At 45.1% G+C, this 72,089-nt stretch overlaps 1 protein-coding gene and 1 pseudogene across 2 annotated transcripts; one reads left to right on the forward strand and one right to left on the reverse strand.

Moving 5' to 3' along the window:
• Nucleotides 1-26,822: 26,822 nt before the first annotated feature.
• Nucleotides 26,823-29,816, forward strand: GARIN6 (golgi associated RAB2 interactor family member 6; the record flags this gene model as incomplete). The annotated part of the gene is made up of 3 exons (XM_081036198.1): nucleotides 26,823-26,978; nucleotides 28,764-28,966; nucleotides 29,498-29,816. 3 exons carry the CDS (start codon nucleotides 26,823-26,825, stop codon nucleotides 29,814-29,816), a joined length of 678 nt encoding a protein of 225 aa, XP_080892324.1.
• A 9,411-nt stretch (nucleotides 29,817-39,227) lies between these two features.
• On the reverse strand, nucleotides 39,228-49,175 carry LOC308491972 (E3 ubiquitin-protein ligase TRIM58-like; annotated as a pseudogene). Its single transcript, XR_013995419.1, has 5 exons — nucleotides 49,154-49,175; nucleotides 48,731-48,830; nucleotides 45,567-45,594; nucleotides 42,528-42,757; nucleotides 39,228-40,746 (listed from the first exon to the last, which is right to left on the reverse strand). The product of XR_013995419.1 is annotated as an E3 ubiquitin-protein ligase TRIM58-like (transcript).
• Between the last annotated feature and the right edge of the window lie 22,914 nt (nucleotides 49,176-72,089).

Below are 72,089 nucleotides of genomic sequence, written 5' to 3' on the forward strand. Positions count from 1 at the left end.
TGGTTTGTAGTCCGGGGGCTACAACAGTGATTCCACTAAATTGAAAGATGATACCTTGCTGCCACTTTGGGCCTTTTATGCTACTGAACCAAAAACTAAAAATAGAAGAAGTTACTCGGAAAAAAAATGGCGGCAAGAGGTGAGCCTCTGTAACGCTCCCCTGGAATTTACAACGAATCGGACAACAATAACTCCACAAAGGACTCCCTGCACAGCAGACAGGCAAGACGAAGAGGCCCACTACTGAATTCACCTCCAGGTGGGTGAATCGCGCGAGCGGGGGAGGAGGGAGAGGAGAAGTGCGGAGACGGAGCCGCGCGGGCGTAGGACACAGACCTAGCTCAGTGCTCGGAGCCTGCTCCTCCCGGATCTTCCGCAACTGCGGGAGAGGGAAGGACTCGGACTGCTAGGGCTCCGCTTACGGCCCACAGGGCTGAGGGGGCAGCATACAAAACCGCTGAACCCAACGCTCGCTCACGGCAGACCTCGGAGCAAAGACTGAGGGAAGAGGGCTGAAATCGGTGGTTTAAGCCCTCACTGCCGAGCCGAGAACGGAAGCCTTAGGCACGGAGACTAGCCGCCCCCTCCCTACCCTCCCAGAGCTCGCCCCGCCCCCACCTGCCCGGTGCTAGAAGCGATAAAGTAGCAGTGTCGGATCAAAGGACAGAATATTTGCTGCTCTGAGAACTGTGGACCGCAGACACAGATTCGCAGCTCAACTAGTTCCGGCAAAGGGGAGGGAGCTGTGGAAGCAGGACTGGCTGTGGTGGTGGTCGCCGCCATTGCTCTGGGCCACCTCTCACAACTCACCCCGCCCCTGGCTTCACATATCTGGGCAGATCCCTGCAGGAGTAAACAGAACTGCTAAAACAAATGGGCTCTGAATCTGGTGCAGAAAGAGCTTTGGAACTCCAAAAGCTCTTTGCATCCCTATCAACCTGTTGCAGAAGACACTCCTGTAGATGTCTAGGAAGAGAAATAGTAAATCAGTGATTGCCATGAATAATCAAGGCAACAAGATAGCTCAGAAAGAAAGTGAAAAGTCTCCAGAAAAGGAACTTAGAGATATGGACCTTTGTGATTTAAATGACAGAGAATTCAAGATCGCAATTCTGAAAAAACTGAACGAGATGCAAGAAAACACAGAAAGGCAGTTTAATGAACTCAGAAACACAATCAAAGAACACCATGAGCATTTTACAAAAGAGATTGAAATTTTGAAAAAGAACCAAATAGAATTTCTGGAGATTAAGAACTCAATAGAAGAAATTAACAATAAAATATCCAGCTTAGGTAGTAGAGTTGACCTGATGGAGGAAAGAATCAGTGACATCGAAGATAGGAACCTTGAATTTACACAGATGGAAGAAGAAAGAGATTTGAGACTTAAAAGAAATGAAAGAACTCTACAAGAACTTTCTGACTCCATCAGAAAGAGCAATATAAGAATAATGGGCATACCTGAAGGAGAAGAAAGAGGGAAGGGAACAGAGAATATATTCAAACAAATTGTCAATGAGAACTTCCCAAACTTGTGGAAAGAACTGGATCCTCGAATCCAAGAAGCAAATAGAACACCTAATTACCTCAATCCCAACAGGCCTTCACCAAGGCACATTGTATTGAAGCTGTCTAAAATCAATGACAAAGAAAGAATCCTCAAGGCAGCCAGGGAAAAGAAGACGGTAACTTACAAAGGAAAGCCCATTAGATATCATCAGATTTTTCAGCAGAAACTCTACAAGTTAGGAGGGAATGGAACCAAATATTCAAACTATTGAAAGAGAGAAATCATGAGCCAAGAATAATATATCCAGAAAAGATATCCTTTAGATATGAAGGAGGAGTAAAGACCTTTCCAGACATACAGAAGCTGAGGGAATTTTCTAATACACGACCTGCACTACAAGAAATACTAAAGGAGGCTATTTGACCACCATCAACAGGGACAACTTGTGGCAACCGAAACATAAAAAGGGGGAGCGTAAAGGCCTGAACTGGAATATGGGAATAGAGAAAGTAAGCTTACTGAAGAAACTGGAACACTCTAAATATCAAACTTTCTTTTACATAAACTCAAGGGTAACCACTCAAAAAACATCCAAATCTGAAATATATACTGTAATAAAAGAAGAAACAGAGGGAAACATCATAGAATACCACCACACAGAAATAACAGACAACAACAAAAAGGCAAAAAAACAATGGAGACACAGCCTTAGCAGAAAACTAAAGACAGAATGACAGGAAATCCTCACATATCAATAATCACCCTAAATGTAAATGGACTGAACTCACCAATAAAGAGACACAGAGTAGCAGATTGGATCAAAAAACTAAACCCAACCATATGCTGTCTACAAGAGACACATCTCAGCTACAAGGACAAGCATAGACTCAAAGTGAAAGGGTGGAAATTGACACTCCAAGCAAATGGTACCCAGAGAAAATCACGTGTAGCCATAATGATTTTCGATGAAACAGACTTCAGGGTGAAAAAGATAACAAGAGACAAAAATGGACATTTCATAATGGTAAAGGGGACTATACAACAAGAAGACATAACAGTCATCAATATTTATGCCCCCAATCAGGGAGCACCGAAATATACCATGCAACTACTAACAGAACTAAAGGGAGAAATTGACCAAAACACAATTATACTAGGGGACTTAAATACATCATTGACAGCTATGGATAGATCATCCAAACAGAAGATAAATAACGAAATCGCAGCCCTAAATGACACATTAGATGAATTGGACATAATTGACATATATAGAGCACTTCATCCTAAAACATCAGACTATACATTCTTTTCTAGTGTACATGGAACATTCTCAAGGATAGACCATATATTGGGACACAAAACCAGCCTCAGCAAATTTAAGAAGATTGAAATCGTACCAAGCATATTCTCTGATCACAAAGCTTTGAAATTGGATATCAACTGCAAAAAGAAAGCAGGAAAAAACACAAATACATGGAGATTAAACAACATACTTTTAAAGAACGACTGGGTCAAAGAAGAAATTAGAGGAGAGCTCAAAAGATACATAGAAACAAATGACAATGAAAATACATCCTACCAAAATCTTTGGGATGCTGCGAAAGCAGTTTTAAGAGGGAAATTTATATCATTACAGGCCTATCTCAAGAAACAAGAAAAATGCCAAATAAATAACCTCATGTTACACCTTAAAAAACTAGAAAAAGAAGAACAAGCGAAACCCAAGGTCAGCAGAAGAAAGGAAATAACAAAAATCAGAGCAGAACTAAATGAAATAGAGAACAAAAAGACAATAGAAAAAATTAATGTGACAAAAAGCTGGTTCTTTGAAAAGATTAACAAAATCGACAAACCCTTGGCTAGACTCACTAAGATAAAAAGAGAGAAGACACTAATTAACAAAATCAGAAATGAAAAAGGGGAAGTTATCACGGACACCACAGAAATACAAAGGATTATCCAAGAATACTATGAAGGACTATATGCCACCAAATTTAACAACTTAGAAGAAATGCACAAGTTCTTAGAAACATATAGCCTTCTAAGGCTGAATCGTGAAGAACTGGAAAATCTTAACAGGCCGATCACCAGTAACGAAATTGAATCAGTCATCAAAAACCTTCCCAAAATCAAAAGTCCTGGACCAGATGGCTTCACCAGTGAATTCTACCAAACCTTCAAAGAGGATCTAATACCAATCCTGCTCAAACTCTTCCAAAAAATTGAAGAAGAGTCAGTACTCCCTAACTCATTTTATGAGGCCAACATTACCCTGATACCAAAACCTGGTAAGGACAACACAAAAAAAGAAAACTACAGACCTATATCTCTGATGAATACAGATGCTAAAATCCTAAACAAAATTCTAGCAAATCGAATACAACAATGCATTAAAAAGATTATTCATCAGGACCAAGTGGGGTTCATCCCCGGGGCACAAGGATGGTTCAACATTCGCAAATCCATCAATGTGATACATCACATAAACAAAATAAAGGACAAAAATCATATGATTCTATCAATTGATGCAGAAAAAAAATTTGATAAGATACAACATCCATTTATGATTAAAACACTTACTAAAATTGGTATAGAAGGAAAATACCTCAACATAATAAAGGCCATATACGACAAGCCCTCAGCTAATCTCATAATTAATGGTGAAAAGCTGAAGCCCTTTGCTCTACGTTCAGGAACACGACAAGGTTGTCCCCTATCACCTCTGCTTTTCAACATAGTGTTGGAAGTCCTCGCCAGAGCTATCAGGCAAGAGAAAGAAATAAAAGGCATCCAAATCGGGAATGAAGAAGTTAAATTGTCACTCTTTGCAGATGACATGATGCTATATATAGAAAACCCTAAAGACTCTACCAAAAAGCTATTAGAAACAATCAATGAATACAGTAAATTTGCTGGCTACAAAATCAACGTACAAAAGTCCATTGCTTTCCTATATACCAACAATGAAATCTCAGAAAAAGAGATAGAAAAAACAATTCCTTTTGCAATTAAAGCAAAAAGAATAAAATACCTAGGAAGAAACTTAACCAAGGATGTGAAGGATTTATATGCTGAAAACTATAAGACATTTTTGAAAGAAATTGAAGAAGACACAAAGAAATGGAAAGACATTCCGTGCTCATGGATTGGAAGAATCAACATAGTTAAAATGGCCATATTACCCAAAGCCATATACAGATTTAATGCAATCCCCATTAAAATCCCAATGGCATTTTTTAAAGAAATAGAACAAAAAATCATCAGATTTGTTTGGAACCACAAAAGACCCCGAATAGCCAAAGCAATATTAAAAAAAAAGAACAATACTGGAGGTATCACACTCCCTGATTTTTGCTTGTACTACAGGGCTACAATAATCAAAACAGCTTGGTATTGGCGGAAAAACAGACACATAGACCAATGGAATAGAATTGAGAACCCAGAAATAAAACCACATAAATATGGACAGATAATTTTTGACAAAGAAGCTAAAAACATACAATGGACGAAAGACAGCCTCTTCAATAAATGGTGCTGGCAGAATTGGATAGCTACGTGCAAAAGAATGAAACTGGACTGCTATCTGTCACCATGTACCAAAATTAATTCAAAATGGATCAAAGACTTAAGCATAAGACCTGACACAATAAACTGCATTGAAGAAAACATAGGTACTAAACTTATGGACCTTGGGTTCAAAGAGCATTTTATGAATTTGACTCCAAAGGCAATGGAAGTAAAAACTAAAATAAACAAATGGGATTATATGAAACTGAAAAGCTTCTGCACAGCAAAAGAAACTATTGACAAAATAGTGAGGCAAACAACTGAATGGGAGAAGATTTTCGCAAACAGTTCCTCTGATAAGGGGCTAATATTCAAAATATACAAGGAACTCATGAAACTCAACAACAAAAAAACAAACAACCCAATTGAAAAATGGACAGAGGACCTGAAGAGACATTTCTCCAAAGAGGATATACAAATGGCAAATAGACATATGAAAAAATGCTCAACATCGCTAATCATCAGAGAAATGCAAATGAAAGCCACAATGAGATATCACCTCACCCCAGTCAGAATGGCTTTCATCAACAAAACAAATAGTAACAAGTGTTGGAGAGGCTGTGGAGTAAAAGGAACTCTCATACACTGTTGGTGGGAATGCAGACTGGTGCAGCCGCTATGGAAGGCAGTGTGGAGGTTCCTCAAGAAATTACGAATAGAATTACCATATGACCCAGCAATCGCTCTCCTGGGTATCTACCCCAAAAATATAAAAGCATTTCTCTATAGAGACACGTGTACGCCAATGTTCATTGCAGCTTTGTTTATGGTGGCCAAGACATGGAAACAACCAAAATGTCCTTCGATAGATGAATGGATAAAGAAGTTGTGGTACATATACACAATGGAATACTATTCGGCGTTAAGGAAAGATGATATAGGAGCATTTGTGACAACATGGATGGATCTGGAGAGAATAATGCTAAGTGAAATAAGTCAGACAGAAAAAGCAGAGAACCCTATGATTTCACTGATATGTGGTATATAAACCAAAAAGAACAAGACAAACAAATGAGAAACAAAAACTCATAGACACAGACAATAATTTAGTGGTTACCAGAGGGTAAGGGGGTGGAGGGTGGGTGATGAGGGTAAAGGGGATCAAATATATGGTGATGGAAGGAGAACTGACTCTGGGTGGTGAACACACAATGGGATTTATAGACGATGTAATCCAGAATTGTACACCTGAAATCTATGTAAATTCACTAACAATTGTCACCCCAATAAAATTAATTTAAAAAAAAAAAAGAAGAAGTTACTGGCTGGAGTGATTGATTCTGATTACAAGAGGTAACTGGGCTGCAGCTACGCAATGGAGGAAAGGGAGAGTATTTCTGGGCTGCAGGGGATTCTCAGGGGAACCCATTTGTACGTCCATGCCCGGTAGTAGAGGCGTATTGAAACCTACAGCAACCGCAAACCAGGCAGGTGACTGAGGACTCAGACTCTTTAGCAATTAAGGTTTCAGTCACTTCACCAGGTAAAGAACCCCAGCCACCCGAGGCCCTGACTGAGCATGGGGCAGACAGAATGGTGAGTGGAGGAAAGCAGCCGTGCATTTCAATGATGACCTCAAAAGCAATTACATCAGAGAGGACTGTAGTAGCTCTGCGAGTTTCTCTCTTTCTTTTCTGTGTGTGTGTGTCTTTGTATTTGCTGACTGATTTCTTCTCCCTCCTTGCCGTTTTGGATTTCCTATAGAGTTGTTGAAAGTTAACTTTGCAGCTTAGCCTTCAGGTAACAATTATTCAGCGGTCTGTGATGGATTCGAGAAGTAATTCATATAGCTGCAGTAATAGATACAGTGACGGATAGGACTATGTGTCTCTTCATTTGGGATAGTGTGAGAAATTCTTCACTTAGAAGGAGGATAGCTGTATGTTATTAGGTGGAAACATAGCGTTGTTTCATTGTCACATAGAAGTTCCGATGTGTCTGAAATGTGTGTATGGAAACTGGGTGGCTACAGGAGTGGGCTGTGCTCATTATCACATGTATGGTTTGTCAGCCTCAAAGCCACCCCGCTTTGCTGGCTCTGTCGGCATGGAGGTAGGTGGGCATGGGCCTTGCCAATGCTTTTGCTTTTCCAGCTGGCATAATGTTAAGGCTGATGGCTAGAAAAGCTGCAGGGACATGGAGCAGGAAGAGCTTTCCTCTTCCTGCCTCCAGGGTCTGAGTTGCCAGGCTCCTGAAGAATGCTCCTTGTCCAGCACAGCCACTACAGAGGTTGCTTCTCAAGTGCCCGGTTCCTGCAGCGTGCTGCAGCCAGGCGTGCCCAGGGGCCAATATCTCCTGCAGCAGTGTCACCGTGGAAAGCTACCAGGAAGGCACTTTAGATGAACCGTCCTCCGGACAGCCTTCCAGATAACTTGGACGCAAGTTCTGAGGTGTGGCACCTCCCTGTGGATGGCACCCAAGAACATATCAAGTGAACAAATTGGAACGGGGAGACAAGGTACAAAGTCCCACCGTTAGGAGTGAAATGGAACAAAAGATTTATGAGACGGATGAAGAGCTAATGCAATTGTGGGAGCCGATGAAGAAGTTAATGGGAAACTATTTTCTCTGCATCTCACGGTGGGGTTGGAGCGATACGGCATAGAGCTGGCGGACAGGAAGAAAAGCCTGACATGAAGTGGGGAGAGCAAAGACAAATGAACCTGTGTGTGGTGGTTAATTTTGTACGTCACCTTGGCTATGCTACAGTCACCTGTTATTTAATCAGACACTAATCTAGTTGTGGCTGGCATCTACCATCAGTTGACTTGAAGTAAGAGGAGCTTATCCTTGATAATGTGGGTGGGCCTCGTCCATTCAGTTGAAAGCCATAGAGTAAAAACGCAGATTTCCCAGAGAAGAAGTCATTCGGCCATAAGACTGCACCATCCAATCCTGTCTGAGTTTCCAGTTCTCCCACATGGACTGCAGGAGCTCAGCCTGCCCCACTTCTGCGTGTGTTCCCAGCACACAGCTTGGCCCAGAGTGGATGCTCGATGAATATTTCCTGTCTGGAAATGACAGCCATCTGTCGGAGTCGATGTGAACGGAGCTGTGCCTTGGGGCAGGGGCAGAAGCTGAGGGACCTAGAAAGGGCCTTCCGGTCCTTAGATCCTACGACAGTGAGCGGGAAGCTCTCCAGGTTCAAAATAGGTTGTATGGAGACAAAGTGCAAGAGGGAATCTGAAATCTATAAAGTAAAAAATGAAAATCTAGGTGCTGGAAGAGCTGCAACTTAGGGGAGACATTCTGAAAAATCCGCTATCCTGGAGTGTTGGCTGCAGGTGAGGCCTGAAGTTGGCTGTTCCGCTGGCTCAGACACTTTCTAAGACCTTCTCTCTATTAATCGTATTACCCTAACAGCTAGCCCAAGAGATAAGTTCCATTATGATCCCCATCTCACAGACGGAAAAGGGAGGACAAAGAGGGAAAGTAGCTGGAAAAGGTTTCAGTTCGTCCTGTGGGTTCTCCTTCTCCAGGCATGGCCCAAAAGGCAAAGGGAAGTTCGCCCTTTGTCTAATTCCAGCCCAAATCTCCACTTGTATTTTCAGGAGTTTGCTAAGAAAACCCCACGAGGCTGAGTGAGTTCTCCATCCTCTCTGGGACCCGTGGTTTGCTCCTCGTCAGCCCTGGTGGTCTTCAGTGTGGGGACAGATTTCTGCAAATCTTTTCACTCACAGCTACAGAGCTGGCTTTGTGGCTACATGTGTAATGCATAAAGTTCGCATTTTCCACAGGACTTGGGTTGCAGAGCATTTTGGCCTAAGCACTACAAGCTTTCAAGAATTTCAGCCGAGAAATGCTGTCCACAGATTGCTCAGGTTCATACATCCTTCCCACGGCTGTGAAGTTTGGCATGGGTCTTCTATTATTGCTCCGGGATCGGATTTGGAGTTTTATTTTATTAATATTCTCTCACTCTTTCTTTCTTTCTTTCTTTTTTTTCTTTTTTTGGAATGCTTTGTGGGGGAGGAAATCTGGGCCCACACTGTTTTCTCCAGGTTCATCATTATTCCCCGCCGATATCCGCGTTTGGCCTCTTTCTGTCATTTTTGACCCCATTCGCCACGTTGACACCTGTCTTGTGTATACTGAGGGCTGGTCTTCGTGCAGTGCATGAAAACGAGTGTGACTGTGGGTGAAGGAATACGCTTATAGCCTATAAATTTGCAAATTTACCATACATTTGCAATCACTGTGTTAGTGGGATTTAAGAACGGTGTTTACAGTGATGTTTTTCCAAATCAAAATAATCTGGACTTTAAAGCTGGAGCTGGTGTTGGAGGATTTGCTCTCGGTCACGTTGGGGCTCCTGCTCTATCGGTGTCCTGCCCTGGGCTGTGAAAACTCTCAGGTCCTCACTGGCCAGTATTCCCGGGGAAGGCGTGCGGCTCCACAGCCTACGCTGGCCCCCTTGGCCAAGTTCAGGGGCTCCAGCGCAGGCAGTGTTGTACTCCTGCGTCCAGTGTGAGCAGTAGATTGCAGCTCAGGTTGACAGCGCTTGGGGCTGGGTCCTGCCTCCCCACGAAGCTGTCTCTCTCAGAGGTCTGCTCATTTCCTGCCATGCTCCCAGGATACTGAACCTTGCCAGCAGTAGCTCCGAGGACCACCCCCTCTCCGTTATGGGTTGTGTTGTGTCCCCTCCAAAATAGATATGTTGAAATTCAGGACCTCAGAACATGACTTATTTGCAAATAGAGTCATTGCAGATGTAGTTAGTTAAATTAAGATGGGGTTATACTGGAGTAGGGAGGGCCCCTAAAAGAGAAGGAGAGACCCAGAGACACGGGGAGGAACGCCAGGTGACGACACTGACAGACCTTGGAATTAGACAGCTAGCTGCAAGCCAAGGAATACCAAAGAGGGCCATTACCAGCAAACCACCAGAAGTTAGCAAGACGCTAGGGAGAATTTCCCTACAGAGGGAACATGGTCCTGTCGACACCTTGATTTCAGACTTCTGGCCTCCAGTATTGTGAGGCAGTACATTTCTGTGGCTTTTAAGCCACCCTGTTTGTGGTGCTTTGTAACAGTTTCCCTTGGAAAGTAGTCCACCCTCCCTCAGAGTGGTAAAATGTCGATTTTCCTGTCCCTCAAACTGCACCCCCCAGAGGGGCCTATGAGCATGACACCTCCTCTGTGGGCATGGGGACTCATTTTGGTGGTGGATGCCCTCTTCAGAGGGTCTGTTGTCAAGGTGACACTGAGACCAGACACTTCTGTTGTCCAATCCTGTTACTTATTTCTATCACCATTCAGTTTTAAGCAAAGGTACACTGTATGAGCAGGTGGCCAGGGCTAGTTAAAGTTAGGAGCCAACATCCAAACGCATGAATTTTCCTTTCAGTTTATTCTTCCACTGTAGAGACCAAGCAGAGGCCTAGGTTTGGTCAAAGATATTTCTCAGAACGCTGACAGAGCAGGGCTCTCTCTGTGGGAAATGTAAGACTTGTGAAAGTCAGATGTTTGTGAAACGCAAACTCTTTTGTATTTTTGTGGCACATAGCAGCCATAATCAGGGCATAAGCTATAAGATAAGGAAAACCACCAATTAGCTTCCTTGTCCTTTGTATATACAGAGAATAGTGTTGGGATATAATTTCACCTAACCTCGGGCTCTGTGGGTACTGGGTGTGTAGCTCTGAGTTTTGGCCTTTTACTCCCTGGTGCCCTTTTCAGAAAGTTTCAGCCTTGAATTTCTCACCCATGAGCTCTCAACCACTCTTAGCATTAGGGTTCTATGTCTGGCCACTCTCAAGGTCTTTAGCAGCTTGGTTCTCACCCAGGCCTTGGAGGGACGACTTTCAGACTGGCTTCAGCTCTTATGCACTTAGTCGTGTGCTGCATTATCTGCTCCTGCTCCATGACCTGGGGTGCACATGGGGAGGGCATATCCTGAGAAGAGATGAGGTCCTAGGGCTCTGAAGAAAGAGGAATTTCTCCAGAATGGCCAATGGGCCATACAAGTTATGGTCCAAGAGCGAAGCTACAAGTAAGAGAAGTAGGACCGAGCCTCAGTTCTGAGGTCCGTCTTGGTCTGTCAGGAACTGCTGATTGAATAGTACTCTGTGTCAGGGGCCATGTGCTGAGAAGAGTGATGAACACACCGGACTGAAATCATTCAAGTGGGCTGCAACAAGGGAATAAGCAGGAAGACAAGGCAGGAGGTCCTATGCTGGCAGGATTAGAAACGGATCGGGCCATGGGCTGCTCTGGATCCGGACAAGTTATGCAGGACAGCGGCTGCACGGTGCCCAGTGCGGGTGGCATGTGTTCCTGGAGGGCTGGGGTCAGGCCACTGGGGTAAAGTTAAAGTCCCCTGTGAAGGCTAGATGGTGGCTGTGGCAGATCTCCTCAGGAGCACATCGGTCAGTCTTCTGGATGTTTCCAGTGATGGGGATGGAATTAATAAAATCTTCAGCTAACCCACGTCTTCTTCTGAGATTGAAGAAATAGCGGACACATAAATAGAAAGAGAAGGGGTAGAAAGAAGAAAGGCTAATACTGGCCTCCTGGCTGCCGTTCCACAGAGATTGCAGTCCCCAGCACCGCAGAGCAGGGTCTCTCCCTGGTGCCTGCGGAATGAGCACACGCACAAACGCCTGTCTTTTCAGTTACCACACAGCATGAGGGCAACATGGTGGCTTCCTGAGGTCTCACACGCAGGTTTCTGTGTTGGAATGTCTGCGACAATCCAGGTGCTGCCTTCTGCCATTGGGCAGCATGGGAGACGTCCGTCACAGACTGCAAGTCCCCATGTGGGCAATCTTCACCCTCATTTTAGCGTTCCCTGTCGCCCAACAAGCCCTACTGTGCTCTGAATGAAGAGCTGCTGACTGTGTGTCCTAGGGAGGAGTGTCACAACACCAGCCTGCTGGGTTATGCCACAAGCGGGCTGCCATGGGCAATAGCCCGCTCGAGGAACGTGTTAGCCTGAAGAACCAGCCGGCAGGGAAGCCCTCTCTTCTCTATAACCTCCGGTCTTTCACAAATGCCTAATTCAGGTGACCTGAACCAACCATTGCCTTCAACCAGAGGTGTGAGCTAAGCCGCACCCATCACACACACACACACACACACACACACACACGCACACACACGTACGTACACAAACTTTGGGGTTCACCGTTGGCCATGTGTTTTTGCAGGCTGTTGACTGACATTTCTCTGTCTGCACTGTAGCAACCAGACAAGTCCCTTCCCAAGACACTCTGTGACTAGCAGGATTCTGCTTTGGCGCTTTGCTCGTAGAAGTCAACTCCAGCCAAGAGGATGCTCGTCTGCTGCAAGCCAGGAACGGGCCCCCCACTTTGGAGCCCTCAGGTTTTGTTCTTTTCCATCAATCCTGTTTTATTAGGTTATTTCCTCCTAAATGACCCACAGACAGGCTGTGTTTGTGGGAGGCATGCACGTGTGTGCGTGTATTAAGCCGGGATTCTGGAACTAGGGAGAATGAAGTGTTGAAGCACAAAAGGTTTTGGTACAGAGCTGCCCTTGGTATTGGTCCCATCCCTTCACGCCACAGGCCTTTAATTGTGCATTTTTAAATCAGAACACACTTCTGGGCCATATGCGTAAAATTTAACTCTGGCTCATTCAGCTGGGTCCTGAGCTTGGAAATTTGTAGCGATGGAGGAGGCTTCTTTTATTTTTTAATGGAAAACTTTTTGAGATTCCATGCAGTTGTAAGAAACAATACAGAGAAATCCTCTGCAAGCTTAACCCAGTTTCCCCCAGTGACAACCTCTTGCAAAACCATAGTGACATCTCCCAGTCAGGATATTGATGATGACACAATTGAGGTACAGAACAGCTCCATCACCACAGTGACCCCCACCCTCCACTCCACCCAACTCCATCCCTTGCCCCCGGCAACAAGTGCTGGAGTTTTGAAAAATGTGGGTTTTTTTCAGGCCAATCTTAGGGAAGTTGACTGTATACCTCACTTGTCCTAAGCCCTCTCCATTTGGCGAAATACAAAGTGAAAAGCTATTCTCTATGCTCTTCACACAGTCAGCATTGAGCTGACTGTGGTGGTAGCGGTGTGAGTGGTGTGAGTTCTACTGGCGGAATCCTATCTATAGGAATTACTAGCTGGGTGGCCTAAATCAGTTACTTAACCTTTGTGCACACAGTGGGGGTGATAATAATAGCACTCAGAGGGTTGTTGATTAACTGAGGGATTAACTGAGTTAATAGAGCTAAGTACTGAGGACAGTGCTTCTCAAACGTTACTGTCCCATAAGTCACCCGGGGCCTGTTATGGGGCCTAAGAGTCTGCATTTCTAACAAGCTCCCAGGTGATGCCACATTTTGTAGTCAGGACTCAGAAGAGTGCCTGGTACAGAGTAAGCGCTCAAGAATCGTTGGTTATGTGTTTCCAGTATGAGAATGAAGCCATGATGGAAAGTAGTCGGAGAAGTGAGCCTGAGAGCTTCAAGGGGCAGAGCCTGGAACGCCCCTAGATTTGCCAGTCCCAGGGCCAGACGGGACTCTGAGAATGAGGCTGATGGTCACGCTTAACTGTTAAGTGTGGGTGTGGCCCTGGCCCCAAATCCCCATTCCCTGTGCTGTTTCCTAGAGGAAGAGACACGCCCCGGGAGTCACTTCCCTCTGACTAGCCTCTCCTGCCTCCAGAAACGCAGCTCCTGCAGGCTGCCCTTCTTCACTTGGGCAGGCAGATGGGGGTGAGAGAAGCAAGACCACCTGTGCCTGGGTGGCTGTGAGCAGCTCTGAACTGCCAAAGACTGGCTTGCCCTTAATTTATCAGGGACGATAGTAGGAATGATAGCTATGTCCTGGGAGCAGCCCTACAATGTAGCCTCCCCAGTGCAGTCTCCATGCCATGGTCATGGTCACCAGTCCTGAGCTGGCAGCCTGGGGGAAGGTGAGCAGGCTGGGATGTTTCTGTCCAAGACAAGTTGGAATGTCGTCTTCCAGGCATTAAATCCCACAAGTGACACAGTGTGGTTGTGAAAATGCAAACAGCACAGAAATACACGAAGTTAAAAGTGTCACCCGTCTTTTCTTCCTTTCTCCCATGGTCCCCTCACGGATAACCACTGACAACCGATGGGTGCGTATCTTCCCATATACATATATACGTTTCTATGGGCACACACACACATATATTAATATAGAAATAGTATGAGTCATATTTTATATACTGTCTCACAACTTCACCGTGCTCCTTTCACTTCAAAATAAATCCTGACCCTCTTTTCCATATCAGCGTGGGGACGCCTCATTCCTCTCCACAGCTACATGCAACAGTACAGATAGGCCGCAGTACACTTAAGTCGTGCTCTACTGATGAACATTTAATTTGTCTCTAAATTCCTAACTTTAGACGTTGCAATGAACCTTCTCTGGGACAGATGCCTGGATATGGAATTACTAGAGCAAAGGTAAGTACATTTATATTTTTGATAGGTGGTGACCACTTAAAGGATTGTACCCTCCACTATTTGCCTTCTGCTTATAGCATAGGTGTGTCCACACCATGCATCCCTGCTATTTCAGGGTATTACCAAGCTTTTTCATTTTAGTCACCCCTGCTGGGGGAAAGATAACGTCGTGTGCTTGTTTCAAGTTGCATTTCTCTAATCACTAGAGAGGCTGGACATCCCATCCAATGTTCGTTTGCCATCTGCAGCTCATGAAATCGGGTTGCTAGCAGCCCCCGGCCACAAGCTCAGCTCACCACTGAGCAGGCACCGCTGAGAGCTTCGCTGGAGGAGGTGAGCAGTATTTATCTGTTTAACGTAAGACTCTGCTGCAGAAGCAGTCCTGCAGCTCATGTTGGAAGGGAGAAGAAAGCTTCCCTGCGACACCAGACTCCTTCTGTTCTGGTAACTGTTAATTGTCATTCTGTGTCTGCCATGGTGCAGCTGCAGCCAGCCGGTCTGTGTCCAGCTAGAGGGTCATTCATGGAGCCACTTGGTTTTGAGGCAGAGTGAAGTGGCCGGTGGGAAGAGCCCTGGGACTGGGGTCAGCAGACCCGAGTTCAAAGCCCAGCTCTCCTTGTGGAGGGCACGCACCACATTCCCTCAGCTCTCCTCCTCTTTGCCATCGTGCAGGTTTGACCGGCCTCACCCCGTCCCGAGGCCTCCCGGCACCCTGGGTCTCTGTGGCACTGTTTTTGGCACGGCCTCTGTGACCAGTCTTCTCCTCGGCCCTTGAAGGGTCCTCCTCTGGGAGTCCCGCATGCCCCTGTCTGTACATTCTGTTCCTCCCAGCAGCACGCGCTGCGGTGACTGCAGTGTGTCTGCACATTGCGGACCCCAGGCAGGAGGGCTGTCCTGAGACCCAGCTCACGTCCCCCGGCCTCTGCAGCAATGCCACTTAGTGCTCTGTTCCCAGGAGTGCTCAGTGTCCACACACGAGCGTGTTTCTCCCCAAACTGCCGCCTCCTGTGCTCCGTGTTCTCCATTCGAGTTCTGAAACGTTCGAAAACAGCCCACAGCTGGGACTCAAGATCTTGCACTCAGCAGAAGTCATGTGACATGTTGGACTTCCGAGGCATGTTCAAAAACCATAGCATTTACTTCCGGGTTTACGGCGTTTGTAAACTGAAATGTTCGTCAACAGAGACATTCGAAAACCGAGGTACTACAGTATTAGGAAAAGAAAAGGTGTTCCCCTATCCTCCCCTTGCTGATTTCAGAGGACCAAGGGCACAGAGGGTGAAGAGAGGAAGGGGTTTGGATGGAAATATAGCTGTCATAATGCCTTGCTCATCCAGAATTACAGAAAGAAGGTTTATCATGAGTGGATTTCCCAGAACATAGAATATGTTCAGCCTTGTGAGCAGATTTTGAAAAAGTAAAATCGTTCGGGAAGGAAATCTTTCTAATGGATGTTGCACCTTTTCCAGCTCCTTAAAGGGAATGTGTGGGACAGCATTTTGCTTCTCCCATATTTCAGCTTTGTGGCCCACCACGTGCAGCCAGAGCTTTAGCTGGTCTCGTCAGCTCTGAAACAGGCCCCCTGCTCTTCCATCTGGGAGCCCCAGCGCGCTGTCTCCGCTTGTCTGTATCCTGTGCGTCTTCAACTCTGTATCCTCCTAAAAGCGCTCTGCTTGGCATCTAGCACGCACAGTGAGAGCCAAATAAACATCTTTGAGTGAATGACTTAGGGCTGTCACGACCCTGGCCATTATAACGTTCTGTCCAGGTGGCACAGCACTGTCATTGTTGTTTTTCAAACAGCGATGTCCTCAGGGGCGTCCCCAAGTGGAAGTCCCGTTCATTCATCACTCACTCCACAAACATTTCCCTGCCTCTCCTTTTGTCCCAGCACAATGCCAGGCATCAGAGGCGTAAAACTGAATCAGACCTGGTTTCTTCCCTCAAGGAACTCATGATCTAAAATTAATATAAAGAAAAGGGGCACGGTTCAGTGTGGCAAGTGCTCAGCTGCAGTGTATCCCACGTGCCATGCAGCACGGAGAAGAGGGTGGTTCCCTATGCTGAATGGCCTAAGACAAAGGCATTTTTAAAATGCTCTCTGCTTTCCATCATTCTTCTCTTTTTTCTCACTGATATGCCTGGTACACCTACTTCCTTACAGCAGTGGGTTTCACATCAGCTTGGCGGCACATGACAGGCCCCCAGGAAGCCATTTCATCCCCATACTGTGTCCATGCTCAGAAATTCGGATCTAATGAGTCAGAGTAGGTCCCAAACTCCCAGCTGATGCTGCCATGCAGCCAGGGTTTAGGACTATTTTGTGGACAATTCTGAACCTATGGATTCTGACAAGGCTTGGGGAGGGCCCTCGTGTCACCTGTGCAATTAAGTGCAGGACTTTGTGACAGCTTTTTCCTAAGCACAGAATCTACTTTTCAATCACTGGGAGGTGAAGACCCAGTCCCAGCCTGTCTACAAGTTGCAGCAGCCAAGAGTCCAACAGCGGAGCAGCCCAGCACCTAGAAACAGCCCCTTCCACACTCCAAGGGGTCCTAACATGTCACAAGCAGTTGCGATAGTGGTTGAGGTTATTCCTGACCAGGTGTTTAAAATCTCAGCTAATCAATGTTCATACTAAGAAGGGACCAGAGATTTTATCATAACGGTCAAATCATCAAAACTCATGTCATGCGGGGGACGCTGCTCGCTGCGCCATTTGTAGTGCAGGGTCTCAGCTCCCACTCCCCGCCCAAGAACGCAGGACACGGTAAGGCCAAAAAGGAACACCCATGGAGCCATAAGTAGGGGAGTCAAACCAATATATTCTCGCTGGCGGCTGGGCTGGAGACACTGGAAGCAGGATCTACATAATCTGCCTAACAGCAGTCCGCACTTGCCAGCCACCATCTTCTTGCTAGCCCCCATTCTTCTGCTAGCGTAGCCACAGCCGTTATATTAGTGGCCAATGGCTCACGGGTTACAGCTGACGGCCAACTAGCCACAGCTGCTGGCCATCTGATGACAGTTGATGACCATTTACTACCCGAGCCAGCACCTTTGTATGTGAGGCCGAGAGCCTGGAAACTGCTTTTTGGGGCTTTGTCCCCACACTCAAAAGTTTATAAACTGAGAAGTTCTAAGACCTGTGGTTTGAAAAGTGAATGGGAGCTATTTATACACCCAGAAAAGTTAAATATACACTGACATCCATAAACTATATCTAGGAGGGCAAAGTTGCCAAAGCAGTGACGATCTGTCACCCTCTAATTTCTGACAGGTCTTCTCTCAACAATCGGCCTCATCAGGCTGTGGCTCCGTCCCGCTGGCAAGTGATGCGAGTCCCTGCAGCAGCCACCTGTGCTGTTTGGAGTGCTTGTATCAGGTGATTTCAGTCCATTCGCAGCCATTTATTGAGCACCTACTATATGCCTGGCACAGAGGGACAGGGACATGGATAAACAGACAATGTCCTAGAGGCACTTGCTGTCTCCTGGGAGACAGACTCACTTTTCTCACATACGAAGAATGAAATCATAACCCAGGAGATAAGTCACAGCTGCCTCCTCTAGCCCACGGCCTCACAGCCGAGCGGCCAACAAGCAAGGGCTGAAGACATCAGGGAGGCAGGAAGTGCTTTAGGGCTCTGTTCCCTGAGCCTGAGATGCAGGGGAATTAGCACACCTCTAGCAGGTGATGTGAGGATTAAACAAAGGGATTTAATGCCACAGGTATGTTGGGGCATCAACCCTGTGAGGACGGAGGCAGAGGTGAACAACTCAAGGAAGTCAAAGCTCTGACGGAGGGAAGATGAGTGCTTGGGTGATTCTAATATCAAGCGACAGGAATGATCGTGGCCCTACCCACTGGTGAGTCACAGTGCTACACGCTTGTCGTGCACGTGTATCGCACCCCTTCTGTGACATCAATGCACTCGTCATCATTTTACCTTTAAGTAAACGGAGGCTGAGAGGTCAGCTAGGGGAGAGGACACTTCTAGACGGGCTGAATTGGACTCTCCCAGAAACAGACCCTGCGACAAGGGTTAGAGCACAAGTAGTTTATTGGGAGGTGATCCCAGGAAGCACTGGTGGGGAGTAGTGACGGGAGACGGGGAAGGGAAGGACGCCGAGTGAGGGTCCATGTTCAAGAGGTTCCCCATATGCAACGGGATGTCTGTCCCTTGGCTCACGCAGTGAGCTAATGCGGACCGTGCCTCAGTTACCCTACCTGAGTGGTGAAGCTAGAGCTATTTGTTACCACCTGTCGTCAGTAAGGGGTATTAATTCTCCGGCACTCTGGCTGCTGGCAGAAAGGGCTGGACCAGAATCTAGGTGGGTGCCAGGCTCCAAGCCCCCCTCTGGCTGCATTCCCCAGAGGCCCAAGGATGCAGAACCATCATGCAGGCCCTCGCCCCACCTACTCTGGGGAGGCAGCGTGTTGTACTTGAACATGGAGACCCACACCACGACCTCCTCTTCACAATGAGATGCCTCTGGGCTCCACGGGGGCAAGTGGCAACCCAGCAGAGAGGAACCTCTTCCCCATACGGGGCATGGCTGCTTTGTAAGCCTTCCCTCCGTGACCAGATCACGTGCCAGCAATTCGGAGACCAACGATCTGAGAGTTTGTTAGTGAACTGGTGTGGACAAGTTTTCCAAGCTGTGCTGGACTTCAGGGCAGTGTGTTTGAGTGTCAGCTTTGAGAATGTCTACCAGGCCAGCCCTTCTGGGTTCCTGTTGACTGGCTAGCCTGCAGCACCCCATCTCATCCATCACAGATCTGGGGTGCTCTCTGCTGAACACGGGCCAAACGACCCATGTTTGAACTCTTCTGCATTTCATGAATAGAGCTGCTGCCTGGGGCCTCCCCCAGCTGGGTCCCAGGTGCGCCAGTGAAGCCTTTTCCAGGGATGGACAGCGTGGGAAAGGGGCATGGGCGTGGGAGCAGCCCGAGCCACGGAGAGTCCTGCCCTGCTGTTTACTGACTGTTAATTGCTCTAGGCTAGTCACTCAGTCATTTCGAGCCTCTGTTCCCCCGTTGGTAGGACGAGGACAAAAATACTCAGTTCTTCTTAGTGTTGTTGCGAGAATTAAGTGAGGGCAGGCGCAAGGCTCGGCACGGCGGGCAGCACTGAGTAGCAGGGACTCAGTAAATGTTAGCTGATTCTCATCACTGCCCCACAAGGATCCTACCTGGTGGGGCAGGAGGGAGCCCTGCTGTGCTTTGCCAGCCTCCTGGATGATGTCCTGACCTCATGGGAGCAGAGGCTCTTTGCCAGTCTCCTACTCTAGTTGTCAGGCTTTGTTCTCCTCCACAATCAGACATATTGGGTTCAAAGGAGACATTGTCTACAATAGTGAATAGATTAATAGCCTCCCTCCCCAGACCAGGAGACTTGATCAGCCTCTTGAAATGTCTCGAGAGGGAGCCTCGGGGAGCCACTCCTAAGGAATCATCCACCCCTGCCATACCCGAGCCCAACCCTGGGCTGAGAGCTGGGAGCCTGCAGCCCTGGCACAGTGGACTGGCTTGGGGGTCAGGCAGGGGGCATACGTGGTAAGTGCCACATGCTGGCCCCTAACCAGCTGTGGGGGCAAAAATGAAAAACCTGACTCTAATATCACAGGAGAGGATAACGGCCAGAGGAGCTAGAGAAGGAAAGCAGTGCCTTTCAAGCTTGGGCTCAAGCTTGCAACTCAAAGGTGTGCTCAGGCGGCCCTCGGGCCAGGCTAGAGGATGGCAGGCAGACCCAGCTCTGGAGTTGGAAGGCGGCGGTCACTGAGAAGCCCTGGACACTGTGCCCTCACCTTCCCTGTCTAGAAGGCCTGTTTGCCGACTGTGGTGCCCTTGGCTTAGTCTCTGCTGGCGTGCGGTCGGCGTCTAGGCTACGTTCCATCAGTCCCATTCCCGCCCTGGTTTGCGCTGCAGACAGCTTCAGTCAGTGTGTTCCGTGTGACAGGCTCCTCTGGTCTTCCCATGGAAAGCCAACCAATGATCTGCTTCCTTTATCCCGGAATGCATATTCCAGCTGTCTGATGGGGTCAGGGACAGACCTGTTAGCTGGCAGAGGATCCCTGCTCCCTTCTGGGGGGAGCCCTTCCTCATCAGCATTTGATGAGGCCCGACACTGTCTCTTTCCCTGCAGAGGGTCAGCAGACTAAGGAGGAAACAGAACTTATTTAGAAGGAACATGTTTCCAAAACATTGAGGCTATCAGAACCTTTTAACAGACACAACCGGATTTCATATTTATTCTTCTGCTTTCATAATAGAATTTGACCTATCCTGAAATGAACTGCTCTTTTGAATTATGTACCAGATCACACAACAGAAGACATTAGTGCCCCCCAACTCCCTCCATCCCCCCACCCTCCACTCCTGAACTAAGTTTAATTTTAAAATAGAGTTAAAAGAAAAATATTGAGACCGGGGTCTCTAGCATTTCAAGAGAAAATGGTGAGGTTTCATAAAGGAGGAAGTTTGCCGTGCCAGGACCCCATCCCTGGTTTGGTCAATTTGTAGGAACTGACCTTCTCAGAAGGACTGGAAGTCTGAGCAAAGCCAACCACTAGCTTCCAAATTGATTTTCAAACCAAAATTGGAATAGTTCTCAAATGCTCCTGGGATTTGGGGTTATTAATACTGTAGAACAATGAGAAGGAAAAAGTGAGTGTGTAAGAGGTGATTCATGACCCAAAGGAAGTTGCAAGCTCAGAAACTTGTATGCAACCCAATCACAGTCCCCTCTGGAGAAGTTCCAGGGAAGACATGGAGAATGTAAAGGGAGAGCGTTTCTGGGGGATATTAAAGCTTATAAAAGGAGGGGATGTGGGCTTTGGGCCTGAAATGAGCAAGCGAGGAGCTGACCCTGTTGAACTTCTCATAACCACAGCAGGTTTTTGTGCAGCTGTCATCGGCTCCTGAGACACCCTACAAGCCTTTCCTTGTATTCATTTCTTACCATTAGTCCGTCACCAGGCAGGTTAAATGGCAGGAAGAGAGACTCCCCACCAGAGTGTGGGACTGTGACCGCTGCTGCTCAAACCCACGGTCTCATCTCAGGTGTCACGTTCTCCGGTGTCAAGGCCAACTCCAGCTGCTAACCGGTAGGCAGCCACGGCCACATCGGAGTGCAGGTACACAGGACTGTGAAGCTGGGCGGTCAGAGCCTGGCCAGGTATTCTGGAATGGACACCTAACCTCACCCTTTTATTCGTAGTTCTTGGCAAAAGTTATTTATTCTTGTTTACAGCTTTATTGAGGTAGAATTGATACACAATAAATTGTACATAAAGTGTGCAACTTGCACACTTTGTATATACATGTATAGGTGCACAGATGTGCATGTATACGTATGTGCCTTTACTTGGAGGACTAAAGAGAATCAGCTAATCATACAGTGTTTGGGCTGCATGCAGGGCATTCTTGTGAGATTTAATGACATCCTTACTCTAGCTCCTTTGGCCTTTATCCCGCCCCCTGATGCCAGAGTCAGGTTTTTCATCTTGCCCCACCCCACAGCTGGTACAGCAATCACATTCCTTTGGGGTAACAAGAACAAGAGGAGGAAAGGCTGCTGAGATGGGCTTCAGCTAGCAATCTTTGAGAGACGGGAGGTGGGACCAGTGACAAATATAACCCAAGTTCCCCAAATGGCCAGGTCAATGTGTCTTTCAGAAAATGAACAGGGAAGCATCCAACCTAGGGAGTCAAAACAATACCTTACAAAGGTGCAGTCTTCTACAGGTTAAAAAATGTTACGCTACCTGGATTTCATTGGGGAGCTACAACACCTGGCTTGTTATGATTATTACCCGTCATCATTTACCAGTTCAGCCTCCTAGAAGGCATTCTGTGGCTCAATGGGAGAGGGTAGAAGGGACTCATCCCTGGAGGGCTGTGGCTGTTTCTAAGATCTGAAGTCCCTCCAGGGGAAGCTCTGAGGGGTTGACCAGAAGGACTTTCCATGGCTTACACAACCTCGAGTAGCAGCGTCTGTCTCAACCCTCCCCTGCCCAGACCATGCTGCCAACAGAATGAAGATTGAGGAAATACTGTGTTTCATCAGTATTGGCCAAGGAATGGGTAGGGGGACGGCAAGGGCTCAGAAAAGGTCTGGGAATGAGGAGAGATCTAGGGTCCAGAGAAGAGTCAAGCCTCATAAAGGCATTTTATGGTGTGGCTAGGAGCAGAATTGTTGGCACTGTGTGTTTACTGCTCCCCGAGGATCTTCAGGAGCCGGGAAATGCTTCCACTCCCAGTCTTCCTTTTTGCCAACTGGCATTCTTGCTGACTTAGCAATTCTGAAAAATTCACCTCTGATCTAACTTGGAATGTTTCAGTGCTGTATTCATAAATGGGATGAGGACGGGCTTGGCTGTTGCGGAGGCAGAACTTCTGTTTGGAGGGAGCATCTGGAAAAGCTCCACCACCAGTTGTGTTGAACAGCCTGGTGGCCAGCAGCGCCAAGGCTGGGTGAGGCCAGGCATTCCGCAGTCTTCCCAGAAACGGCCTGGTGGAAGGTCAGCCCTGTCATCTCCACTGCACCTGAGTGACGACATGGATGACCCTGCACTTTCCAGCCTCTGTAATGACGATTTGGGCCGGTACCAAAGGCTCAGGGGTCCTCAGTGTTGCCTGCACTTTGGAAAGGACCCCATGGAGCCCACAAGAAAGGAAGCCCTGCAAGAATCATTTCTCCTTCACATCTGGCTTAGACCTAGGATGTCTCTACGGGCTTTGAAATGGAAAAGAAGTCACATCCTCCCTGCAGTGTCTCAGGGCAGAGGATAACTTTGAACTCTCTGGTTTTGGTGCCAGTGATCTAGGATGGCAGGTGCTCCAAGCCCAATGCTGGAAGGTGTGAAGTGATCATTCAATGTGGTTTTGATTTGCATTTTCTTGATGATTAATGATGTTGAGTATCTTTTTATGTAACTGTTACCCTTTCGAGTGTATTTTTTGGAAATACATCTATATAGTTCCTCTGCCCTTTTTCTTTCAAAATCATTCTTAATTATTTTATTTTTTACATTTTTATTAAGTTTATTTGGGTGACGCAAATCTAGAGATTTCAGAACTGTGTGAATTAAACATTCTTCTTGTGTTGACCATAAAAATACAGCCATTAGTTATTTCGCCAGCAAGAAATGGATTAAGAATACCAATGAATAGCAATTCAGGGCATGCAAGTCAGCTGAACACTATAGGCAAATCTGGAGAGGAAAAAGGAAAAGAATATTGGGCGATAAAGAAGAATGAACTGTTACCCTTTGCAACGATATGGAAGGATCTAGAGAACATTATGCTAAGTGAAATAAGTCAGATGGAGAAAGACAAGTACGATATGAGCCCACTTGCATGTGGAATATAAAGAACTGAAAGAATGAGCAAACTAAACAGAAATAGTCTCAGAGATATAGAGGAAAAACTGTTGGTTGCTAGTTGGGAGAGCGGTGTGGATGAGGGAGAAGGTGAGGGGATGAGAAAGCAAAAATTGGTAATCACAATATTGCCGTGAGAATATGAAAGACAGTTTGTGGACTATAATCAATAATGTTGCAAAGATTTTGCAGGGTGTCAGATGGGCACTTGTCTTATTAGAGAGACTACTTCATGGATGTAGGTGCCTGCCCACTGCACTGTACACCTAAAGCTGAAGCTGAATAATATTGAATGACAACTGTAATTTAACATATGCAGGTAGTCATGGGATATGGAGTACAGCATAGGGAATAGAGTGAATTGAAATGCAACAGCTACATACGAAGTCAGAAGGGTAGTAGGTTGAGGGAGAGGGGCTATCACTTTGTGAGGGGTGAAATGTCCAGCTATTACATTGTTTTATACACCTGAAACTAATTTTAAAAAGACAAAAAAAGAGAGGAACATACTTTTATAGAGAAAAGGGGAGATTTGGGAGTAGCTATTATAAACAGAGTCATTTAGAGGAAACCGGCTATTAATGTAGTGGCATTTCCTTAGCTGAGCTGTGACAGTCTCTCATTGGCTAAGCTGTTTTCAGCGAAGGGCGAATCTCCCTTCCTCTCCTTGAGGAGTAAAGTGAAAAACATCTTCCTGTTGGAGACACAAGGCACATGTCTTCCTGTTTGGGACAACTGACCATGAGTGATATGACAGCTTCTCTTTCAGGCCACCCCAACTCCAATTTTACTTGACGCTTCCTATTTTAGTTTTCACACTTGTCACAGAGAGAGAAAGTCTAAGATGTTTTCAATTAAATGTCAGAAGCCGAGGAGTGAGAGAAAGAGACAGAGCACTGAACCAGTTTCTAGCTGTGAGTGACGGTCAAGAGACCACACAGACACCTGCCTGTGGGACTTCGCATCACCTTCCAGCCGTCTATCAGCCGGCCACTAGGCGCCACCAGGTCCTGCGCGGGAACTTTCAGAACTGTGGCCTGGAAGTGATCAGAAGTAGTGAATGTCTCTTCCTCACAGACCTGCTCCTATTACAGAAATGCCCCACCTTCACCTCATCCCGCCTCTTTCTCTGTAGCTGGTGTCATTTTATTCAAAACAACTTACATCTTTCTTCCCCAAAATATCACTTGTGCAAGCGCCCGTCAAATCCAGGATGGCAGACGAGTTGTCTTCTCCATCTAACCCTGTTGTTGGTGTTTCAGGGGTCATGACCTAGCCCCTGGTCCGTTTCTGGCCAGCATATGACTCAACAAAGGCTTGCTTTTAGAAAAGGCTTTCAGTAGGGCAAGTAAAGTGTTTTTGTTTCACACCTGCGAACAACCAATGAGTCAAAGAGGAAAATACAGAGAAAATAAGAAAATACTAGGGGTGCCCCAAAAATGTATACACATGATTTGTAGTTCAACGTTTTTATCAGTATATATTGAATGTAACATTTTTAATACAGTTTTTTCCTTTCTCAATGTGTATATACTCCCTGTAGATCGAGACAAGTGAAAAGCAAAACACAGCATGCCAAAACTTACTGGATGCAGCGTTAAGAACAAAATTTAGGGACGTAAAAGCTTAAATGAAAAAAGAAGATCTCAGATCAATGATTTAACTGTACACATTATGGGAGTAGAAAAACCAAAAAACTAAACCCTACGCAGAAGGAAGAAAATATGCAGATATAAACCAAGATAAATGAACTAGAGAATGGAAAATAGAGAAAATCAGGGAAACCAAAAGTGCAGTGGGTGTGCTGGGTACAGTTTCTAGGATGTCACCCCCCCTCCTCCACGCCAGCTACATATGCCTGTGAGCCAGGGTGACGGCGTGGGGTTCCCTTTGGCCTTCCCCGGTCGGTATTCCCAGCACTAAAGGGCCTGAAGAAGGTGTGAGTGGCCAGGATCTTAGCAGACACGGCCTGAGTCACTGCTACTTCTAGAGGCAAATGACATTCCTGGAGATGCTCTCCACGTTTCCCTGATTCATGACTTTTGTCCATGGAGGACTGTTGCTGGGACTGCCCTATAGGTCTCTGTCCTAAAGACCAGATCCCACTTGCCATCAGCCGGAAGGTGTCGGGAGACAGGCACAGGAGCAGCTATCCAACATGATCCTTGTTCCCTCCGTGTACGGGAAATTAGGAAGTGTGGCTATACCTGAGGGCTACCTGTAGCTCCACCAATTGCCTGTAGAGGCTGCACTTGGGCTCCAGCCCAGAAGCCCAAAAAACAGCCTCAAGGTGACATGCAGGTGTTGGTTGACCCTGAGCTCCTTTCTCCACTCCTAAGTCCCCAAAGTGAGCAGCCCCAACCTTCCAGGGTGGAGTCTGCACATGCGCTCTTGTAGGAAGATTAAAGCAGTGACTGTGCATTCTTACCGTGGACTCTGTGCAATCATGGAAAAGGCTGATTTCTGGTATCTGGTCTCCCTTCCTGTGGGGGCGGCTGTGGTGATGAGCACAAAGGGCTGTGTGATGGCTGCAGGTCACAATGGGCAGCAGGAGCTTAAAGGGGGCCGAGGTCAGACTCAGGTGGAGTTGAGGAGAGGACGTGCAGGTGAGGGGATCCCTTCAGGGTGGGGGCGCTGGGGCGGGTTGGAATGGCCCCTGGCCTGGGACTCAGGAGGGCAGAGGCTGAGGGCGGAGGGTGGGGTCCAGGGACTGGCTGTCTGCATCTCCAGCTGTGCGGGCAGTCGTCCCACTGCTGTCCCCTGGGGCCCGGAGAAGGGGGCACCTCCCTCTAGCTCACTCAGGGGCCCTGCCTGCAGGAAGCCAGGGGCCAGGGCCAGGTCTGCCCATCACTGCAGGGCGACAGGCCGGCCAGGTTTGTGCCGGGTCCCTGCTCTGTTTCGAAGGAGATAACGTGCCTTCCTTCTCTTTCCGCCGGTTAATGACAGGCAGCCATGGGCAGCAAGAGGACGCGGGAGAGTCTCAGCGCGTGGAGCAGCCCTATGTTGCACATGTTCAGGAACTCCTCGGGGAAGCTGCAGAGGCAGCTGCGCAAGGGAGAGTTTGCCATGTTCAAGCACATGCCGGTGTTTGAGAGCGACTTCATCCAGGTAAGAGGCGCCGCTCCCCTTTTGTCCCACCCCAAAAGTGGACCCGAGACCTATTAGGTGCTGAGTGCAAGGATGTCTTCACCGACATGTCCACCAGCTGAAGGAAACGAGGCCTCTGTTCCTCTTCTTCCCCATTTACTGATTTACACACCGCTTCCATCAGGTGACCGCTCTGCCACATTTGCTTTAGAGGGAATTGTTTTTAAAGGAAGAAAAGGAATGTGGTTTACTCTCCTTGAGCGCCCTTCCCTGGTGGCGTTTTCCTTTCTCCTCAGATACCACTGTCCCCAATGTCGTCATGATCGTCCCCATGCAGACTTTGTCCTTTGGCACGTATGTATCTATCTACTAAACGTGTTATGACTCTTGGAGTCGCAGTGGCATCTTGTTTCACGGAGTGGACTTCGCATGTGGTGTCTTTACACTGCACGTGCGCTGTGCAGCTTGCTCATGTCCCAGGCTGTGTTTTGTAGGAATTCAGGCCCCAGGTGTCCTGATGTGTGTGTGGAGCTCTCCGTGATGGGACGCACTTGTGTCCATTTCCTGGGAGCCTCACAACAACCTCGTTATGGAGTGAGGACAACATCCCCCTTCCAATGGGGAGCACACTGCGTTCCAGAGAGTGAAGTGACGGCCCCAGACTGCAGAGTGGCCGAGGCCTAGCTTCCAACTGCAGGCGTTGGCACTCGTACTGCTTTCTGCATGTGAATCAGACTGGGAGTGGGAAGAACCCCCTCATTGTGAGTGTGAGAGAGGGCAGAGTCAGGGAGCAGGACACCTGGGCATCACCAGGGACCTCCATGACGTTGTATCTGTCGCTGGTTCTCAGCCTGGGCTGCTCCTTGGAGTGACCTGGAGAGTTTAGGGATCAGTGTCGCCTGGGACCCACGTCCCAATGTTGTCGTGTGATGACTGGGAGCAGTGCGGGCAGCAGGCTTGTGATGTATTATGAGGTGTGAGGTGGACTGAGAAGCACACAGAGAACAAGCAGGACAGAGACTGGCCCTCTTGCTGAACCACAGGAGATATGGGGTGGTGGCTATCCCTACCCTTCGAGTCTTCCTGTGTCACCTAAGCACTTGGACATTTGTGTCTGTAACCAGGTCCCGGTGTCGGGGCATCTGCCACTGACACAATGCTGCAATGTACACTATGCGTTCCGATTTTCTCAGCTGCCCGTTCACGTTCTTAATAACTGTTCTTCCCAGCCCAGGGTCATGTATCACATTTAGATGGCACACCTCTCTCCTTCTGTAGTCTGGAATGATCCCGGCACGATTCATTGTGTCTTCCATCAGCCAACTTGAGGCCAAACAACTGTTTTTATTTTATAATAATGTCCATTTTCGGGAATTCTAAATGTTTGCCCGGATCCCTGCACTCGGCCCTTGGGTTGAGTCCAGCCCTGGCGGAGCCCTGTGGTGATGGTGGCCTCAGGGCCTGGTCTCTGCGAGCGCGGGGTACGTAGCTGCGCGTTCAGTCGCACCTGCTGGTGCTCAGGCTGTGCGGCCAGTCCTGCTGGGACCGTCATCACCAAGCCTCTGCCCAGGGGCGAAGCGCAGGGAGTGGATCTGGGCTCCTCTGCGAGCTCAGACAGGAGAGGAGACTGGAGAGGGCGCTGTCGCCGTGCTCCCCGCCTCTCGCGAGCCCCGGGGAACACGACCGCCCTTCGCGATTTGGCTGCACGCCCAGAGCCCTGCTGGACACTGGAGTTCCTTCCGCAGCGAGGGGGACCTACGAAATGGAATGGAAACCGATCCGCTCTCCTCCTTCTTCCAACCACAGGTCAGCAAAAGAGGGTACGTGGTGGACGTGCACAACAGTGTGCAAATGGTCACTGTGGGCATCACATTCAGCAGCCCCGGCCTGTCAATACCTGACGTCATGCTGCTGGCACGACCAGCTGACGGTCATGCAGTCAGTGGCAGACGTGACCGAGGCACCAACGGGAAGGGCCGCAAGTTGGCCGAGAGCCTGGAGGTGACCAGGTGAGACCCGTTGTCGTCCTTCCCTGTGACAAGGGTGCAGACGAGGGCAAGGCCTCGAGGCGCATGCTTTACCCTGCTGTCCGCTCTGGAACAAGAGGGGCTTCCACCCTGACCAGCGATTTTGTGCTGTGGGTTCAGGAGACGGGGCTTAAGACACAGTAGTGGGTGCAGCTAGCCTTGTGGGGAGAGTGGCCATTGGGTGTGTGAGGAGTCTGCCAAAATAGGGCAGAAAGAGAGCTGGGGCCAATACAGTAGGACGGTCTCATGTGACAGAGTGAAGGGTCTCACCTGCCATTTGTGGTAGGTGGTCCAGAGCCAGAGGTTTTATTTATCCAGAGGCAGGACGCGCTGCCGCATATACACCCGTGGAGGGCTACTGCAGTGGGTGAGGAGGGCCTAATGAGCCCTGAGGTCAGGGGTCAGGGTGTGGTAAATCCACCGGGAGGTAGAGCGGGCTCAGGCTGCCCAGGAGACCAGGGCCTTTTCTTCCTGATATGCCCACTGGACCTCCCTACGCTTTGCTGTCTGCAGGTTGCTCCCGCTGAAACTCGTGAAGATATCCATCCAAAATTCCGAGAAAAAACAGCTCCGCCTGCAGCTTGCCACTGGCAGGTCTTACTTCCTCCAGCTGTGCCCCCCTGCAGATGCAAAAGAGGAGGAGGTATTTGACCAGTGGGAGGACCTGGTTTTCCTCCTGAGACCGCCAGTGGAGGCGTACAGTGGATTGCAGGCAGAACCGGCCTGGGACATGAAGGACCTACCCGTGCTGCAGGCACAGGACAAGCGCAGCCCAGAGGTCAGCCCTTGCAGAGGCTCTCAGAGCCCGGAGCAGAGCCCTGAGGGAAAGTAGCTGCCGGCTCTGCGTGCTGCTCCCCTGGGCAGACCAGGGAACGCGTGGCATTCAGGAGCGCAGGCTACATGAGCACACTGGGGAGGTCCCGGGGGTTCCTGGAAGTCCCAGTTCCCATAGACGTCACCAACCCTCATCTCATCACCGGCGTTGCACCGTTTACATTAGGGCAATGACCGTGCAGTCTAGTCGGGAACACTTCCATATCACTCTGGACCTCAGGCGTCCTCGGGTGTTGAGGGATGTTTCTAACTATGAAAACATCCTTGCTTTATTTGGGCCATGAACTGACTCTTGTGTAAATCTGGGACATGGCAGCGAGCTCGCAGACAGGTGCACAATTTGTTTGTAGCTGTCAGTGTGTAGAACAAACACATATCCTGGCCACCGTCTCCCTTTAGAATCTGTTCTGCAGAAATGCTGAGAAGATGGTGTGAGAAAACGTGTGAGGTGCTCATTGGTGGACCCCACCAGAGCTCTCCCTGTCCCTGGGCCTGTACCCCTAGCTGCAGGGACCCTGGTGGGGCGTTAGAGGATCCTGCATACAATGGGAGACTGGATTTGGTGACTGCCGAGGTTCTAAGATAGGCTCTTGAGGAGGTGACAGTCCTTTCCGTCTCACTAATTTTCTTCTCTGCTTCTTTGTGCCCCCGCTCGGATAGGCCGTGGAGGTCCCTGGAGAAATGACATTGGGTGAAGTCATAATCAGGAGCCTACCGATGGACACAGAGGTGTCCACCTCTGAGTCCACCTCTCCTGCTCACGCCGCTGGGGAAGGAGTCCAAACAATCTGTCTTGAGCTCCCACCCGTGGAGCCTGATTGCCAGGCAACCCCCTTGAAGAATGCCTATTTAAATACTTTGCCTATTTTTTAGTTGAATTTTTGACTTCTTGCCTAGTTATTTGTGTAATTTTTTCATGCGTTTTAGAATTTAACACCTTATCAGATATATTATTTGGAAATGTTTTCTCTATTTCAATACTTTGCCTTTATTTTTGGTGTAGAAAGCAACATGATAGTTAAACATTTACACCCCTCACAAAGTGATAACCCCACTCTCCCAAGCTACTCCCCCTCTGACATCTTATATTACTGTTACAATACCATCGACTATCTTCCCTATGTCATACTCCACGTCACGTGACTATGTATAAATACGAATATGTATATATTTTTTCTTTTTTTCTTATAGTTGACATACAATATTATTCTACTTCAGCTTCAGGTGTACAGTGCAGTGGTCAGGCATCTACACCATCTATGAAGTGATCCCCTTGATAAGTCCAGTAACCAACTGTCACCCTATGCAATCTTCACAACATTGTTGACTATAATCCCCATAGTATATTTCATATCCATATGACTATGTTGTGTCTATTACTTTGTACTTTCTAATCCCTTCAACTTCTACCCCAGCTTAACCCCGTTAAGTCTATTCACAAAACAGTGAATGATGGCATCTCTACTTGATTATTGTTTAAACTTTTCAATAGGTTGCATTTTCATGGAATTGACACTTTGAAAAGATTTCTTTGTCTGGGTGGTGAACACACAATGTGATGTGTAGATGATGTATTATAGAATTGTACACCTGAAGTCTATGTAGCTTTACTAACAATTGTCATCCCAATACACTTTAATTTTAAAAAAAAGAAAAGCTTTTCCTTAAAATGTTTACATCTAACACCATTTACAACATTTCCCCCTGTGAATTTTATCTTCTTATCTGCCACCCTGGGCCCTTGGCAATCCATTTTGTGTCCCTAAATTCAAATACCTTGAACTCTGACCTTCTAGTCTGACATAATTTCCTAATTTATTTACTCTCCTGAATACATCAAATAAATAGTTGGCTGTTCCTTAAGCACCGGAAACTAAACATTTACAGAATTGAGTTTGTATTGTTTTCCCAATAAACTGTTATTTTCTGCATCAGTAGTTATCTATTTATTAATGCATTCATACTATCCTTACATGGTTGGCTTATAGACAATAGGCTTAATGGTGTAGATACCACATGAATAGGACAAATACAGTGGCACATCTCGTTATGTGTTTACATTATTTGGGAAAACTGTTATTACAAGGGATTGTAAATGTTATGAGTGTTTCCCATACAATAAAAGTACAATGGTTTTGCACAGAGGCTACTGTAGCTGGGAACCTCGTCATGTTTATGGAAAGGATTTTTCAGATCATGTTAGGTTTTAGACTGGTAAATATTTTAGAATGTAGTGAGAAAAATCCTAGCAGACAATTGAGAAGTTTTAACTAGAACCTGAAAATAGCCTGTGAGACATAAAGAACTAAATAAAGCCCAGCAGAGATGAGAGTGAAGGAAAGCAGACAGAATTGGAGGACTTAGAAGAGGAAGAAAAAGATTAGGAAAGCCTACAAAACTGTACAATTCATCGTAGAAGCCAAGGGGGAAAAACGTGATTTGAGAAGGATACCTTATTAAATACCTGAGGCTAAAACAGACTATCTTGGATTTATATCTTCATGACCAGGTGTCTGCATGAATGGGCAGTGTAAGGACTGGGTGCTTTATGTGTTTCTATACTCACTTCTCTGGTCTGCAGGTTAGATAATTTCCTTAAGGGACTACTCTTTTGGGGACATTATTCCAACATATCTTTATGCATAGAAATACATTTTGTTCACAATGTATTAATAAGGAGGAATTAACATATTTGTAAAAATTCTATTTTTTACACATGCGTGTCTTCTTCTCCCTTGAGGAAATCATAAGCCTCCGATGGCAAGGATCATATGTCATGTGTCAGTGGATCAGAATATGGAAAAGCATTCAAAGTAATGTACACTAAGCTGTTTAAGTAACGATTACAGTGTATAAATCCATATTTTAAAACATTTCACTTTTTATATACTTTGTCTATTATTATCACATGAAATAAATACCATAAGTAACAGCAATAATACCGTGTGTCTCCTAGAAGTGCCATAAGAGTATGAGAGATAATATATGTGAAAATGCTAACAAATCACCTAATACATAAGCATTCAATAAATACTGGCACTGATACTAATTAATGATGATGAGATGACAAGGTGACTCATAACTCAATGACAAAAGAAGAGTATACATTTTAAATTATTAACTGTGCACCAGAACATATCTATAGAAGCAGTGGTTTCTTTTTTGGGAGGTGGGAGGGCAAGTGCATGTCTCATGGAAGTTGTTTTCTTCACTTCAGCAAACTGGAGAAACTTTTACTTCTTGTTTAATTGTCGCTGTTTTGTAATTTATTCCCTACAGACCATTGATCCAGTAGAAGCCCTGCCTCCAAGGCAATGATCAACTGAGGCTTTAACATTGTTTCCAAGTGGCAGTGATTTAGGGATGTGATCATAGAAACTTCATAATCTTGATTGTCTTTTATACATGTCAAGGGGAGAAGACCCTTCATTCCCAGACAAAGTTGATAGAAACTGTTCTGTAGTCATGGCTAAACCCTTTACTCTTTTGTTTCCCAATATCTCAAGACCGTCAGAAAAAGAAACCAATGTATAGGAGTGATGCCAGTTGTGTGTGTCATCCAAACCATGCACCTGTTACAAGGACATTCCTTTGTTCAATTCTCAAAACATGAATGTAAGCATCTATGACAACTCTGAGGTATGCTTCAGCAGGCAGGTGGAGATCTTACCATCTCCTTCTTGTTCAACCGGTTTTATTTGCTCCCATTTCTTTTGTTTTTATCCACCCTATCATTGTGCTCTTCTCCGCTTCTCTCTCCTCTTCCTTTCATTGAGTTTCATCCTTATGCAAAACTTTGTAGTTAATTAGATGGGCTTTAAAATTCTGCACACGATGGTACAGTTTCTGCCTTTCCTGCAACTGCCGGTCATTACATACAGCCCTCAAAATACCCATAATTCGCACAAGTGTAAACCATCCTTTTATTTGTCTACAAAAATGGCATGTGTCAGTGATGCTCGGTAGTCCAAAATCATCTTTCCCTTCTTCATCAAATCCATCCAATTATCTTTCCGTGGCATGATAAATGACAAATAATCTGGTGAAAACCCTTCACACAATATCAACATATTGAAAATTACGGGTCTAGGTGATTAAAATAATTGATTTGTATGATAGGATTTTTATAAGCTTAGTATAAGTGATAAAAGTCAACTGGCATCTTAAGATGACTAACCATGGAACTGGGAGATCTATGGGCAGAGCTGGGCTTCCTGTTACTTTCTAGGCCTGACTTCCTGTTAAAATCTTATGGTTCCAACTTCTGGGAGAGGGATTTATATTGGGGACCCTCTTGGGAAGAGGTCACTTCTTTTTGCACATGGGCAGCTGTCCAGAGGTGTGTGCCCTCACACTGCTGTGGTGGTTTTCTTTTTTTATTTTTCCCAAATAAACCCTCTTGTGGTGAACTACCTGGAAAATTATTTGGCCCAGTCAACATTTTAAAGGATCATCCAGAATCCAGAGAAGAACAATCTCTGGCGGTTTCTGATAGGTGAGCAAACCAGCTCTGGTGCCTGACTGACCTGTTTCAGCTCGATGCTTCTTTGGTTCCCAGCTTAGAGGACTCTGATGAGCTCTCTCCTGGATCTGAGCCAATCGGCCTTTTCACCTGTTACTCTCTAGGCCTGTTACTCTCTGGCGCTCTCCAGACTTTATTCGAGAATTGTTTTAAACTTGTGTTGCTGTTGTTGTTGTTGTTGGTGTGTGTGTGTGTGTGTGTGTGTGTGTGTGTGTGTGAACGCATTAAAGGCCTATTTGTGTATGTTGCTTGATTACTCGTTGTGGTAACTTGGCTTGAATTTTTTTGAAAACAAACTGTCTTTTGAGACTAAAACTGGCCTTTGCCTAAAGTCCTTTTGGGGATAAAGTTTATTTCTACTGAAATTGGTCAGTTTGGGCTGGTATTAGACTGCGCCGTCTCATTGAGAAAGTGAGAAGAGTGTCATCCAGCTAGCCTGTAACTTCACTTTCTGAGAATTGGTTATTTCCCTGCAATTGGCTTTTTGCCTTCGGTCTGGTTCTCGGTGATCAGACTGTTCCCCAGGGTAAGAGTGAGGCGAGCTGAAGACCAGCAGGCTGTTCAAGCTCTGAACTGTTTCCGGCCCAGTATTAAAAATGGAAAACCTGCTGTCTAAGCTTTCTAAAACTGTCCCTCTTCCAGGGACACCGGCTCAGTATATGTGTAAAACCTGCAGGGAATTTTTATGCACATATTTAACTAAATGTATAGATGTGACTAATTTAGAAAATCAGTGGCCACTTTGGAGAACTTTTGAGATTCCCAAATTTGATATTCTTAAAACTAAAGTGGATCCTAACAACACTGTAGCTAAGAAACAGGAATGGAATGCCTATTTTGAGAGATATACTGAGGCTTCCAAACAAGGCTATGAATCTAAAGTTACCCGATTACAAAATAAAGTCTCAAGTTAACAATGGCTGCTGAAAATTCAGAAAGAGACTGAATGGCGCCTGAAACCTGGTGCTCTTCCTTCACAGAACTGCCTTGCCCTTCCCCCACTGCTCCTTTGTCTCTAGCTCCACCTCCAATGCCATCAGGTCCCTCATTAACACCTCCTCTGTTTCCAGCTCAGCCCCCAGAGTGACCTTCTCTTGAGTCTTCTCTTTCCCCTTCCTCAGAACTTATCAGTACTTTCCCATTTAACATTAGCCCCTATGGAGATCCCAATAAACCCCACATCTCTTATGTCCCCATGGACTAAAGCTAAGTTACGAGCCACTATAAAGGAATTGCCTAAGGTGACTGAGGACTGGAATAAGTTTGCTGAGGAATTTCACATTACTATTCAGGCCTATCAACTAGGGTTTTCTGATTTGTACCAGCTAATCCATATGTTAGTTGGTGAAGGCCAAGGTAGATATTGGATGAGCATTGCCAGAAGGGAGCTTCCTGATAGAGACTTAGAAAAGCACACCTCCAATTACTGGGAGGAAGCCAAGGAACTTGCTCAAAAACTACATCAAGCAATCCTAAGGCCTTCCCAACATCTATGGGTTGGAGCATAATTCACAATTGCTCACAAGGCCTGCTGAATCTGTTCATGACTACTGAATAGATTTCAGATCATTTTTAAGGAGAATTCTGGTCTTCTTTCAGATGTTGACACCACACATGTAACTTTTAATTCTTTGTCAATGAGCTAAATTAAAACTTTCCCTCCTGGATCGGAGATCCAGGATGGCATGGGTAACTATGCCTACCTTAGATTTGGTAGATTTGGCCAATGAGCTGCCAGTACCCTAACAAGCTGTCTAGAAGCAGCATTGCCAGAACGTCAGACTTTCAGCAGAGAGGCCCTCCAGGAAATGAGAGAACTTCAATATTTGCCACTACTGCAAGAGGAAGGACACTGGAGAATGGATTGCCATAAATGTCAGCTTATAAGACACTCTCTGCCTACTAACCAGTCCCTTTGAAGCATTCCTAATTCCCAGTGACAGGGCTCTGAGGAACTGCAGTGGCTTTTCCAGTCTTTCCCCTTAATCGTCGGAGAAACTTTTCTTCAAATTGGGGAGCAAACTGTTTCTCTTCTTATGGACACTGGTGCTACACTCTCGGTGCTCAACCTCAGTGTTATCAACTGGCCCCTGCCTCTGAGTAAGGACGTATTTCACATAGTGGGGATTTCAAATAAACCTCAACAGGTTCATGTACCTGAAAGTAATGCCCTTTGTCTAGGCCTCTGAAGAAGTCAACACTGTTTTCTCTGTGGTTTTGCAGCCTCTACCCATTTGTTGGGGAGAGACTTCTTAGAGAAGTATCTCACTGGTGTATCCTTTTCTCGAAAAGGAGAAATAGGTTAGAACTTGATGGTAACCATCAGAATCACCAATCAGGTGAATTGCCTGACTTGTCACCACCTTTATTGGTGCTGTCTCTGACAGTGCAGTGATTGAATCTGAAAACACTGAGAAATGGTCCCTATTGGACCCACCAGCATCTTCTTTATCAGCAAAATCATTACGTGACATTGGCCGAATTCACAGTGCACCTCCTGTCAAGGTTCAAATTGATCCTTCAAAGCCTCTGCCCAGAATTAATCAATGTCCCATCAGTAAGAAAGCTTTGCAAGGTATAAAGCCCATAATAGAAGATGACATAAGTCAGGGTCTAATTAACCCTTGCAATAGACCTCATCACAATCCTCTGTTACCTGTGAGAAAGTCAAAGGGACGAGGGTGGAGGTTTGTCCAGGACCTCCGAGCAATAAACCGCATTGTTTATCCCTCCAGACCTTGTCATTACTGACCCTCATATATTGCTGGCATCCATTCCAACTGGAAGCAAATTCTTTACAGTAATTGATTTATGCAGTGCATTCCTGCACATCCCAGTTGATGAAGCTAGCCAATACCTTTTTGCTTCCACTTGGGAAAGAAAGCACTTTACCTGGACAGCAATACCTCAGGATTTTACTGCCAGCCCTTGTATTTCTCACAGATTCTGAAGACTGATTTGGACGATGTAGTTTTCCCTAAAGGTTCCACCTTGTTACAATATGTGGATGATTTACCTCTTTGCTCTTCTTCGGTTTCCTCACAGGATGTTAGCTCCGCTGTTGTTACTTTCGGCCTTAAAGAGACAGAAGGTCTCCAAAGAGAAACTATAATTTCCTCAATCTCAGTTTTGATATTTGGACATCTGATATTGGAACACAGTCTATGCCTGGATACAGATAGTCTCTATGGCATCCTAGGTTTCCCAAGGGCCAAAACTAAGCACCAATTGTGAGTTTCCATGGCCTGGTCGGCTGTTGCCAGAATTGGATACCAAATATTTCTCCTCTTATGGCCAAGCCTCTAAGTTTCCTACTAAAGAATGACAGTTCTGACCCAATTTCATGGGAAGACAGGATGGAATGGCCTTGAAGACCTTGAAGGAGAGTAAATGAACACCCCTGCTCGTGGGCATCCTAACTGCCAGATTCCCTGCTCGTGGGCATCCTAACTGCCAGATTCCCTTCTGCCTTTTTGTGCATGAAGAGGAAGGACAGGCCCTTGGGGTGCTCACTCAGAAACACGGGGATCAATATAGACCCCAGGTTACTGTAGCCAGCAACTGGACCCTGTGGCTCGAGGATACCCCCCTTTGCCACAGAGCCAGTGCAGCTACTGCCCTCCTGGTTAAGCCACAGAGGAGATTGTTGTGGGATCCCCTGTAACCATCTTTGTGCCTCGTGTGGGAGAAGCTTCCCTAAATTGTCATCACACCCAGCATCTTTCTGTCCGGCGACTTACATCCTATGAAATCCTTCTGTTCACTGCTTCCCACATAACACTTTCATATTGCAGTAACCTTAATCTAGCTACTTTTCTTTTCCAATACATTTACATATGAAATATATACGTTACAAATAAAAGCCAAGTTGAATGAAGACAGTCCTAGCTGGCTGCTTCTAAGAAGCAGGAGAATTTATTACAGTGCAGTTGTACACATAATAATGGTTACTTTTTTATAGAGCTCCTGCTATGTGCAGAAACTCTGTAAGGCACTTTACTTTTTCCCCAATAAGTAGATTCTCTTAGCTCCACCATACAGATCAGAAAATGGAGGCGCATGCGTGTTAAGTAATTTACTCCCCGCCACATAAGTAGTGGCAGAGTAAAGTTCTAAGTAAGAACTCTTGACCCTCATTGCAATTCAAGCATGTTAAAGAAATTAAAAGTAGTTCAGCATTGCAGTGTGGAATGTGTACAAAATACAGAACGTTGACTGTAGAGGGAGAAGATGCCCACTCAGCCAAACACAGGCACGAGTGACACATCCGTGTGTTTCCTTTTCTATGTACACAGATTAAGTATTTTAGGAGGTTGTTCTCATGTTCTCATGCATTTTGGTCAATTTCTCCCTTTACTTCTGTTAGTAGTTGCTTTGTATATTTTGGTGCTCCCTGATTGGGGGGGGGACATATATATTGATAAGAATTACGTCTTCATGTTGTAATGTCCCCTTTATCATTATGAAAAGTGCACCTTTCTCACTTGTTACCCTTTTTTGTTTGTTTGTTTTAATCCTGAATCAGTTTCATCTGCTATAAGTATGGCTACATACAGTTTTCTCTGGAAACCATTTGTTTGGAGTATCGTTTTCCACTTTCACTTTGAGTCTATATTTGTCTTTGTAGCTGAGATGTGTCTCTTGGAGGCAGCACGTGCTTGGGTTTTGTTTTTTGATCCAAACGCCTACTCTGTGCCTTTTTATCAGTGAGCTCAGTCCATTTACATTTAGGGTAATTGTTGATATATGAGGATTTCCTATAACCATTCTATCTTTTGTTTTCTGGTCGCTTAGTGTCTCCATTGTTTCTTTGTCTTTTGGTTCCTGTCTGTTAATTGAGTGTTGTGGTATTTTGTGATTTTTCCCTCCGTTTCTTTTTTTATGTTATATTTCTCAGCTCTGGATTTTTTCTTTCTTTCTTTGAGTGGTTACAGTTAAGTGTATGTAAAAGAGAGTTTCATATATATACCTTGCTCTTTTTTTCAATAATTTGCATCACCTTCTAACATTTTCTGTATATTGCATAATTTAAGGAAATACGTGTAACATGAAGGTGGGGATTTGGAGGATTTTTGTTGTTCTTCAGTGATATATTCTAACACTTAGAAAAGTGGCTGGTGAGAAAAAAACAACAAAAATTTACTGAATTGATTAACTGAGTAATTAATTCAGGAAATGGAATCGGGGATATGAGGACATGGATTCTGAGAGTGTAATGACTTGCAATGATTTATCCAGTTAGTATGTATCCAACTGCCCATCAGAACATGGATTAAATCATTACACAAGAGTGGTAAAGATGGGTTTGCTCATTATGGGACAAAGGTGTTTCCTGTTAAGTATTCAAAGCACTACATAGTCACAGTGTATTTTCATTACTTGGGATATGTTGGATGAAACAAAGAAATAAAAAAATTAAATCTGTAGTGTTTTAAAGAATCAGACCAAAAAAACTCATTTATGACACCACAGTTATTCCAACATAAAACTAATTGACTGAATATTTTTGGCTTTCTTAACTATCTAATGTATGCAACTCATCAAACTGACAGACAGTAAAATACACCAAACTTTTAATATTTTGATACTCTGCAATGCTTTCACGTGACGCTTTTTTTCTTGTTTGAAAATATATTTCATTTAGTCCTTCAAGCAATACTAATTTTAGCATTTTATAGACAAGGAAATGCAGATCTTTTTGGAACTAATTGTTCCTCGTGTCACAGCTAATGAGCCCACTGTTCTAAGCAGATGCAGTTTGTATGGGTGTCTCTGACTTTCCTCAGGACTGCTCCATATACCTCAGTCCTCTTCCTTCTGGGCATGGTGCTCTCTCCCATTCCCCTCATTGTTTGCCGTTGCCATGGGCCCCTCTTCCATCAGTACCGTCTCCAGGAAGCCTGTGAGGCACATCCGCGTGGGTGTTGTCAGGAATGGCGCACAGTTGGCTGTAACTCTGCCTTGTCCTATGGTTACCAGCAATGGGAAAGAGGGCTCTGTCTGCAGGGTACCGTAGTGATGGGACACGAAAGCCTCCACAATCCACTAGTAGGCACACACCATGATCTCAAAGTAAAACCTTGCTCAATTGACTTACTTCACTTTGGCTTCTGCTTGTTTCTGTACCTGACTGGTGCAGGGACAGCTAGAGCCCAGGCGCCATCGTTCCCTGAGCTCTAAGATGCAACCGACCTTGGAACTTCCTCAACATTTCTCTCATCCCAGGGATGCGACACATTGTCTTCAGCTCCATGGGGATGGTTTCCAGTTCCAGCCGCGTGACACTCTTACTCCGTGACGAGCACAGAACCCCACATGTCTCAGTTATCCACCAACGACCTCGGCCTCTCGCAACCCATCTCTGATTCAGAGAGTAAACATACCGGCTCAAGACTCCTCTCACACCCTGGAAGGGAGAGAGAAATACAAGTAGGTGTGAGACCTGGAGACTGCTTTTGACACACTGGGGACAAGCCAGGAACATCTCTTTAGGAATTACTAGATATCATTAACTATTAAGGTAAAACATAGGAGACATGAATCTCCCCTCATTGAAGCCAAATATAGGCTGTTGTTGAATTTTCTCATGACTTGAACATAATAGAATCAGTTTGCCTGTATTAGAATAGAATTAGAGTACACAAAGTTTCAGTTAATACCTATGATATCTACCAATGTGACAACTTTCCAAATTGATAATGAACATTTGGATGTTTTAAGAGTGACATTCTGCAACAAATGCAGATGGAATTAGAGTAAGAATAGATCTTAAATAGCTGCAGAATGTATTTGGGAAATAGTGAAAGATACAGACATAAAATGTTACTCTCAATATCTCTGTATGAAAACCCCAAATTCCTCATTCTTCGAACCGACACACCCTATCTATGGACTCATATGTGAGTGGGTTACCTAAGTGGGTAAAAATGGAAGCCGTTAATAGCTAGCGACATTTTTTCTCAAAGTAGATTGTTAAACAAATAACCTGCGTTACATTTGTCCTCTCCCTCTAAAAATAATCACCTATCAGATCAATTTTTGTAAAGCGGGCAGATGATTAATTTTATTGTTTATGGGAATGGCAGGCTCTGGTCTAAGCCGCTGGGTATAAAGTGTAGCTCATTGGTACCGGGGAAGAAAGGGAAAAAGTATTTGAGTATATGCTCCCTAAGATTTGTATTATAAATCTTTTTAGCATTGATTTGGCGCTAGTGAATGCTTATTTTAAGTAAGCTGTGTTTTGAGATATGATAGTACAATGAATGTTATTGAAAATGCTGAAGTTCTTGTGTTTACTTTGTCTGAAATGTAACAAGAAATTCCTTTCTGCCCCTTAGTTTGCTCACAAGGAAATAAGTATAGCCATAGCAACAACAACCATATTTTTTACTTATATATAGATATTTTGAAGACAAAATGGGATAAATAAAATGCATGTGCTTTGTAATTTCCTAAATTTAATGCCCCCCACTGTGTGGTCAGTGCTTAGTGACTGCACTTGTATGAAGATATGAACTCCTCAGTTCAGGAGCCCCAGAATAAGTCATCGGGAATGAGCTAGAGCCCAGTGTGCCCCAAAACTTTCTCTGAGTGAGTTCTATTTCTGTGCCATGTAGCCATCAGTGACAGTTTTCCTGATTCACGGGGATTAATGTCTTCATCGAGGGCTCAAAAGGAACATTTCCTTGTCCCCACTGTTGTACAATCCCACCAGACTGCGGGGCAGGAACTTCCTTCCCGCTTTGCCTGGAATAAGCATACGATAGGGATAGAGAATTAGCATTTGCCTTACATTTTAACATGAAAATTCCTAGCTGGACAATTTATAGTGAAATGTATGTATTTGCTTGGCTATTGCCTGAGATGGTTACCGAAGACTTGGCCTTCGCCATCCCTGCATACGGCAATAGCATCAGCGACAGACTGACTGTGAGGTTTTAAGAAGTATTTTTTAGCCAGCATAGTGTAGGTGGTTCTTTTTCTGTTTATCTTATGTAAATCATCAGATTAATTTTAATTTTTAAAAATATGCATGTTTTTCTCTTTAACAGGCACTGTTCTCTGTGCTTCTCTAGCATCCCTCTGATCAAGAAGCTTTCCTAGCGAGTTCAGGTGTGTTCTCCCTCAAGAGTGCACACGCCCAAGTGGTTTGTCTGTGGGCGCTGCCCTGTGTCCCAGTGGCCTCACCTCCAGCAGACCCAGGGCCGGCGCTGGCACCTGTCCTCCAGCTCGTCGGCGAGCTCCCGCAGGGCTCTGCTGTGCTGGGCCAGCGGGCTCTTCCTGTCCCGCAGGATCTGCAGAGTGGCCCGCTCCTCCTGCTCCAGCCGCCGCAGCTGCAGCTGCTCTTCCTGGGCCTGGAAGCCTCGGTGCTTCTCAAACTCCAGCCGGAAGCGCTGCCTTTGCGTTTCCACTTTCTCCTGGAGTGACACAGTGACCGCCAACGTCAGGATGGGGACACATCGCCACCTAGAGGCCGCCTTCGCTAACACAGCCAGGCTGGATGGCCCTGTGTGGCCTGCGCCCAGCTCCGCCACTAGGAACTGATTGGCTGCATTTATTTCACTTACTTTTCTTTTTTTTTAATGTCTACGGTCACGTATTTAATAGCACCTTTAAAATAAACATTACTACATTTAAAATGGTTACAAATGGTAATACGCATTTTAACAAAACAAACTTTCAATAAGTTTAATATAAGTTTGGCTGCATTTTAAAAGCACCCAGAAACCAGAGGCGACTCACGTGAGAGGTGGTTTGGCCGAGTTTTCCAGCTGAGTGTTGGATTTGGACTTGGGGTCAATTCCCTTTTACATTCGGTTTCATCATTTTATAAACACACACACACACACACATATATATACACACATATATATATACACATACATACGTATATATACATATATATATGTATATATGTATGTATATATATGTATATATACGTATGTGTGTATATAAAACACGTGGGAACAGGGCAGTAAGGGCATTCCTATTTAACAGCTACTAAATCCTTAAGCAGAGCCACCAAGAGAGCCCTTTCACGAGAGAAATTGCGATTTACCAGTAGAGGAGTCACTAGAATGAGCACTTGTAGAAACAACTGAATTAAGAAGAGAGAGGAGAGAGACCTGGATTTATAAATGTGAATGAGAGGAGGCTTAGAGTTTAGAGAAGTTGAAAGCTCCTAGAGCTGTGATCTGGCTCCCTAAGGCCAATACTCCCTGCAGAGCCAGGAAGGAGCTGAACAGTTCACTGACTGCCAGTGATCTTCAGGGAATTAATTCTGATTTCTATCCACAATGATTTCTATGATTTTTAAATAGACCTAAGGAACACACCGTGACACAGCATTATTATATCTAAATTTTATTTTATTGAGACTTGTATATGGAAAACTATGTCTACCCTGAGTGTAAGAGGCAAATTATCGTCCCACGTTCTCTCCACATTTGCACTCCCTAGCCTATTTTTAAACATAACATCTTGGTTTGATGAAAGATCATAAGCTCTCGCCTTTAAAAAAAATTAACAATAGTTTTCAAATCCCACAGGACTCAACTCCCTCCAGTTCCCCAACTCTCCTCCTTTCTACCATTTTCTAAGCCACTAGATTCATATAATCCTCACCTCTTTAACATGAAGCAACTCTGAATTCCATAATCTGATCTGAAAGTACCACTCATGTAATTTCTCCCCTATGTCTGAGGTTACTGAGGAAGGGAGCCGACAACCTCGTCACTGAAAAGGACAGCAGTCATTGGGTGTGACAGATTGTGTGGAGAGAAGGGGTTTGGTTGCAATCCGTCTTTCTCGCACATCATCCTTTTCAGTGCTACAATTATATCTACAGATACAGGAAGCAGAGGGCTTTTATAGAATTGAGAGTTCGTTTATTAAACCAAATGCTTGTTGCATTTGGCTCCCATGGATGGATACATTCTCAGTACTAAAGATCATGCAAATTTCCTTGGCTTAGAACAGGAATCTCAGCACCATTTCTACTTTAGAATAACCAGTGGAGGTTTTCAAAAATGCACGACCCAGATCTTAATATGGAGTTTCTGAATTTGTAAATCTGTGGGCAGGTCAGGATCGAAAGTAACTGACTTGGATTATTAGTCTACAAAGAACAAAGCTTATCAATAAATATTTATCTTTGCATTTAAAGACGTAGCGATGGAAAATAAGACATCACACAGAAAAATGTAGCAACAAATGGTGCTTATGGAAATATCTGTGTGAAGTAGGATACAGTATAAGACCACATTTCAAGAAAAAAGAAGAATTAGAAAAACATCAAAAATGATCAGAGACGGGGGATTATTTGGAGAAAATAAAGAATGGTAAAATTCTATAAGATAAATTCTCTATATGGTATAATATGTAAATATATTTCACAGATAGTTTCCTTACATAGTTTCTCAATCTACATAGATCTTATTTGATATTTGACTAGATTGTTCTTTGTTGTGAGTGGGGGGTATTGTACGGTGTTAGCAGTATTCATGGCCTCTACCAATTAGATGCCAGTAGTACCCTTACACATCCCCAGTTGTGACAAGAAAAAATACCTATAACTATTGCAAAATCTCTTCTGGATGGCAAAATCACCCCGGACTGAGAACCATTCTATGTGTGTGTGTGTCTGTGTGTGTCTGTGTGTGTGTGTGTGTGTCTGAGTGTGTCTGTGTGTGTACCCACGAGCACAAATGGGTTGGAGAAACAAAGAGCCGATGAAATGCAGAAGAGAGAACATGCATGTGGGTGAAAGGAGGCTGAAAGTTCACATCATCCTCTCTTGCTAAGATGAATGCCTTCTAGCTAAATTTCATCTGCATCAGTGCTATGAAATGTTTATTATTCATTCATCCAACAAAAACATTTTAAAACTCATAGTGGCAGTCTGAGACTCTGCTCTAGATACCAGGGAAGGTCCAGATCAGCAAAGTTGCTTATGGTTCGGGTTTCTGTAGTGTTAGAAACACGAAGAGCACCGATGTCGAATATAACTGGAAGGGGTGGGATTACCTAGGACGGCAGTGAGATGTTTTTCTTGAGCACCTGTGTAGACGGAACAAATATGCTGGCACAGGAAAAATAGCTGAAGAATGATTTAATGACCCAAGTTTGGAACCTTCCACAGCCCCAATATTCTCGCACCTTCCAAATGACAGTTTTCTTCCCCACACTAGCCTCCTGTGTGAAAGCCCCCTCTATCTCTTTACTTACCAGTTCCAGGGCCATCTGGAGCTTCTGCCTGTTTGGGAAGAGATGCTCAGACCATTACAGACATGCTCATTCAGTACCAACACCGACCAGGTGAAATCAGGGGCTTCTAAGATCGCCTTAAAGAGGCCCTGGTGAGCTAGCAAACATGCCCAACCTCACGAGTAACTAAGTCAAGCATAAATACACTTTTACATGTTACTCCAGACATAATCAAAGATTTATCTCAAAGTATGCTCATTATGGTAGCATATAAAATAGTTACTAACTATCATGTTAAAAGTAGAGGATGAGAAAACTTTATTTCTTTTCTTTTTAATTAAATTTATTGGGGTGACAATTCTTAGTAAATTTACATAGATTTCAGTGTACAATTCTGTATTACATCAGCTATATATCCCATTGTGTGTTCACCACCCAGAGTCAATTCTCCTTCCATCACCATGTATTTGATCCCCCTTACCCTCATCACCCCACCCCCACCCCCTTACCCTCTGGAAACCACTGAATTATTGTCTGTGTCTATGAGTTTTTCTTTCCCATTTGTTTGTCTTGTTCCTTTGTTGTTTTTAGTTTATATACCACATATCGCTGAAATCACAGGCTTTTCTGCTTTGCAACCATATGGATGGAACTAGAGAATATTATGCTAAGTGAAATACGTCAGATGGAGAAAGACAAGTACGATATGAGCCCACTTGTATGTGGAATATAAAGAAATGAAAGAATGAGCAAACTAAACAGAAATAGTCTCAGAGATATAGAGGAAAAACTGTTGGTTGCTAGTTGGGAGAGCGGTGTGGATGAGGGAGAAGGTGAGGGGATGAGAAAGCAAAAATTGGTATTCACAATATTGCCGTGAGAATATGAAAGACAGTTTGTGGACTATAATCAATAATGTTGCAAAGATTTTGCAGGGTGTCAGATGGGCACTTGTCTTAATAGAGAGACTACTTCATGGATGTAGGTGCCTGCCCACTGCACTGTACACCTAAAGCTGAAGCTGAATAATATTGAATGACAACTGTAATTTAACATATGCAGGTAGTCATGGGATATGGAGTACAGCATAGGGAATAGAGTGAATTGAAATGCAACAGCTATCTATGATGTCAGAGGGGTAGTAGGTTGAGGGAGAGGGGCTATCACTTTGTGAGGGGTGAAATGTCCAGCTATTACATTGTTTTATACACCTGAAACTAATTTTAAAAAGACAAAAAAAGAGAGGAACATACTTTTATAGAGAAAAGGGGAGATTTGGGAGTAGCTATTATAAACAGGGTCATTTAGAGGAAACCGGCTATTAATGTAGTGGCATTTCCTTAGCTGAGCTGTGACAGTCTCTCATTGGCTAAGCTGTTTTCAGCGAAGGGCGAATCTCCCTTCCTCTCCTTGAGGAGTAAAGTGAAAAACATCTTCCTGTTGGAGACACAAGGCACATGTCTTCCTGTTTGGCGCAACTAACCATGCGTGATATGACAGCTTCTCTTTCAGGCCACCCCAACTCCAATTTTACTTGACGCTTCCTATTTTAGTTTTCACACTTGTCACAGAGAGAGAAAGTCTAAGATGTTTTCAATTAAATGTCAGAAGCCGAGGAGTGAGAGAAAGAGACAGAGCACTGAACCAGTTTCTAGCTGTGAGTGACGGTCAAGAGACCACACAGACACCTGCCTGTGGGACTTCGCATCAACTTCCAGCCGTCTATTAGCCGGCCGCTAGGCGCCACCAGGTCCTGCGCGGGAACTTTCAGAACTGTTGCCTGGAAGTGATCAGAAGTAGTGAATGTCTCTTCCTCACAGACCTGCTCCTATTACAGAAATGCCCCACCTTCACCTCATCCCGCCTCTTTCTCTGTAGCTGGTGTCATTTTATTCAAAACAACTTACATCTTTCTTCCCCAAAATATCACTTGTACAAGCGCCCGTCAAATCCAGGATGGCAGACGAGTTGTCTTCTCCATCTAACCCTGTTGTTGGTGTTTCAGGGGTCATGACCTAGCCCCTGGTCCGTTTCTGGCCAGCATATGACTCAACAAAGGCTTGCTTTTAGAAAAGGCTTTCAGTAGGGCAAGTAAAGTGTTTTTGTTTCACACCTGCGAACAACCAATGAGTCAAAGAGGAAAATACAGAGAAAATAAGAAAATACTAGGGGTGCCCCAAAAATGTATACACATGATTTGTAGTTCAACGTTTTTATCAGTATATATTGAATGTAACATTTTTAATACAGTTTTTTCCTTTCTCAATGTGTATATGTATATTTTTTGGTACTCCCTGTAGATCGAGACAAGTGAAAAGCAAAACACAGCATGCCAAAACTTACTGGATGCAGCGTTAAGAACAAAATTTAGGGACGTAAAAGCTTAAATGAAAAAAGAAGATCTCAGATCAATGATTTAACTGTACACATTATGGGAGTAGAAAAACCAAAAAACTAAACCCTACGCAGAAGGAAGAAAATATGCAGATATAAACCAAGATAAATGAACTAGAGAATGGAAAATAGAGAAAATCAGGGAAACCAAAAGTGCAGTAGGTGTGCTGGGTACAGTCTCTAGGATGTCACCCCCCCTCCTCCACGCCAGCTACATATGCCTGTGAGCCAGGGTGACGGCGTGGGGTTCCCTTTGGCCTTCCCCGGTCGGTATTCCCAGCACTAAAGGGCCTGAAGAAGGTGTGAGTGGCCAGGATCTTAGCAGACACGGCCTGAGTCACTGCTACTTCTAGAGGCAAATGACATTCCTGGAGATGCTCTCCACGTTTCCCTGATTCATGACTTTTGTCCATGGAGGACTGTTGCTGGGACTGCCCTATAGGTCTCTGTCCTAAAGACCAGATCCCACTTGCCATCAGCCGGAAGGTGTCGGGAGACAGGCACAGGAGCAGCTATCCAACATGATCCTTGTTCCCTCCGTGTACGGGAAATTAGGAAGTGTGGCTATACCTGAGAGCTACCTGTAGCTCCACCAATTGCCTGTAGAGGCTGCATTTGGGCTCCAGCCCAGAAGCCCAAAAAACAGCATCAAGGTGACATGCAGGTGTTGGTTGACCCTGAGCTCCTTTCTCCACTCCTAAGTCCCCAAAGTGAGCAGCCCCAACCTTCCAGGGTGGAGTCTGCACATGCGCTCTTGTAGGAAGATTAAAGCAGTGACTGTGCATTCTTACCGTGGACTCTGTGCAATCATGGAAAAGGCTGATTTCTGGTATCTGGTCTCCCTTCCTGTGGGGGCGGCTGTGGTGATGAGCACAAAGGGCTGTGTGATGGCTGCAGGTCACAATGGGTAGCAGGAGCTTAAAGGGGGCCGAGGTCAGACTCAGGTGGAGTTGAGGAGAGGACGTGCAGGTGAGGGGATCCCTTCAGGGTGGGGGCGCTGGGGCGGGTTGGAATGGCCCCTGGCCTGGGACTCAGGAGGGCAGAGGCTGAGGGCGGAGGGTGGGGTCCAGGGACTGGCTGTCTGCATCTCCAGCTGTGCGGGCAGTCGTCCCACTGCTGTCCCCTGGGGCCCGGAGAAGGGGGCACCTCCCTCTAGCTCACTCAGGGGCCCTGCCTGCAGGAAGCCAGGGGCCAGGGCCAGGTCTGCCCATCACTGCAGGGCGACAGGCCGGCCATGTTCGTGCCGGGTCCCTGCTCTGTTTCGAAGGAGATAACGTGCCTTCCTTCTCTTTCCGCCGGTTAATGACAGGCAGCCATGGGCAGCAAGGGGACGCGGGAGAGTCTCAGCGCGTGGAGCAGCCCTATGTTGCACATGTTCAGGAACTCCTCGGGGAAGCTGCAGAGGCAGCTGCGCAAGGGAGAGTTTGCCATGTTCAAGCACATGCCGGTGTTTGAGAGCGACTTCATCCAGGTAAGAGGCGCCGCTCCCCTTTTGTCCCACCCCAAAAGTGGACCCGAGACCTATTAGGTGCTGAGTGCAAGGATGTCTTCACCGACATGTCCACCAGCTGAAGGAAACGAGGCCTCTGTTCCTCTTCTTCCCCATTTACTGATTTACACACCGCTTCCATCAGGTGACCGCTCTGCCACATTTGCTTTAGAGGGAATTGTTTTTAAAGGAAGAAAAGGAATGTGGTTTACTCTCCTTGAGCGCCCTTCCCTGGTGGCGTTTTCCTTTCTCCTCAGATACCACTGTCCCCAATGTCGTCATGATCGTCCCCATGCAGACTTTGTCCTTTGGCACGTATGTATCTATCTACTAAACGTGTTATGACTCTTGGAGTCGCAGTGGCATCTTGTTTCACGGAGTGGACTTCGCATGTGGTGTCTTTACACTGCACGTGCGCTGTGCAGCTTGCTCATGTCCCAGGCTGTGTTTTGTAGGAATTCAGGCCCCAGGTGTCCTGATGTGTGTGTGGTGCTCTCCGTGATGGGACGCACTTGTGTCCATTTCCTGGGAGCCTCACATCAACCTCGTTATGGAGTGAGGACAACATCCCCCTTCCAATGGGGAGCACACTGCGTTCCAGAGAGTGAAGTGACGGCCCCAGACCGCAGAGTGGCCGAGGCCTAGCTTCCAACTGCAGGCGTTGGCACTCGTACTGCTTTCTGCATGTGAATCAGACTGGGAGTGGGAAGAACCCCCTCATTGTGAGTGTGAGAGAGGGCAGAGTCAGGGAGCAGGACACCTGGGCATCACCAGGGACCTCCATGACGTTGTAATCTGTCGCTGGTTCTCAGCCTGGGCTGCTCCTTGGAGTGACCTGGAGAGTTTAGGGATCAGTGTCGCCTGGGACCCACGTCCCAATGTTGTCGTGTGATGAATGGGAGCAGTGCGGGCAGCAGGCTTGTGATGTATTATGAGGTGTGAGGTGGACTGAGAAGCACACAGAGAACAAGCAGGACACAGACTGGCCCTCTTGCTGAACCACAGGAGATATGGGGTGGTGGCTATCCCTACCCTTCGAGTCTTCATGTGTCACCTAAGCACTTGGACATTTGTGTCTGTAACCAGGTCCCGGTGTCGGGGCATCTGCCACTGACACAATGCTGCAATGTACACTATGCGTTCCGATTTTCTCAGCTGCCCGTTCACGTTCTTAATAACTGTTCTTCCCAGCCCAGGGTCATGTATCACATTTAGATGGCACACCTCTCTCCTTCTGTAGTCTGGAATGATCCCGGCACGATTCAATGTGTCTTCCATCAGCCAACTTGAGGCCAAACAACTGTTTTTATTTTATAATAATGTCCATTTTCGGGAATTCTAAATGTTTGCCCGGATCCCTGCACTCGGCCCTTGGGTTGAGTCCAGCCCTGGCGGAGCCCTGTGGTGATGGTGGCCTCAGGGCCTGGTCTCTGCGAGCGCGGGGTACGTAGCTGCGCGTTCAGTCGCACCTGCTGGTGCTCAGGCTGTGCGGCCAGTCCTGCTGGGACCGTCATCACCAAGCCTCTGCCCAGGGGCGAAGCGCAGGAAGTGGATCTGGGCTCCTCTGCGAGCTCAGACAGGAGAGGAGACTGGAGAGGGCGCTGTCGCCGTGCTCCCCGCCTCTCGCGAGCCCCGGGGAACACGACCGCCCTTCGCGATTTGGCTGCACGCCCAGAGCCCTGCTGGACACTGGAGTTCCTTCCGCAGCGAGGGGGACCTACGAAATGGAATGGAAACCGATCCGCTCTCCTCCTTCTTCCAACCACAGGTCAGCAAAAGAGGGTACGTGGTGGACGTGCACAACAGTGTGCAAATGGTCACTGTGGGCATCACATTCAGCAGCCCCGGCCTGTCAATACCTGACGTCATGCTGCTGGCACGACCAGCTGACGGTCATGCAGTCAGTGGCAGACGTGACCGAGGCACCAACGGGAAGGGCCGCAAGTTGGCCAAGACCTTGGAGGTGACCAGGTGAGACCCGTTGTCGTCCTTCCCTGTGACAAGGGTGCAGACGAGGGCAAGGCCTCGAGGCGCATGCTTTACCCTGCTGTCTGCTCTGGAACAAGAGGGGCTTCCACCCTGACCAGCGATTTTGTGCTGTGGGTTCAGGAGACGGGGCTTAAGACACAGTAGTGGGTGCAGCTAGCCTTGTGGGGAGAGTGGCCATTGGGTGTGTGAGGAGTCTGCCAAAATAGGGCAGAAAGAGAGCTGGGGCCAATACAGTAGGACGGTCTCATGTGACAGAGTGAAGGGTCTCACCTGCCATTTGTGGTAGGTGGTCCAGAGCCAGAGGTTTTATTTATCCAGAGGCAGGACGTGCTGCCGCATATACACCCGTGGAGGGCTACTGCAGTGGGTGAGGAGGGCCTAATGAGCCCTGAGGTCAGGGGTCAGGGTGTGGTAAATCCACCGGGAGGTAGAGCGGTCTCAGGCTGCCCAGGAGACCAGGGCCTTTTCTTCCTGATATGCCCACTGGACCTCCCTACGCTTTGCTGTCTGCAGGTTGCTCCCGCTGAAACTCGTGAAGATATCCATCCAAAATTCCGAGAAAAAACAGCTCCGCCTGCAGCTTGCCACTGGCAGGTCTTACTTCCTCCAGCTGTGCCCCCCTGCAGATGCAAAAGAGGAGGAGGTATTTGACCAGTGGGAGGACCTGGTTTTCCTCCTGAGACCGCCAGTGGAGGCGTACAGTGGATTGCAGGCAGAACCGGCCTGGGACATGAAGGACCTACCCGTGCTGCAGGCACAGGACAAGCGCAGCCCAGAGGTCAGCCCTTGCAGAGGCTCTCAGAGCCAGGAGCAGAGCCCTGAGGGAAGGTAGCTGCCGGCTCTGCGTGCTGCTCCCCCGGGCAGACCAGGGAACGCGTGGCATTCAGGAGAGCAGGCTACATGAGCACACTGGGGAGGTCCCGGGGGTTCCTGGAAGTCCCAGTTCCCATAGACGTCACCAACCCTCATCTCATCACCGGCGTTGCACCGTTTACATTAGGGCAATGACCGTGCAGTCTAGTCGGGAACACTTCCATATCACTCTGGACCTCAGGCGTCCTCGGGTGTTGAGGGATGTTTCTAACTATGAAAACATCCTTGCTTTATTTGGGCCATGAACTGACTCTTGTGTAAATCTGGGACATGGCAGCGAGCTCGCAGACAGGTGCACAATTTGTTTGTAGCTGTCAGTGTGTAGAACAAACACATATCCTGGCCACCGTCTCCCTTTAGAATCTGTTCTGCAGAAATGCTGAGAAGATGGTGTGAGAAAACGTGTGAGGTGCTCATTGGTGGACCCCACCAGAGCTCTCCCTGTCCCTGGGCCTGTACCCCTAGCTGCAGGGACCCTGGTGGGGAGTTAGGGGCTCCCGCATACAATGGGAGCCTGGATTTGGTGTCTGCCGAGGTTCTAAGATAGGCTCTTGAGGAGGTGACAGTCCTTTCCGTCTCACTAATTTTCTTCTCTGCTTCTTTGTGCCCCCGCTCGGATAGGCCGTGGAGGTCCCTGGAGAAATGAAATTGGGTGAAGTCATAATCAGGAGCCTACCGATGGACACAGAGGTGTCCACCTCTGAGTCCACCTCTCCTGCTCACGCCGCTGGGGAAGGAGTCCAAACAATCTGTCTTGAGCTCCCACCCGTGGAGCCTGATTGCCAGGCAACCCCCTTGAAGAATGCCTATTTAAATACTTTGCCTATTTTTTAGTTGAATTTTTGACTTCTTGCCTAGTTATTTGTGTAATTTTTTCATGCGTTTTAGAATTTAACACCTTATCAGATATATTATTTGGAAATGTTTTCTCTATTTCAATACTTTGCCTTTATTTTTGGTGTAGAAAGCAACATGATAGTTAAACATTTACACCCCTCACAAAGTGATAACCCCACTCTCCCAAGCTACTCCCCCTCTGACATCTTATATTACTGTTACAATACCATCGACTATCTTCCCTATGTCATACTCCACGTCACGTGACTATGTATAAATACGAATATGTATATATTTTTTCTTTTTTTCTTATAGTTGACATACAATATTATTCTACTTCAGCTTCAGGTGTACAGTGCAGTGGTCAGGCATCTACACCATCTATGAAGTGATCCCCTTGATAAGTCCAGTAACCAACTGTCACCCTATGCAATCTTCACAACATTGTTGACTATAATCCCCATAGTATATTTCATATCCATATGACTATGTTGTGTCTATTACTTTGTACTTTCTAATCCCTTCAACTTCTACCCCAGCTTAACCCCGTTAAGTCTATTCACAAAACAGTGAATGATGGCATCTCTACTTGATTATTGTTTAAACTTTTCAATAGGTTGCATTTTCATGGAATTGACACTTTGAAAAGATTTCTTTGTCTGGGTGGTGAACACACAATGTGATGTGTAGATGATGTATTACAGAATTGTACACCTGAAGTCTATGTAGCTTTACTAACAATTGTCATCCCAATACACTTTAATTTTAAAAAAAAGAAAAGCTTTTCCTTAAAATGTTTACATCTAACACCATTTACAACATTTCCCCCTGTGAATTTTATCTTCTTATCTGCCACCCTGGGCCCTTGGCAATCCATTTTGTGTCCCTAAATTCAAATACCTTGAACTCTGACCTTCTAGTCTGACATAATTTCCTAATTTATTTACTCTCCTGAATACATCAAATAAATAGTTGGCTGTTCCTTAAGCACCGGAAACTAAACATTTACAGAATTGAGTTTGTATTGTTTTCCCAATAAACTGTTATTTTCTGCATCAGTAGTTATCTATTTATTAATGCATTCATACTATCCTTACATGGTTGGCTTATAGACAATAGGCTTAATGGTGTAGATACCACATGAATAGGACAAATACAGTGGCACATCTCGTTATGTGTTTACATTATTTGGGAAAACTGTTATTACAAGGGATTGTAAATGTTATGAGTGTTTCCCATACAATAAAAGTACAATGGTTTTGCACAGAGGCTACTGTAGCTGGGAACCTCGTCATGTTTATGGAAAGGATTTTTCAGATCATGTTAGGTTTTAGACTGGTAAATATTTTAGAATGTAGTGAGAAAAATCCTAGCAGACAATTGAGAAGTTTTAACTAGAACCTGAAAATAGCCTGTGAGACATAAAGAACTAAATAAAGCCCAGCAGAGATGAGAGTGAAGGAAAGCAGACAGAATTGGAGGACTTAGAAGAGGAAGGAAAAGATTAGGAAAGCCTACAAAACTGTACAATTCATTGTAGAAGCCAAGGGGGAAAAACGTGATTTGAGAAGGATACCTTATTAAATACCTGAGGCTAAAACAGACTATCTTGGATTTATATCTTCATGACCAGGTGTCTGCATGAATGGGCAGTGTAAGGACTGGGTGCTTTATGTGTTTCTATACTCACTTCTCTGGTCTGCAGGTTAGATAATTTCCTTAAGGGACTACTCTTTTGGGGACATTATTCCAACATATCTTTATGCATAGAAATACATTTTGTTCACAATGTATTAATAAGGAGGAATTAACATATTTGTAAAAATTCTATTTTTTACCCATGCTTGTCTTCTTCTCCCTTGAGGAAATCATAAGCCTCCGATGGCAAGGATCATATGTCATGTGTCAGTGGATCAGAATATGGAAAAGCATTCAAAGTAATGTACACTAAGCTGTTTAAGTAACGATTACAGTGTATAAATCCATATTTTAAAACATTTCACTTTTTATATACTTTGTCTATTCTTATCACATGAAATAAATACCATAAGTAACAGCAATAATACCGTGTGTCTCCTAGAAGTGCCATAAGAGTATGAGAGATAATATATGTGAAAATGCTAACAAATCACCTAATACATAAGCATTCAATAAATACTGGCACTGATACTAATTAATGATGATGAGATGACAAGGTGACTCATAACTCAATGACAAAAGAAGAGTATACATTTTAAATTATTAACTGTGCACCAGAACATATCTATAGAAGCAGTGGTTTCTTTTTTGGGAGGTGGGAGGGCAAGTGCATGTCTCATGGAAGTTGTTTTCTTCACTTCAGCAAACTGGAGAAACTTTTACTTCTTGTTTAATTGTCGCTGTTTTGTAATTTATTCCCTACAGACCATTGATCCAGTAGAAGCCCTGCCTCCAAGGCAATGATCAACTGAGGCTTTAACATTGTTTCCAAGTGGCAGTGATTTAGGGATGTGATCATAGAAACTTCATAATCTTGATTGTCTTTTATACATGTCAAGGGGAGAAGACCCTTCATTCCCAGACAAAGTTGATAGAAACTGTTCTGTAGTCATGGCTAAACCCTTTACTCTTTTGTTTCCCAATATCTCAAGACCGTCAGAAAAAGAAACCAATGTATAGGAGTGATGCCAGTTGTGTGTGTCATCCAAACCATGCACCTGTTACAAGGACATTCCTTTGTTCAATTCTCAAAACATGAATGTAAGCATCTATGACAACTCTGAGGTATGCTTCAGCAGGCAGGTGGAGATCTTACCATCTCCTTCTTGTTCAACCGGTTTTATTTGCTCCCATTTCTTTTGTTTTTATCCACCCTATCATTGTGCTCTTCTCCGCTTCTCTCTCCTCTTCCTTTCATTGAGTTTCATCCTTATGCAAAACTTTGTAGTTAATTAGATGGGCTTTAAAATTCTGCACACGATGGTACAGTTTCTGCCTTTCCTGCAACTGCCGGTCATTACATACAGCCCTCAAAATACCCATAATTCGCACAAGTGTAAACCATCCTTTTATTTGTCTACAAAAATGGCATGTGTCAGTGATGCTCGGTAGTCCAAAATCATCTTTCCCTTCTTCATCAAATCCATCCAATTATCTTTCCGTGGCATGATAAATGACAAATAATCTGGTGAAAACCCTTCACACAATATCAACATATTGAAAATTACGGGTCTAGGTGATTAAAATAATTGATTTGTATGATAGGATTTTTATAAGCTTAGTATAAGTGATAAAAGTCAACTGGCATCTTAAGATGACTAACCATGGAACTGGGAGATCTATGGGCAGAGCTGGGCTTCCTGTTACTTTCTAGGCCTGACTTCCTGTTAAAATCTTATGGTTCCAACTTCTGGGAGAGGGATTTATATTGGGGACCCTCTTGGGAAGAGGTCACTTCTTTTTGCACATGGGCAGCTGTCCAGAGGTGTGGTGCCCTCACACTGCTGTGGTGGTTTTCTTTTTTTATTTTTCCCAAATAAACCCTCTTGTGGTGAACTACCTGGAAAATTATTTGGCCCAGTCAACATTTTAAAGGATCATCCAGAATCCAGAGAAGAACAATCTCTGGCGGTTTCTGATAGGTGAGCAAACCAGCTCTGGTGCCTGACTGACCTGTTTCAGCTCGATGCTTCTTTGGTTCCCAGCTTAGAGGACTCTGATGAGCTCTCTCCTGGATCTGAGCCAATCGGCCTTTTCACCTGTTACTCTCTAGGCCTGTTACTCTCTGGCGCTCTCCAGACTTTATTCGAGAATTGTTTTAAACTTGTGTTGCTGTTGTTGTTGTTGTTGGTGTGTGTGTGTGTGTGTGTGTGTGTGTGTGTGTGTGTGTGAACGCATTGAGGCCTATTTGTGTATGTTGCTTGATTACTCGTTGTGGTAACTTGGCTTGAATTTTTTTGAAAACAAACTGTCTTTTGAGACTAAAACTGGCCTTTGCCTAAAGTCCTTTTGGGGATAAAGTTTATTTCTACTGAAATTGGTCAGTTTGGGCTGGTATTAGACTGCGCCGTCTCATTGAGAAAGTGAGAAGAGTGTCATCCAGCTAGCCTGTAACTTCACTTTCTGAGAATTGGTTATTTCCCTGCAATTGGCTTTTTGCCTTCGGTCTGGTTCTCGGTGATCAGACTGTTCCCCAGGGTAAGAGTGAGGCGAGCTGAAGACCAGCAGGCTGTTCAAGCTCTGAACTGTTTCCGGCCCAGTATTAAAAATGGAAAACCTGCTGTCTAAGCTTTCTAAAACTGTCCCTCTTCCAGGGACACCGGCTCAGTATATGTGTAAAACCTGCAGGGAATTTTTATGCACATATTTAACTAAATGTATAGATGTGACTAATTTAGAAAATCAGTGGCCACTTTGGAGAACTTTTGAGATTCCCAAATTTGATATTCTTAAAACTAAAGTGGATCCTAACAACACTGTAGCTAAGAAACAGGAATGGCATGCCTATTTTGAGAGGTATACTGAGGCTTCCAAACAAGGCTATGAATCTAAAGTTACCCGATTACAAAATAAAGTCTCAAGTTAACAATGGCTGCTGAAAATTCAGAAAGGGACTGAATGGCGCCTGAAACCTGGTGCTCTTCCTTCACAGAACTGCCTTGCCCTTCCCCCACTGCTCCTTTGTCTCTAGCTCCACCTCCAACGCCATCAGGTCCCTCATTAACACCTCCTCTGTTTTCAGCTCAGCCCCCAGAGTGACCTTTTCTTGAGTCTTCTCTTTCCCCTTCCTCAGAACTTATCAGTACTTTCCCATTTAACATTAGCCCCTATGGAGATCCCAATAAACCCCACATCTCTTATGTCCCCATGGACTAAAGCTAAGTTACGAGCCACTATAAAGGAATTGCCTAAGGTGACTGAGGACTGGAATAAGTTTGCTGAGGAATTTCACATTACTATTCAGGCCTATCAACTAGGGTTTTCTGATTTGTACCAGCTAATCCATATGTTAGTTGGTGAAGGCCAAGGTAGATATTGGGTGAGCATTGCCAGAAGGGAGCTTCCTGATAGAGACTTAGAAAAGCACACCTCCAATTACTGGGAGGAAGCCAAGGAACTTGCTCAAAAACTACATCAAGCAATCCTAAGGCCTTCCCAACATCTATGGGTTGGAGCGTAATTCACAATTGCTCACAAGGCCTGCTGAATCTGTTCATGACTATTGAATAGATTTCAGATCATTTTTAAGGAGAATTCTGGTCTTCTTTCAGATGTTGACACAACACATGTAACTTTTAATTCTTTGTCAATGAGCTAAATTAAAACTTTCCCTCCTGGATCGGAGATCCAGGATGGCATGGGTAACTATGCCTACCTTAGATTTGGTAGATTTGGCCAATGAGCTGCCAGTACCCTAACAAGCTGTCTAGAAGCAGCATTGCCAGAACGTCAGACTTTCAGCAGAGAGGCCCTCCAGGAAATGAGAGAACTTCAATATTTGCCACTACTGCAAGAGGAAGGACACTGGAGAATGGATTGCCATAAATGTCAGCTTATAAGACACTCTCTGCCTACTAACCAGTCCCTTTGAAGCATTCCTAATTCCCAGTGACAGGGCTCTGAGGAACTGCAGTGGCTTTTCCAGTCTTTCCCCTTAATCGTCGGAGAAACTTTTCTTCAAATTGGGGAGCAAACTGTTTCTCTTCTTATGGACACTGGTGCTACACTCTTGGTGCTCAACCTCAGTGTTATCAACTGGCCCCTGCCTCTGAGTAAGGACGTATTTCACATAGTGGGGATTTCAAATAAACCTCAACAGGTTCATGTACCTGAAAGTAATGCCCTTTGTCTAGGCCTCTGAAGAAGTCAACACTGTTTTCTCTGTGGTTTTGCAGCCTCTACCCATTTGTTGGGGAGAGACTTCTTAGAGAAGTATCTCACTGGTGTATCCTTTTCTCGAAAAGGAGAAATAGGTTAGAACTTGATGGTAACCATCAGAATCACCAATCAGGTGAATTGCCTGACTTGTCACCACCTTTATTGGTGCTGTCTCTGACAGTGCAGTGATTGAATCTGAAAACACTGAGAAATGGTCCCTATTGGACCCACCAGCATCTTCTTTATCAGCAAAATCATTACGTGACATTGGCCGAATTCACAGTGCACCTCCTGTCAAGGTTCAAATTGATCCTTCAAAGCCTCTGCCCAGAATTAATCAATGTCCCATCAGTAAGAAAGCTTTGCAAGGTATAAAGCCCATAATAGAAGATGACATAAGTCAGGGTCTAATTATCCCTTGCAATAGACCTCATCACAATCCTCTGTTACCTGTGAGAAAGTCAAAGGGACGAGGGTGGAGGTTTGTCCAGGACCTCCGAGCAATAAACCGCATTGTTTATCCCTCCAGACCTTGTCATTACTGACCCTCATATATTGCTGGCATCCATTCCAACTGGAAGCAAATTCTTTACAGTAATTGATTTATGCAGTGCATTCCTGCACATCCCAGTTGATGAAGCTAGCCAATACCTTTTTGCTTCCACTTGGGAAAGAAAGCACTTTACCTGGACAGCAATACCTCAGGATTTTACTGCCAGCCCTTGTATTTCTCACAGATTCTGAAGACTGATTTGGACGATGTAGTTTTCCCTAAAGGTTCCACCTTGTTACAATATGTGGATGATTTACCTCTTTGCTCTTCTTCGGTTTCCTCACAGGATGTTAGCTCCGCTGTTGTTACTTTCGGCCTTAAAGAGACAGAAGGTCTCCAAAGAGAAACTATAATTTCCTCAATCTCAGTTTTGATATTTGGACATCTGATATTGGAACACAGTCTATGCCTGGATACAGATAGTCTCTATGGCATCCTAGGTTTCCCAAGGGCCAAAACTAAGCACCAATTGTGAGTTTCCATGGCCTGGTCGGCTGTTGCCAGAATTGGATACCAAATATTTCTCCTCTTATGGCCAAGCCTCTAAGTTTCCTACTAAAGAATGACAGTTCTGACCCAATTTCATGGGAAGACAGGATGGAATGGCCTTAAAGACCTTGAAGGAGAGTAAATGAACACCCCTGCTCGTGGGCATCCTAACTGCCAGATTCCCTGCTCGTGGGCATCCTAACTGCCAGATTCCCTTCTGCCTTTTTGTGCATGAAGAGGAAGGACAGGCCCTTGGGGTGCTCACTCAGAAACACGGGGATCAATATAGACCCCAGGTTACTGTAGCCAGCAACTGGACCCTGTGGCTCGAGGATACCCCCCTTTGCCACAGAGCCAGTGCAGCTACTGCCCTCCTGGTTAAGCCACAGAGGAGATTGTTGTGGGATCCCCTGTAACCATCTTTGTGCCTCGTGTGGGAGAAGCTTCCCTAAATTGTCATCACACCCAGCATCTTTCTGTCCGGCGACTTACATCCTATGAAATCCTTCTGTTCACTGCTTCCCACATAACACTTTCATATTGCAGTAACCTTAATCTAGCTACTTTTCTTTTCCAATACATTTACATATGAAATATATACGTTACAAATAAAAGCCAAGTTGAATGAAGACAGTCCTAGCTGGCTGCTTCTAAGAAGCAGGAGAATTTATTACAGTGCAGTTGTACACATAATAATGGTTACTTTTTTATAGAGCTCCTGCTATGTGCAGAAACTCTGTAAGGCACTTTACTTTTTCCCCAATAAGTAGATTCTCTTAGCTCCACCATACAGATCAGAAAATGGAGGCGCATGCGTGTTAAGTAATTTACTCCCCGCCACATAAGTAGTGGCAGAGTAAAGTTCTAAGTAAGAACTCTTGACCCTCATTGCAATTCAAGCATGTTAAAGAAATTAAAAGTAGTTCAGCATTGCAGTGTGGAATGTGTACAAAATACAGAACGTTGACTGTAGAGGGAGAAGATGCCCACTCAGCCAAACACAGGCACGAGTGACACATCCGTGTGTTTCCTTTTCTATGTACACAGATTAAGTATTTTAGGAGGTTGTTCTCATGTTCTCATGCATTTTGGTCAATTTCTCCCTTTACTTCTGTTAGTAGTTGCTTTGTATATTTTGGTGCTCCCTGATTGGGGGGGGACATATATATTGATAAGAATTACGTCTTCATGTTGTAATGTCCCCTTTATCATTATGAAAAGTGCACCTTTCTCACTTGTTACCCTTTTGTTTGTTTGTTTTAATCCTGAATCAGTTTCATCTGCTATAAGTATGGCTACATACAGTTTTCTCTGGATACCATTTGTTTGGAGTATCGTTTCCCACTTTCACTTTGAGTCTATATTTGTCTTTGTAGCTGAGATGTGTCTCTTGGAGGCAGCACGTGCTTGGGTTTTGTTTTTTGATCCAAACGCCTACTCTGTGCCTTTTTATCAGTGAGCTCAGTCCATTTACATTTAGGATAATTGTTGATATATGAGGATTTCCTATAACCATTCTATCTTTTGTTTTCTGGTCGCTTAGTGTCTCCATTGTTTCTTTGTCTTTTGGTTCCTGTCTGTTAATTGAGTGTTGTGGTATTTTGTGATTTTTCCCTCCGTTTCTTTTTTTATGTTATATTTCTCAGCTCTGGATTTTTTCTTTCTTTCTTTGAGTGGTTACAGTTAAGTGTATGTAAAAGAGAGCTTCATATATACACCTTGCTCTTTTTTTCAATAATTTGCATCACCTTCTAACATTTTCTGTATATTGCATAATTTAAGGAAATACGTGTAACATGAAGGTGGGGATTTGGAGGATTTTTGTTGTTCTTCAGTGATATATTCTAACACTTAGAAAAGTGGCTGGTGAGAAAAAAAACAACAAAAATTTACTGAATTGATTAACTGAGTAATTAATTCAGGAAATGGAATCGGGGATATGAGGACATGGATTCTGAGAGTGTAATGACTTGCAATGATTTATCCAGTTAGTATGTATCCAACTGCCCATCAGAACATGGATTAAATCATTACACAAGAGTGGTAAAGATGGGTTTGCTCATTATGGGACAAAGGTGTTTCCTGTTAAGTATTCAAAGCACTACATAGTCACAGTGTATTTTCATTACTTGGGATATGTTGGATGAAACAAAGAAATAAAAAAAATTAAATCTGTAGTGTTTTAAAGAATCAGACCAAAAAAACTCATTTATGACACCACAGTTATTCCAACATAAAACTAATTGACTGAATATTTTTGGCTTTCTTAACTATCTAATGTATGCAACTCATCAAACTGACAGACAGTAAAATACACCAAACTTTTAATATTTTGATACTCTGCAATGCTTTCACGTGACGCTTTTTTTCTTGTTTTAAAATATATTTCATTTAGTCCTTCAAGCAATACTAATTTTAGCATTTTATAGACAAGGAAATGCAGATCTTTTTGGAACTAATTGTTCCTCGTGTCACAGCTAATGAGCCCACTGTTCTAAGCAGATGCAGTTTGTATGGGTGTCTCTGACTTTCCTCAGGACTGCTCCATATACCTCAGTCCTCTTCCTTCTGGGCATGGTGCTCTCTCCCATTCCCCTCATTGTTTGCCGTTGCCATGGGCCCCTCTTCCATCAGTACCGTCTCCAGGAAGCCTGTGAGGCACATCCGCGTGGGTGTTGTCAGGAATGGCGCACAGTTGGCTGTAACTCTGCCTTGTCCTATGGTTACCAGCAATGGGAAAGAGGGCTCTGTCTGCAGGGTACCGTAGTGATGGGACACGAAAGCCTCCACAATCCACTAGTAGGCACACACCATGATCTCAAAGTAAAACCTTGCTCAATTGACTTACTTCACTTTGGCTTCTGCTTGTTTCTGTACCTGACTGGTGCAGGGACAGCTAGAGCCCAGGCGCCATCGTTCCCTGAGCTCTAAGATGCAACCGACCTTGGAACTTCCTCAACATTTCTCTCATCCCAGGGATGCGACACATTGTCTTCAGCTCCATGGGGATGGTTTCCAGTTCCAGCCGCGTGACACTCTTACTCCGTGACGAGCACAGAACCCACACGTCTCAGTTATCCATCAACGACCTCGGCCTCTCCCAACCCATCTCTGATTCAGAGAGTAAACATACCGGCTCAAGACTCCTCTCACACCCTGGAAGGGAGAGAGAAATACAAGTAGGTGTGAGACCTGGAGACTGCTTTTGACACACTGGGGACAAGCCAGGAACATCTCTTTAGGAATTACTAGATATCATTAACTATTAAGGTAAAACATAGGAGACATGAATCTCCCCTCATTGAAGCCAAATATAGGCTGTTGTTGAATTTTCTCATGACTTGAACATAATAGAATCAGTTTGCCTGTATTAGAATAGAATTAGAGTACACAAAGTTTCAGTTAATACCTATGATATCTACCAATGTGACAACTTTCCAAATTGATAATGAACATTTGGATGTTTTAAGAGTGACATTCTGCAACAAATGCAGATGGAATTAGAGTAAGAATAGATCTTAAATAGCTGCAGAATGTATTTGGGAAATAGTGAAAGATACAGACATAAAATGTTACTCTCAATATCTCTGTATGAAAACCCCAAATTCCTCATTCTTCGAACCGACACACCCTATCTATGGACTCATATGTGAGTGGGTTACCTAAGTGGGTAAAAATGGAAGCCGTTAATAGCTAGCGACATTTTTTCTCAAAGTAGATTGTTAAACAAATAACCTGCGTTACATTTGTCCTCTCCCTCTAAAAATAATCACCTATCAGATCAATTTTTGTAAAGCGGGCAGATGATTAATTTTACTGTTTATGGGAATGGCAGGCTCTGGTCTAAGCCGCTGGGTATAAAGTGTAGCTCATTGGTACCGGGGAAGAAAGGGAAAAAGTATTTGAGTATATGCTCCCTAAGATTTGTATTATAAATCTTTTTAGCATTGATTTGGCGCTAGTGAATGCTTATTTTAAGTAAGCTGTGTTTTGAGATATGATAGTACAATGAATGTTATTGAAAATGCTGAAGTTCTTGTGTTTACTTTGTCTGAAATGTAACAAGAAATTCCTTTCTGCCCCTTAGTTTGCTCACAAGGAAATAAGTATAGCCATAGCAACAACAACCATATTTTTTACTTATATATAGATATTTTGAAGACAAAATGGGATAAATGAAATGCATGTGCTTTGTAATTTCCTAAATTTAATGCCTCCCACTGTGTGGTCAGTGCTTAGTGACTGCACTTGTATGAAGATATGAACTCCTCAGTTCAGGAGCCCCAGAATAAGTCATCGGGAATGAGCTAGAGCCCAGTGTGCCCCAAAACTTTCTCTGAGTGAGTTCTATTTCTGCGCCATGTAGCCATCAGTGACAGTTTTCCTGATTCACGGGGATTAATGTCTTCATCGAGGGCTCAAAAGGAACATTTCCTTGTCCCCACTGTTGTACAATCCCACCAGACTGCGGGGCAGGAACTTCCTTCCCGCTTTGCCTGGAATAAGCATACGATAGGGATAGAGAATTAGCATTTGCCTTACATTTTAACATGAAAATTCCTAGCTGGACAATTTATAGTGAAATGTATGTATTTGCTTGGCTATTGCCTGAGATGGTTACCGAAGACTTGGCCTTCGCCATCCCTGCATACGGCAATAGCATCAGCGACAGACTGACTGTGAGGTTTTAAGAAGTATTTTTTAGCCAGCATAGTGTAGGTGGTTCTTTTTCTGTTTATCTTATGTAAATCATCAGATTAATTTTAATTTTTAAAAATATGCATGTTTTTCTCTTTAACAGGCACTGTTCTCTGTGCTTCTCTAGCATCCCTCTGATCAAGAAGCTTTCCTAGCGAGTTCAGGTGTGTTCTCCCTCAAGAGTGCACACGCCCAAGTGGTTTGTCTGTGGGCGCTGCCCTGTGTCCCAGTGGCCTCACCTCCAGCAGACCCAGGGCCGGCGCTGGCACCTGTCCTCCAGCTCGTCGGCGAGCTCCCGCAGGGCTCTGCTGTGCTGGGCCAGCGGGCTCTTCCTGTCCCCCAGGATCTGCAGAGTGGCCCGCTACTGTGGCTCCAGCCACCGCAGCTGCAGCTGCTCTTCCTGGGCCGGGAAGCCTCGGTGCTTCTCAAACTCCAGCCGGAAGCGCTGCCTTTGCGTTTCCACTTTCTTCTGGAGTGACACAGTGACCGCCAACGTCAGGATGGGGACACAACGCCACCTGGCGGCCGCCTTCGCTAACACAGCCAGGCTGGATGGCCCTGTGTGGCCTGCGCCCAGCTCCGCCACTAGGAACTGATTGGCTGCATTCATTTCACTTACTTTTCTTTTTTTTTAATGTCTACGGTCACGTATTTAATAGCACCTTTAAAATAAACATTACTACATTTAAAATGGTTACAAAATGGTAATACGCATTTTAACAAAACAAACTTTCGATAAGTTTAACATAAGTTTGGCTGCATTTTAAAAGCACCCAGAAACCAGAGGCGACTCACGTGAGAGGTGGTTTGGCCGAGTTTTCCAGCTGAGTGTTGGATTTGGACTTGGGGTCAATTCCCTTTTACATTCGGTTTCATCATTTTATAAACACACACACACACACACACATATATATACACACATATATACATACATACATACATACGTATATATATATGTATATATACGTATGTATGTATATAAAACACGTGGGAACAGGGCAGTAAGGGCATTCCTATTTAACAGCTACTAAATCCTTAAGCAGAGCCACCAAGAGAGCCCTTTCACGAGAGAAATTGCGATTTACCAGTAGAGGAGTCACTAGAATGAGCACTTGTAGAAACAACTGAATTAGGAAGAGAGAGGAGAGCGACCTGGATTTATAAATGTGAATGAGAGCAGGCTTAGAGTTTAGAGAAGTTGAAAGCTCCTAGAGCTGTGATCTGGCTCCCTAAGGCCAATACTCCCTGCAGAGCCAGGAAGGAGCTGAACAGTTCACTGACTGCCAGTGATCTTCGGGGAATTAATTCTGATTTCTATCCACAATGATTTCTATGATTTTTAAATAGACCTAAGGAACACACCGTGACACAGCATTATTATATCTAAATTTTATTTTATTGAGACTTGTATATGGAAAACTATGTCTACCCTGAGTGTAAGAGGCAAATTATCGTCCCACATTCTCTCCACATTTGCACTCCCTAGCCTATTTTTAAACATAACATCTTGGTTTGATGAAAGATCATAAGCTCTCGCCTTTAAAAAAAATTAACAATAGTTTTCAAATCCCACAGGACTCAACTCCCTCCAGTTCCCCATCTCTCCTTCTTTCTACCATTTTCTAAGCCACTAGATTCATATAATCCTCACCTCTTTAACATGAAGCAACTCTGAATTCCATAATCTGATCTGAAAGTACCACTCATGTAATTTCTCCCCTATGTCTGAGGTTACTGAGGAAGGGAGCCGACAACCTCGTCACTGAAAAGGACAGCAGTCATGTGGGTGTGACAGATTGTGTGGAGAGAAGGGGTTTGGTTGCAATCCGTCTTTCTCGCACATCATCCTTTTCAGTGCTACAATTATATCTACAGATACAGGAAGCAGAGGGCTTTTATAGAATTGAGAGTTCGTTTATTAAACCAAATGCTTGTTGCATTTGGCTCCCATGGATGGATACATTCTCAGTACTAAAGATCATGCAAATTTCCTTGGCTTAGAACAGGAATCTCAGCACAATTTCTACTGTAGAATAACCAGTGGAGGTTTTGTTGGGTATCCGATGGACATGCGTCCTATTTGGGAGACCACCTCAGGGATACTGTGGATACCTGATCATGGCATTGTACATCAGAAGCTAAACATTAATGAATGCCAACTATAATTTTATATATATAATGTGATGGTTCAGTGTGAGGTCGGAGGGATAGTGGATGGGGGGAGGGGGGTTCACAGTATGAGGGATATAAATGATGAACGTCTAAGTATTACCTTGTTTTGTTAACCTGAAACTAATAAATAAATTAATTAAAAAAAAAAAAATGCACGACCCAGATCTTAATATGGAGTTTCTGAATTTGTAAATCTGTGGGCAGGTCAGGATCGAAAGTAACTGACTTATTAGTATTACAGTATTAGTATTAGTATTAGTATTACAGTATTAGGATTATTAGTCTACAAAGAACAAAGCTTATCAATAAATATTTATCTTTGCATTTAAAGACGTAGCGATGGAAAATAAGACATCACACAGAAAAATGTAGCAACAAATGGTGCTTATGGAAATATCTGTGTGAAGTAGGATACAGTATAAGACCACATTTCAAGAAAAAAGAAGAATTAGAAAAACATCAAAAATGATCAGAGACGGGGGATTATTTGGAGAAAATAAAGAATGGTAAAATTCTATAAGATAAATTCTCTATATGGTATAATATGTAAATATATTTCACAGATAGTTTCCTTACATAGTTTCTCAATCTACATAGATCTTATTTGATATTTGACTAGAATGTTCTTTGTTGTGAGTGGGGGGTATTGTACGGTGTTAGCAGTATTCATGGCCTCTACCAATTAGATGCAAGTAGCACCCTTACACATCCCCAGTTGTGACAAGAAAAAATACCTATAACTATTGCAAAATCTCTGCTGGATGGCAAAATCACCCCGGACTGAGAACCATTCTATGTGTGTGTGTGTGTGTGTGTGTGTGTGTGTCTGTGTGTGTGTGTGTGTGTGTGTGTGTCTGAGTGTGTCTGTGTGTGTACCCGCGAGCACAAATGGGTTGGAGAAACAAAGAGCCGATGAAGTGCAGAAGAGAGAACATGCATGTGGGTGAAAGGAGGCTGAAAGTTCACATCATCCTCTCTTGCTAAGATGAATGCCTTCTAGCTAAATTTTATCTGCATCAGTGCTATGAAATGTTTATTATTCATTCATCCAACAAAAACATTTTAAAACTCATAGTGGCAGTCTGAGACTCTGCTCTAGATACCAGGGAAGGTCCAGATCAGCAAAGTTGCTTATGGTTCAGGTTTCTGTAGTGTTAGAAATACGAAGAGCACCGATGTCGAATATAACTGGAGGGGGTGGGATTACCTAGGACGGCAGTGAGATGTTTTTCTTGAGCACCTGTGTAGACGGAACAAATATGCTGGCACAGGAAAAATAGCTGAAGAATGATTTAATGACCCAAGTTTGGAACCTTCCACAGCCCCAATATTCTCGCACCTTCCAAATGACAGTTTTCTTCCCCACACTAGCCTCCTGTGTGAAAGCCCCCTCTATCTCTTTACTTACCAGTTCCAGGGCCATCTGGAGCTTCTGCCTGTTTGGGAAGAGATGCTCAGACCATTACAGACATGCTCATTCAGTACCAACACCGACCAGGTGAAATCAGGGGCTTCTAAGATCGCCTTAAAGAGGCCCTGGTGAGCTAGCAAACATGCCCAACCTCACGAGTAACTAAGTCAAGCATAAATACACTTTTACATGTTACTCCAGACATAATCAAAGATTTATCTCAAAGTATGCTCATTATGGTAGCATATAAAATAGTTACTAACTATCATGTTAAAAGTAGAGGATGAGAAAACTTTATTTCTTTTCTTTTTAATTAAATTTATTGGGGTGACAATTCTTAGTAAATTTACATAGATTTCAGTGTACAATTCTGTATTACATCAGCTATATATCCCATTGTGTGTTCACCACCCAGAGTCAATTCTCCTTCCATCACCATGTATTTGATCCCCCTTACCCTCATCACCCCACCCCCACCCCCTTACCCTCTGGAAACCACTGAATTATTGTCTGTGTCTATGAGTTTTTCTTTCCCATTTGTTTGTCTTGTTCCTTTGTTGTTTTTAGTTTATATACCACATATCGCTGAAATCACAGGCTTTTCTGCTTTGCAACCATATGGATGGAACTAGAGAATATTATGCTAAGTGAAATACGTCAGATGGAGAAAGACAAGTACGATATGAGCCCACTTGTATGTGGAATATAAAGAAATGAAAGAATGAGCAAACTAAACAGAAATAGTCTCAGAGATATAGAGGAAAAACTGTTGGTTGCTAGTTGGGAGAGCGGTGTGGATGAGGGAGAAGGTGAGGGGATGAGAAAGCAAAAATTGGTAATCACAATATTGCCGTGAGAATATGAAAGACAGTTTGTGGACTATAATCAATAATGTTGCAAAGATTTTGCAGGGTGTCAGATGGGCACTTGTCTTAATAGAGAGACTACTTCATGGATGTAGGTGCCTGCCCACTGCACTGTACACCTAAAGCTGAAGCTGAATAATATTGAATGACAACTGTAATTTAACATATGCAGGTAGTCATGGGATATGGAGTACAGCATAGGGAATAGAGTGAATTGAAATGCAACAGCTATCTATGATGTCAGAGGGGTAGTAGGTTGAGGGAGAGGGGCTATCACTTTGTGAAGGGTGAAATGTCCAGCTATTACATTGTTTTATACACCTGAAACTAATTTTAAAAAGACAAAAAAAGAGAGGAACATACTTTTATAGAGAAAAGGGGAGATTTGGGAGTAGCTATTATAAACAGAGTCATTTAGAGGAAACCGGCTATTAATGTAGTGGCATTTCCTTAGCTGAGCTGTGACAGTCTCTCATTGGCTAAGCTGTTTTCAGCGAAGGGCGAATCTCCCTTCCTCTCCTTGAGGAGTAAAGTGAAAAACATCTTCCTGTTGGAGACACAAGGCACATGTCTTCCTGTTTGGCGCAACTAACCATGCGTGATATGACAGCTTCTCTTTCAGGCCACCCCAACTCCAATTTTACTTGACGCTTCCTATTTTAGTTTTCACACTTGTCACAGAGAGAGAAAGTCTAAGATGTTTTCAATTAAATGTCAGAAGCCGAGGAGTGAGAGAAAGAGACAGAGCACTGAACCAGTTTCTAGCTGTGAGTGACGGTCAAGAGACCACACAGACACCTGCCTGTGGGACTTCGCATCACCTTCCAGCCGTCTATCAGCCGGCCACTAGGCGCCACCAGGTCCTGCGCGGGAACTTTCAGAACTGTTGCCTGGAAGTGATCAGAAGTAGTGAATGTCTCTTCCTCACAGACCTGCTCCTATTACAGAAATGCCCCACCTTCACCTCATCCCGCCTCTTTCTCTGTAGCTGGTGTCATTTTATTCAAAACAACTTACATCTTTCTTCCCCAAAATATCACTTGTACAAGCGCCCGTCAAATCCAGGATGGCAGACGAGTTGTCTTCTCCATCTAACCCTGTTGTTGGTGTTTCAGGGGTCATGACCTAGCCCCTGGTCCGTTTCTGGCCAGCATATGACTCAACAAAGGCTTGCTTTTAGAAAAGGCTTTCAGTAGGGCAAGTAAAGTGTTTTTGTTTCACACCTGCGAACAACCAATGAGTCAAAGAGGAAAATACAGAGAAAATAAGAAAATACTAGGGGTGCCCCAAATATGTATACACATGATTTGTAGTTCAACGTTTTTATCAGTATATATTGAATGTAACATTTTTAATACAGTTTTTTCCTTTCTCAATGTGTATATGTATATTTTTTGGTACTCCCTGTAGATCGAGACAAGTGAAAAGCAAAACACAGCATGCCAAAACTTACTGGATGCAGCGTTAAGAACAAAATTTAGGGACGTAAAAGCTTAAATGAAAAAAGAAGATCTCAGATCAATGATTTAACTGTACACATTATGGGAGTAGAAAAACCAAAAAACTAAACCCTACGCAGAAGGAAGAAAATATGCAGATATAAACCAAGATAAATGAACTAGAGAATGGAAAATAGAGAAAAATCAGGGAAACCAAAAGTGCAGTGGGTGTGCTGGGTACAGTCTCTAGGATGTCACCCCCCCTCCTCCACGCCAGCTACATATGCCTGTGAGCCAGGGTGACGGCGTGGGGTTCCCTTTGGCCTTCCCCGGTCGGTATTCCCAGCACTAAAGGGCCTGAAGAAGGTGTGAGTGGCCAGGATCTTAGCAGACACGGCCTGAGTCACTGCTACTTCTAGAGGCAAATGACATTCCTGGAGATGCTCTCCACGTTTCCCTGATTCATGACTTTTGTCCATGGAGGACTGTTGCTGGGACTGCCCTATAGGTCTCTGTCCTAAAGACCAGATCCCACTTGCCATCAGCCGGAAGGTGTCGGGAGACAGGCACAGGAGCAGCTATCCAACATGATCCTTGTTCCCTCCGTGTACGGGAAATTAGGAAGTGTGGCTATACCTGAGGGCTACCTGTAGCTCCACCAATTGCCTGTAGAGGCTGCACTTGGGCTCCAGCCCAGAAGCCCAAAAAACAGCCTCAAGGTGACATGCAGGTGTTGGTTGACCCTGAGCTCCTTTCTCCACTCCTAAGTCCCCAAAGTGAGCAGCCCCAACCTTCCAGGGTGGAGTCTGCACATGCGCTCTTGTAGGAAGATTAAAGCAGTGACTGTGCATTCTTACCGTGGACTCTGTGCAATCATGGAAAAGGCTGATTTCTGGTATCTGGTCTCCCTTCCTGTGGGGGCGGCTGTGGTGATGAGCACAAAGGGCTGTGTGATGGCTGCAGGTCACAATGGGCAGCAGGAGCTTAAAGGGGGCCGAGGTCAGACTCAGGTGGAGTTGAGGAGAGGACGTGCAGGTGAGGGGATCCCTTCAGGGTGGGGGCGCTGGGGCGGGTTGGAATGGCCCCTGGCCTGGGACTCAGGAGGGCAGAGGCTGAGGGCGGAGGGTGGGGTCCAGGGACTGGCTGTCTGCATCTCCAGCTGTGCGGGCAGTCGTCCCACTGCTGTCCCCTGGGGCCCGGAGAAGGGGGCACCTCCCTCTAGCTCACTCAGGGGCCCTGCCTGCAGGAAGCCAGGGGCCAGGGCCAGGTCTGCCCATCACGGCAGGGCGACAGGCCGGCCAGGTTTGTGCCGGGTCCCTGCTCTGTTTCGAAGGAGATAACGTGCCTTCCTTCTCTTTCCGCCGGTTAATGACAGGCAGCCATGGGCAGCAAGAGGACGCGGGAGAGTCTCAGCGCGTGGAGCAGCCCTATGTTGCACATGTTCAGGAACTCCTCGGGGAAGCTGCAGAGGCAGCTGC

This window comes from Rhinolophus hipposideros (genome assembly GCF_964194185.1).
Source record: "Rhinolophus hipposideros genome assembly, chromosome: 23".
Taxonomy (NCBI): Eukaryota; Metazoa; Chordata; class Mammalia; order Chiroptera; family Rhinolophidae; genus Rhinolophus; species Rhinolophus hipposideros.